The 50,522-nt window shown below is 44.7% G+C and overlaps 1 protein-coding gene across 1 annotated transcript; it reads right to left on the reverse strand.

Moving 5' to 3' along the window:
* Positions 1-3,689: 3,689 nt before the first annotated feature.
* Positions 3,690-25,667, reverse strand: OTULIN (OTU deubiquitinase with linear linkage specificity). Its single transcript, XM_077749428.1, has 6 exons — positions 23,718-25,667; positions 18,613-18,707; positions 14,998-15,141; positions 10,476-10,601; positions 6,722-6,991; positions 3,690-4,202 (listed from the first exon to the last, which is right to left on the reverse strand). The coding sequence occupies exons 1-6, from the start codon at positions 24,001-24,003 to the stop codon at positions 4,008-4,010; spliced, it is 1,116 nt and encodes a 371-aa protein (XP_077605554.1). The 5' UTR covers positions 24,004-25,667; the 3' UTR covers positions 3,690-4,007.
* Between the last annotated feature and the right edge of the window lie 24,855 nt (positions 25,668-50,522).

Below are 50,522 nucleotides of genomic sequence, written 5' to 3' on the forward strand. Positions count from 1 at the left end.
CCTGGAGCCTGTTTTGGATTCTGTGTCTCCCTCTCTCTCTCTACCTCTCCCCTGCTTATGCTCTGTCTCTCTCTGTCTCTTAAAAATAAAATAAAAACATTTAAAAATAATAATAAAAAAATAAAGAAACATGGACATGAAGAGGAAGGAGTGGTTTCTGTTGGAATATCTAAATGATATTCTATCTAAAGGAAAGTAGCTTAATTTTGGATATTTGAATTTGGATTAACATATGATATCTGGATGAAAATGTCTGATACACAGTAATACATAAAGAATGGATATTACATGGCTTGAATTACAAACATATCTCTATGGCAAAAAATAGAGGTTACTCATTTCCTTTACCTTTGGATCTCTAGGATGTGGCTCTGTATCCAAACACTGGGATCCTAGTAGATTCTCAGTGAATATTTGTTGAAAAAAAATTACTGATTTTCTAAAATTTTTATAGAATATTTGATGTTTATAAATATTGAAGGACATTGCTTTGTGAATAACTATGTAATTCAACCAGAGACATTTACCTGAAAATACTTCACATCTTCAAGGCTAAAAATATGAAGGGTGCCTATAGATTTTTTAGAGGAGGGGACCTCTCTAAAGTACAAGAAAGGATTTGTACACAAGAGCTACCACATTTTTATCCTGCTGTGACTATTAAAACCTTTGAAGATGAAAGATCTTTTATAACAAAAACACATTTATCTCATAACGTGATTATTATGCATAATACTTTCTTTGTTTATTCTTAAAACCTCTGAGTAATGCTTTACAACAGCTGCTTATGAAAGAAGTATTAATATAGGATTTGCTTTTAACTTTTTATTGACACCACAGAATTTTTAATGCACCATATTAACACTGAAGGGTTTCCTTCAATTATACTACATAACAAGTGTTAAATATGTTGCATAATTTTTCTTAGTATTTTACTTTTAAAGACATTGTACCTTATAAAAGGTGCTTTATTTATTCAACTTTATTCTCTGTGGATGTTAATTGGTTTAAGCATTGTGCCAAATTATATAGAGAAGAAAATATCTGTTCCTTCCATGGCTAAATTTATTTCGTGGCATCACTTGGACCCAAAAAGAACCTGGATCATTCTACTAAGTGCAATAATACCCAAAGGAAAAAGTTGGTGAATTCCCATCATGCCGTATTTCTAAATAGTTTTCAGGAACATCAGGAAACCGATCTTCCTTCCTTGACTTCTCCTGCCACATCCCCAAAGGAGGGCCAATTAACTAACCAGTCACCTGGAAAATTTCCAGTATTTCTCTAAGTAAGTCCAGCCCTTGTTGCACTTATGAGTGGTAAGGTTATGCTAAATAAAGGTCCCATGCTCTGGGAGCATGTATGACGACACTTAAAGTATGTTTATGTCCCTTTAATTGGGCTTTTCTCCTTGCAGGAGGCTGGCATTATGCAGACCAAATTAAGCCCCCTCCCCTCCCCCAACAAAAACATGCCAGAGTTGCCCTATCCCAGAAATTACCTAATGAAAGCAATTATCAAACATTCCTGAATTAGAACACAGCTTACAATCCTGTATTTCTTTGGAGGATTGGTTGTGGTTTTCATCCAGGCTACACGTTTTTCTTTCTTATTTAAATTGACCTTCTCAAGATGACATCCCATGATGATATATTATGTTACATAGAAATATTTCTACTGACCTTAGCTTGATGAAAAATAAACACGTTGAGTTTTTTTCATCTGGTTTAAATACTATGTATCTATTAAAGTAGTCACATTATTGGCACATTGCTCTTTTGGATGGCATTGGGCCATATCAAATCAAATCCCCCTTTTTTATACTAATTTATTAAAGGGATAAATCATATTTTAAATTAATCCCAAAGAAAAACTAGCCAAAATGTTTTTTGTATTTTGTGGACTTTAAAACATATAAATGGTCAAGCATTTTGTTTAAGTCAGTATTCTTAGAATCATTTTTATTTTTGTATTATTGTATTTTTTGTCTTTGCATATTATAGCTTATTATATTTGAATATATCTAAAATGATGAATACAGATCTCTGTTATATATATGATTTTTTTGTTATATATGACTTTTAATGAGGTAACTAGAAGTAAATCACATTAAGGCCTAATTTTTGCAAGGCACAAACATTAAGCATTAGTTAATGTTCAATATGATTATTTTAATAACAATTTATCTACAGGCATGAGAGAATCCTTTTGTTTAGGAATGCAAAGCAGGATCAAGTTCTCAGTCCCCCAGGGCAATTTAACAATGCTCCAAAATTGTGAGAGATTAAAAAAAGGATAACTCGCTAAAAATGTTAGAACAACACAAAGAGAACAACTTTAAGTATTAACCACTTCATATTCTTTTTTTTAATTTACTTAGGTTTTTTTTTTTTAGAGAGAGAGAGAAAGAACACCCGTGAGTGGGGATTGGGGATGGTGGTGCAGAGGGAGAGAGAGAATCCCATGCAGGCTCCAAACTCAGTGTGGAACCTGACACAGGGCTCAATCCCATGACCTCAAGATCACGACCTGAGCCCCAAAATCAAAAGTCGGGCACTCAATTGACTGAGTCACCCAGATGCCCCAACCACTTCAAATTCTTATTTGGAAATCAAGTGGAAAATAAAATGCAAATAGGAAGACAGAAAGATATGCAAAAGATGGAAGGGAAAAAGACAGAGAAGCAGGAAGAAAAGACAGAAGAGGAAGGAAAGAAGACCAAATTATTTTCCATCTTAATATTTATGCTCACATCCAATGTACCAACCCATAAAAGATTTCTCACCATAAACCCAGTCCAAATTAGAAACCTCATTATCATTCTCAGATTACCTCCTTCCACACCATCTATCCTTGCTAAGTATACAAATTCTCCTATTTCTATCACTGAAAATCTTGTATAAGTGCTCTTCCTCCACCTTTTTTAACTTATTTCACTTTAAATCTCATGATCTGTCTCTTAAGTGATCTCCACTTTTACTACAAACCCAATCCTGTCACCACTGCTATCTCTCAAAATATGCACTTGATCATGTTATTCCCAGACCAAAAGACTTTGAAAACGTACCACCACCCCTGCTTACCTTTTCCATCATGTTCCCTCTTATTTCCTTTGTCCCTGGTGTTAGCCAAATCACAAAATTTCACGTATAATGCATTTTCCGTCCCATTTAATTGGTATGCTTTTCCATATTTCTCTTCACTGAAGTTCCTTGGTTATCCTTCAAGACTTAGACTTAGACTCAACCAGCAAAACCAAATTCTCCTTATTCTGTACCTCAGATCACTTTGGTTATTCCACTGATATATTTTTTCATCTTTTAGTACATGTAAATAGATCATGCAATAGCGTGACTTTGGAGGGTGTGTAAGCATAAAATACTCTTTCTATAATTATTGACTTCCAGCTGTGCTATGTCACACCCTTCTCTCCTTTCTCTTAATATCTCAAACATATTCCATATTTTCCTGGTCATTTTGGTTGTTAAAAGTATATATCCAGTCCAGTCCAGTTCTTCAAACTTGTGTGTGATTTTATGGCCATCTGCACCCTGTCTCCATGCCAGCTCTTGGCCCAAAGGAGTCCAGGTGGGTTACAGAGCTAGATCTGCTCTTTCACTCTTTCCTCTCCTTTAGGTGCTAGCACTTTGTGAATTTTTTTTTTTTTTTAAGAAAAAACTGAGGGCAAGTTTACATTCGAGAGTCTGATTTTTGAGACGTAAAGAACATACTCCTCTCCTGTGGTACAAAAGATCTGCGTTATGGAGAAGATGTCGTCTGTACCTTCCAAAAGAAGTACTCTGAAGGCCCCCAGTGAGACATGTTGCATCAAAGGTGAGGGAAAACACTCAGTTAATTCTTATTATCAAAAGCTGTCTTCAGAACAGCCCCAGCCGGCATGGCTCTCAGGCCCCAACAGGTCCCGCGGGTCATCCTGAGACCGAGGGCCGCGGCACGGAGCGGCCGGTGCACCTTGGCCGTGGGGCCAGGGGGTCCAGGCGCGTGTCTCACAGACTCGTCTCCTCGCACACTCTGACGGGGATGTTGTAGTGCCGATCGTCCTCAGCAATCAGGGTCACCACCGGCCAGTCCAGGGGCGGGTCGGTGGGGTAGACCGTGATGAACTCTTCGGTGCTGTACTTGGAGAGCCGGTACACCCGAATGGTGTGGCGCACGGCATAGGCCAGGAGGAACATTTCCACCTGGGGAAAAGAGCAAACAGGTTTGCAGCGGGAAGCCACCCTGCAGATGCGGCGTACCACCTGCTCCCTCACACGCGTGGCAGGCAGCCCACAGCACAGGGAGGCCGCAACCCCCTTCCTTCTCCCGCCCGGGCCCTGGCCTCTCCTTGACAGGTGTTACAAATAAGCGGGTCACCAAAAATGGACTAAACATCTGATAAGGGACTTGCATCCAGAATATATAAAGACCTTTATAAGGCAGGGCTCCAGGGTGGCTCAGTCAGTTAAGCCTCTGACTTTGGCTCAGGTCATGATCTTGGGGTTTGTGAGTTTGAGCCCCATGTGCGGCTCTGTGCTGACAGCTCAGAGCCTGGAGCCTGCTTCAGATTCTGTGTCTCCCTCTCTCTCTGCTCTGCCCTTGCTCGCACTGTCTCTTTTCCTCTCTCAAAAATAAACATTAAAAGTTTTTTTAAAGAACTTTTATAACTCAACAATTTAAAAAAACAAATAACTAGTTCAAAAACTGGGCAAAGGATTTGAAAAGAACAGACATTAATCCAAAGAAGATACTCAAATGGGTGACAAGCACCTGCAAAGTCATCAGGGGGATGCAAACCTAAGCCTGTACACTGAGCTACCACTTCACACCCCCCACAACAGTTATGATCGAACAGAGAAGAATGAGGCAGCACTACTGAACTGGGACCAGGTTTCCTGCAGGGTGATGAACATGGTGTGGACACAGGCGGTGATCATACGTTTAAACGTACCAAGAGCCACTGAGTTACAGGCTTTAGGATGGTTAATCTTGTGATTCATGAACTTCAATTAAAAAAAGAAAAAGAAGTACATCTTAGGTATATACCCAAGAGAAATGAAACCGTGTGGCCACACAAAAAACCTGCACATAAATGTTCATAACAAGATTATTCAAAATAGCTAAAAAGTAGAAAGACCCCAAATGTCCATCAGCTGAAGCATGAATGAAGAGTGATCTGCCACACAATGGAATACATTGGTATATACACACAATGGAATACTGCTGGTGAGACACACTGCAGTATGGATGAACTTGAAATCGTTATGCTCAGTGACAGAAAGAAGTCACAAAAAAGCATGTATTGTATGATTCCATTTATAGGAAATGTCCAGAATAGGCAAATCTACAGCAACAGGAAGTAGATTAGTAGCTGCCTAGGGCTCAAGGGGAGGGGGAATTAGCACCAATCAGTACAGGGTTTCTTTTAAGAGTGACAAAATGGTCTAAAATTAGACCGCAGTGATGGCTGTAAAACTCTATAAAAATGCTAAAAACCACTGAGTTACACACTTCAAAAGGGTAAACTTTATGGTATGTAAATTATATCTCAATAAAGCCGTTCTGTTTTAAAAACGGACTCGCCCCGACAGTAGACTTTGTGAGACTCAAAGAACAAACTTCGGTCTAATTTGCTGACCAGCCGCCCCAGACTTTTCGCTGAAGCCATGTGCTTCGGTTCAGGAGACGTAAGTAGCCTATGCTGGGAGTGCAGATACTTTTTGTAAGTGGCTGCCGTTAACTCTCCCTGAGCCGGCAGTGAGCGTCAGCCTCTGCTCTTTCCTACACACCAGGAAAAGGTAAGTGTGAGTGGGTCACGTAAGCACGGAGGTAGCACTTTGGATGGATAGCCTTAAATGCTACTTTAATGACTGGCTTTTCCGCTAAAAAGGACTTAAGCTTTTTAGGGTCACAGAATGAGGGCAGTACACACAGGCAAGGTGTGGTGAGTCCCGGGACAGGACTGCACCGGGTCTCTGTGTAGAACCCAAGCTTAGCATCTCTGGAAGATCCAAGAGCAGGCTAGTCTCTACTGGCTAAGGCGACTCCCTTTCTATTTTTAAAGGATGCTAGCTAGTACAGCTACAGCTGCTCAGATTAAATAAGAAGACCCTCTGCTTCATTTATCTGCAGCCTACCAGACGCGGGCGTACTGACCCCATCTGCTACCCTGCAGAAGCCAGCCCAGGCCGAAATCAACGTGGTATTTACAAAACAGATCCACAATTCTTTTGCAACACTCCCACCCCCCTTGAAAAGGTGGGTGGAACGAATGCTCTCCCCTTGAGTGTGGGATGGATTTAGTGACTTGTTTTTAATAAATAGAATATGGCGTAAACAACGGCGTTTAACTTCCAAGGCGCGATCACACAACACACTGTGGCTTCCTCCTCCCTTCTTCTTGGATCACTTCACCTTCTGAGAGAAGCCAGCCGTCATGTCACAGACACTCAGGCAACCCAAGGGGAGGCCCATGTGTGGAGGAACTAAACCCTCCCAAGCTACCAACGAGGCCTCCTGCCGACAGGCAGGGGGTGCGCCATGCCGGAAGTGGGCCCTCCCACCCAGCCCAGCCCTCAGAGGACTGCAACCTCCTGAGGCCCCTAGACAGAACCGCACAACTAAGCTGCTCCAGAATGCTTGCCCAGCGAAAGCTCGGGAACACCGTCTGCTGATGATAGCTGCGGTTTTGGACTACTACACTCCCAAAGGCGCAACTCACCTGTTCAAGGCCACCAGTGTGTCCCACCTGGTTTAGATGGTTCCTTAGCAGCTGTCCAGGATCATTCGATGTGTCCCGAGCAAACAGAAGCACAGAGAAAAATGGTACTTCCTTTCCCTTCTCTTTATCATCATATAGTTCGATGGCTCTGTTTAGCATTAGAAATTTTACAGCTTCATAGAGGCTATATTCCTCTTCCTCGTTTGTGAACAGTTCATCACAAGCTATTTGCCTTGCTTCGGCACTTCTTAGTTCCGCCAGGCCTGCCCACTACAACAAGAAAGGTACATGACAAACGTTTGTTCTAAAACACTCTGGTATACTTCCATCCTACGAGCACAAAATTATTTTCAAAAGTAGCAATCATGGACTATGTACCAACATTCACAACATTGAAGTTTTCAGCTCAAACAATTGTACTCTTTGGACCACACAAATTCCTCATTCAGCTTCTCCCCCATTAATCTGAAACAAAAATACAGTGCACTAAGAAGCCCTGAGGCCACAGAATGGAACTTTCAACTCCCCTAGCACGCTAGACAATGAAATTGAACCAAAGGGTGCCGGGGTGGCTCAGTCGGTTAAGCGCCTGACTCTGGCTCAGGCCATGATCTCACAGTTCATGGATTCAAGCTCTGTGTTAGGCTCTGTGCTGACAGCTTGGAGCCTACTTCAAATTCTGTGTCTTCCTCTCTCTCTGCCCCTCCCCTGCCTCTCACTCTCTCTCTAAAATAAACATTAAAAAGAATATTTAAAAAAAATTGAACCAATCAGAAATACTTCTGGAGGTGGGCACCTGAGTGGCTCAGTTAAGCATCGACTTCAGTGGTTCAACCAGTTAAGCATCCAACTTTGGCTCAGGTGGTCATGATCTCAGAGTTCATGAGTTTGAGGCCCGCATCAGGCTCTGTGCTGATAGCTTGGAGCCTGACACCTGCCTCAGATGCTGCATTTCCCTCTCTCTGCCTCTTCTCCCCAGCTTGTGCTCTGTCTCCCTCTCAAAAATAAACATTAAAAAAAATTTTTTAATTAAAAAAAAAAAAGGAATATTCTGAAGGAGCTAACACGGTGTATGTGAGGCCGGTGTGTGAGGCTATGACGGGCAGCTAAAATTACTCATTCCCTTAAGGGGTTTCCAGGGCACTGACCACCCGGAAACACCAAGTCAAGCTGTAAAAATGAAGTTGGGCAAGGAAGACTGTGAGGTCTCTTTATTGTTAATTTACTAAGGTCTCCCCTCTAACTTCTTAAAAATATACATGGGAATTTCAAATGAATATATCCACTCAGGAAATGTTTACCAACTCCTGATGAAGAATAAAGCAGAGTACTAGATACTCAGCTAACAGAGACAAACTTTTTTTTTTTTAATATTTTTATTTATTTCTAGGAGAGAGAGAGAGAGACAGCGTGAGCAGGGGAGGGTCAGAGAGAGAGGGAGACACAGACTCTGAAACAGGCTCCAGGCTCCGAGCTGGCAGTCAGCACAGAGCCCGACGTGGGGCTCGAACCCACGAACCGTGAGATCATGACCTAAGCAAAAGTCGGACACTTAATCGACTAAGCCACCCAGGCGCCCCACAGAGACAAACTCTTAAGTGAACAAGAAAACTCAATAAATATGTGTGCTTTTAAGTTCAAGCAAATGAGGAGACAAAGTTCAGAGCCTTTTTATTATATTTTTTTAATGTTTATTTATTTGGAGAGACAGAAATAGAGCAGGAAAGGGGCAGAGAGAGGGAGACAGAATCCCAAGCAGGCTCTGCACCTTTAACGCAGAGCCCAATTCAGGGCTCAAACCCACAAACAATGGGATCATGACCTGAGCCAAAATCAAGAGTCAGATGCTTAACTGAGTCACCCAGGCACCCCAGAAACTAGTCCGTATGAATAACCAGTAACTACTGTTCCTCTCAAAAACCATTAAAATTCTAAATTCAATAGTAAATTTTAATGGTAACGACCGTACCACAGGATTCTCTTCAATATGTGGCTGGAATCTGGAACATCACACGTTTTCCAGAAGCAACCAAGCCGGCAGGGAAAAGCATGGCTCTAGAGTCAGGATCAGGATGGAATGAAGGCCTTGCCACCAAGCAGCTGGTGGCACTAACAGACATCTTTACAACAGGGATAATAGAGCCACTACATCTCGGTAGTTATGAGAATTAACCCATGAAGTGTTTCGCGGGCAGCCTGGCACGTGAGAGGTACCAGTTATGTTGGCTTAGATTACTAATGAGTAATTTGTATGTCATTGTGAATTGGAATCACTTAAACATTCCCAAAACTGAGGATCTAGTCATAGCAGACACAACTGATAAAGTTGCAATTTCACAAGACCTTAAAAGACACGAAAAGGAAACTGTCACAAGCGGCCCAGCTGAAGGGCCTTCCGGTTCCCTCAAACGGCCCCATTCCTGCTCTCAGCGGCCCCCTAACCCAGATCCTGGGTAAAGCGCAGGCCCCACCCCCGCCAAGCCTGTACTCTATGAACCCCAAGCTCCACTCTGAGGGGCCAAGAGAAGAGAGTTCCTATTCCCTTCTCTCGTCACAGTTTCTTTACCACTAGACTGCCCTTGACAGTGAACTCTCCATTAAACTCTTATGTTTGTCAACAAAAACTAAGTTCCAGGAGGTCAATGCCCTCAGTTCACTTACTACACAACATATTTACCAAACACCTATCATGTGTCAGGCTTAGTACTCACTGGCTGAAAAGGATTGAGCTGGACAGTCTCTCGTGGAGTTCAAAGTCTAACTGGATGGCAGACTATACTGGGGGAAACCGATCAACATGCAGGGTAAGTGCTGAGGGCTCTGGAAAAGAGAGCCCAAGTGGCTCAGTCCGTTAAGTGTCCAACTCTTGATTTTAGGGCTGACAGGTCAGAGCCTGCTTGGGATTCTCTCTCCCCTCTCTCTCTGCCCTTCCCCCACTTGCACGAGCTCTCTGTCTCAAAGTAAATAAACTTTTAAAGGAAGGGAGGGAGCGCAAGAAAAGAAAGAAAGAGAGAGAGAGAGAGAGAAAGAAAGAGAGAAAGAGAGAAAGAAAGAAAGTCGTCTGCCCTCCCTTACCCGCCTCCCTCCCATTTACAAAGCCTGAAGCCATCAGCAAGCGCCTCAGGCCAGGGTTCCTGAAGAAAGCTTCAAGCAAGCAACCTAGTAGACAGTGTGGACCAGTGTGCAAGGACATCCAAACCCTGTGGAACACTCCAGAACAGGAGTATTTTCTTAACCAAATCACTGGGAATCTGCCAACCAAGTTCTCCCTGTAATTCTGTTTAGAGAAACTCTCAGGACAGTTTTCAAAAGATAAGTCACTGAATCTACTCACAGGACAATCATTCAGGAATGAAAACAAGTCTAATAAATATGCAGAGAATCTTAAAACATCAACATAACTGGGAAGAATTTAATAAAGATGCACTCATATCACTGATAATACTGTAAGAAATAAAGACAAAATACAGACTATCCCTGAAGCTTGTCACTATGACTCCGAACAAAGACTACACTTGTTTAAGGTTTCCTTTGAAGAAAGTTAAACATTTCACTAAACATAATAAATGGTGTTATTTCCCCATCTTCCTAAAGCCTTCACAGGAAGACTTTGTGTTCATTTAAATCGTGTTGCCTAAACCCCCGCCACGGGCATGTGGCAGTCCCCTAGGTGGGGACCAAGAAGCGGTCGGCTGGGGCGGTCAGGAGTGAGAGCTCTGTGCCTATCAGAGCAAAAAAACTACACGTTCCAAACCTTCTTCCTGAGCAGCATGAGGGACTCCTTAATTCTGTCAACCAGGTCCTCGCTCTTCCCCTCAAATTTCAGCCCAAGTTTCCACTGCTTGATCCAGTTGTATTTGCTTATGAGTTTTTCCGGTAACTGGATTATCAAGAAACAGAGAGATAAAAAGGTGTTAACACCAAGAAATCCATCACGGGATCCCAAGAAACTGCGAAGCCTCTGAAACCTACCTTTGTTTCCAGAATTCATTCCTGCACATTTGTCTGGGTTTGGGATGGAAGACCTACGTCTGGAATTGTGGACTCAGAAAGCACCCCCTCCCCAACCCCAGGAGGCTGCTGGGGTGAAACGGTGGTTCTGGCTGAGATACAAAGGCACCATTTCCCTCGCTCGGCTCCAACCACAGCCAGAGCATGGGGACATTCGGGCAGGGTCCACGCGGGGTCTTCACAAAGCACCCCGGCAGCTACTGAGCTCAATGGCAGGCTCCCTGCCACTCCCTAATGCCCAACGTAGGAAGGCGCCTCAGGCATGCGAGACGGTCCGGGATAAGGTGAAAACCTCTTTCCTGATTAGAAATATAAAGCCTAATTTCCAATATACTGTGTATCCCCAAAGTTTTGACATTCAAAAAAACAATGTGTATCTAGTTTAACCACCTGATCAACATAGTAAGAGAAGAACACCATGGAGAATAAGAAGTAAACAGCCACGGTGGCCTAGCTCATTAAAGAAGGACCGGTTCCTTTCTCTTTCTCTTCTTTTCCTGGAGTGTGTCTTATTTTCCTTTCCCCTAATCATCAACAGAAGCCGGAGTCTGAAAGGCAAGCTGGGACACAGCCTGACGGATGACATCACAGGAACCCCTCACAGTCCCCACTGCCTTGGGTGTGTCAGGAGAACATTCCCAATTAGGCTGGGCACAGGCATGTCGCTTTCCTGATATGAAACCCAGAAAGGAAAAAGGTAGCTCACCTCCAAGTCAAAAGATCATTAAAGGAGACGTAATCCCTACAACACCCTACGTGGAATACAGTTTTAAATGAGGCCACACATTCAGTTCCCCGGGGAGCTAAGGCTCTAAAGACCCTTTCACAAAGGGTGATTCCAGTTTTACCTTCTTGACCTACAGCAACTATGTAAAACAAAGGTGGTTTCCTTTCTGCAAAAAACAAAACCACGCAGGGGAATTCCTCTTCAGGTAACGTGACCCCAGGGACCATGATCCACACTCACTCACTGAGCGGGGAGGGGCTGTCCCCTCCCCATTTCCTGTGACCACCGCACCAAGCGGCCCAGCTCCGCGCCCACGCTGCCCAGCATTTCACCAATGTGTGCTCACTTCTGCTGTGAACCTTCAGTTCAGGTTCTCAGATTTGTCACCAGAACCTAAAATGCCCTCATGTGGCAACAAGCTGAAATCACAACTGGGCACAAGGAAGTATCTGCTACACTGGGAAAAGGGGTACAGAGAAGCCCAGGACACCATCCGAGCAGCCCAGGGCCTTGTATGCGTGCCTAAACAGCAAGCACAACACACAACTGAATTACTTAAAAGACCCCAACATTCTAACTACACACAGGGAAACCTTGACATAAAAGTCCGTTTCCTCATGACTTCCATGCACCGGGCAAACTGTTGCTAAGTAATGACCTCGCTCAGGGGTGTATGCCTCTGGGAGCCGTGGAGATCCTGGAGAAAGCCCAAAACACAGGGTGTGAGAAAGTAACAATGAGGAAAGAATAATGCAGCTGGAACGGTTTATTTAGAAGAAAAAATGGATCTACCTTTAAATGCTTTCCAGAGTCACGGAGCACAGAACACACGGAAATAGCCATTCCTTTCTACTACATACAAGAGACTGCACTTCTGTTAGAATGAGGGAGATTCAAACAAGAAACAAGATTTAAACAAGAAATCATGATCAGAAATATTTCAGGATAAAGTAGGTGATTCGCTGAGATGGAATTTCACTGTGACTGTACATAAAACTGCCTGTTCTCCAGCAAGTGCCTACAATTCCACCACCACCACCATGATCAGAAGGACTGCAGTTAACAAAGATGTGTCCTCAAAACAAATTCATGAATAAGAGCTTCGATATACAAACACTGTCACAGGTCCCACCTGTTCAGAGACATTCTAAAACCCAGTGTCCTGAAGGACAGCCCCCTCTCAGGGACCGAGACACTACCCCAAGTTTAAGAGCAGCCAGACCAAGCCACCTCCGACAGTGGGGTCGGGGTCAGGTGGTCCAGCTGCAGTCAAATACGGAGACAGGGATCTGGAGACAGGGAGCCCAGGCAGGGCAGGGGAGAGGCAGTGAGGGCAAAGCTCCACCCCCCAAGGCTGAGAAGGGAGCACAGCCAGGGGAGAGGGCGTGGGCTCAGACTAAGGGGAGGGTCTCTCAGTCCAGCTCTCCTCTTTCCCTGTCATGTTCTGGAACCAAGTGTGTTCTGGGAAAGAGGGAAATGGCAAAATGCTACAGGGATCGTACCTCAATCTGCAAACACAGGCAGATACAGCCAGCTACAGGGTGCATGTTCCTTAGTGACAAAATACGGCTTCTCGGGGCTCGCCCGAACTCTTGATGAGGTCAAGAAACGCTCCGCAGCGCATGGCCCACAGCCCAGAGGCCGACATCGGTTCTCAGTCTACAACTCCTACAAGCTTAGGTGTCCCAGGACCTCTCTGGTCCCAGAAGCTGCAGGGGTGGCTTAATGGAGAGCCGGTGCGGTTCAGGAGAGGCTAAGTATGCAAAACGAGATCCCCTTTAACCTGCCTGCTGAGCTCTCTTCCGTGTCCCCAGAAGTAGGCAGTGTTCCCAGGCTCCTAAAAGCCCCACGGACACACGGTAACCACAGGCGGTGGTGCCATGAACAAACCAGGACACATGACTGTCACCGGACACAGGGTGGTGGTCAGAAGCAGCCTGGACATTTCAAAAAGATCAGGGAGCAGGGTAAACGGAGGCAGACGGGTCACCGGCTCTGCTCAAGTACTGACAACTGCAAGCCTCTTACACAACTTCAGACCCAGCCCTGACCGCAAGCGGGGCTTTACTTAGTATGACAGGATCCATGTCACTCTGATGTGTCAGGAAGGTGCATAAGAAATGACTTTCATACTGAAATTCCCTTAAGACTGTCTTGTTCTGCAGCAATAGCCTCAAGTATCACGTGATCTGCTGTCTTCAGCAAGTATACTAGCGAATTCAGATTTCACAGCGAACAGATGACGTATCACAGTTACACAAGCAGTGTGTGGAGACAGACAAACCCCTGTCCCAGGCCAGGCCACACCCGCTCCACCTGCACGCCTGGTCGCACCCCACCTTCTTCCAGGCACGCCGCACCACCTGCCCCTCACTCCCTCAAACAGGCTCCCGTCAGAGTGGACTCTCTCCAGGGAAGATGGTGGGGGAGCCAGAATGAGCAGGAATGGAGTGGCCTCGGCAGGCGGTGCCCTTGGAGGCCGTGTGACCCCGCATGGGCCTAATCTCTAGCTCGGCTGCCAACCAACTTATCTAAGTCGTCTTCATTCCAGGAAAATACCCAGCTCCCTCAACAGCTCCTCAACAGGAACAATCACCTTGGTCACACTCGCGTCTGTACGGAGGACACAGGCCCAGAGCCGTACCGCCCTCGACACGGGATCTGACCGGCCCAGTCCCAGAGGGAGCTGTGGTTCAGAATGTTCCTTGAGGACACGGCTTCGTTCCCACTGCCAGCCACACGTCATGTGGCCTCCGACTGAACTTGCGATCCATTCATCCCGATGTCCTTCCCGGGCTGCCGTTAAGGCCGATCTCCCACGGCGAGCACTCCTGGCTTTTGTTTACAGGTTTGGTGTTGTGGTGGTGTTGCTATTATTGTTTCGGCACAGGACTTCTGAGTTTCTTCTAACTAATGTCTCATTATCAGTTCTGCCCAATCATTCCTGCCCACCAAACTCTTTTTTGGGATATTCTATCATCCAACCCATCCCATGACTCCATCTGATGTGTGTCATAGACACAAGTCACACTGACACACCATTCTGGGTGTCACTACTACACAAAGATGGCCAGGCCTGGGATACATCCCCTGACCCTCACCTCCCAGGCCTCTCCCAGGCCACCTGCTACACCAACTTAACACTATGCAGAAGGTGTGGATTTCTCACAATGGAGCTAAAGCTACAGAAATCTGCGTCCTAAAACCCCGACAGGTGCCCGGCGGCTTCCACACACAGCCCACTCACTACACACACCGACACCGAGTCAAACTGTCGTAAGCAGTTGTTACAAACTAACCACCAGCTCTCTTAATTCAGCTGAATTATTCAAATAAATTCGATGACTTTTCTGGGAAATAGCAATTATTCTGGGTCCTTCTATCATGCAAAATCACCCCTGCCCACGAGAATGAATAAACCCACGTGCTGATGTCACACCACGGGCAGTACTGGTGAGTAGCGTGGGCAGAAACGTGGAAGCTCTCTCACAAAAACGACTGGAAACATTGCGGACTCAAACCTGTGGTGGCAGCGTACCAGCGTGAGCTCTGGGTCCTGCAGCCAGGACGGCAGCGCCGCCGGCTGGCTCATCGCCTGGAACAGGGTGGCCCTCAGCGCACAGTAATTATCTCCACGGACTCGCCTTATGGAGGTGAACTTCTGCGACACCTCCTCGTAGCCCTGGGTAAAAGCATCAAAGAATTCATAGTGGTCATTACTGACTGCAGAGAGTAGGGAAAGTTTTATTCCTGTGGGGGAAAAATGTGCCCGCCCATCATCAGAAGAATGAGAACAAGCTGGCAGAGGCCTTCACATAACCCGTTCTAATTCCTTTTTTTTATTAACCAAAAGAAATTAACAGATGTTAGTATTGTACAAAACATCAGCATTTGTAACAGACGCAACACACGAGAACATATAAATAATACACCAAATATTATAAAGACACTACCGCCCCTGGAGCTGGAGTTAGATGTCCCTTTCTAAACACAACTGCTGTTAACACTTACTTATCGATAACCGACTTCTGAGGGGTTTGAGCTGTGTTGAGAGTGACCCAAACTCTAACGAAGAGATAGGAAAAAAAAGAGAAACATACTAAGTTTCTATCTCCCTTTTTTAAAAAATAAGAAAAATCCCATGGGGCGCCTGGGTGGCTCTGTCGGTTAAGAGTCTGACTCTTGACTGTGGCTCAGGTCATGATCTCAAAGTTGTGAGACTGAGCCCTGCGTGCCAGGCTCTGTGCTGGGCACGGTGCCAGTCTACGATTCTCTCTCTCCCTCTCCCTCTGCCCCTCGCACACGTGCTCTCTCTCTCAGGGGGGAAAAAAATCCCAAGCTTCCATGGTGTACTTAAAAAAAGTCCGCATGCTAGAAGATGTCTGGATAATTCTATTAGACTCTTTAAAAAGTGGACTCGTGTGTCATTCTCATCCAGTCTGGAGGTGAAACAAGGAAATGAAAATGCTCAGTGACATACGTGTTCAGTCACCCAAACGTATAGCCATCCAAATGGACCATTTCAAAGCATACTCCAAAAAAAAGCCACCATAAAATGGTCCACAGGCACCCAGACAGCCTGATTTGGATGCTCGAGCGTCAGGATCCACTTTGCTAACTCCTGCACTTCACTAGCCTCGTCCTGTGGACCCTGCTGCCTGTCTCACTCACCCTTGACTGTCGTCACTTACACACAGGAAGGAACGTCGCCCTCAATGTGGGGCAGACACCATGCAGGCTGTGTGTAACTTCAGGACCCTCATTATTAGTTTTCAAGGTGCAAGTCACAGGATGGTGTTCCAGGTGGGTGTGAAATGATTTCTCTCCAACCATAAAATTTTGAGAGTTGCGTTCTCATTTAGCGGTCCAATCACAGTACCACACTAAGGGCCCACGGAGCACATCTTCCCCTCTGTGGACTCCCAGCTACCCTGGGAATAGTCACAACGGCTAACTCAACGGTATCTGCATCTTTCCAAATGCACCATTACGCATGCTATTTCACAGGTGAATCAAAGTTCTAAAATTAATTTGGATTTATACATACTTCCCAAAGAATATCCAAAACAAAAATAAACCATAAGATAAATAAGGGCAAAAAAAAAAAACAAACTGAGACCCAAACTGTTAGCACCAGGTCCCTGAGATGCTCTGATTACTGCCACGGGTCCCAGAGTGACACTTTTCCAACTGATGTGACTTTGATTATTTGGTCACTGAAAGAGCCCAACTACATGGTCAAATCTTTCCCTCAAACTAAAATCACAGGGAAAGGATATTAGCACGAGTTCCAAAATACGGAATATTTGGATAAATTAACAGATATCTTCAATGATGGACCCAGAAGTGCCAATTGTTAGAACAGATCCTTTATTTTTTTTTTTAAATTTTTAATGTTTTATTTATTTCTAGGAGAGAGAGAGAGAGACAGCGTGAGCAGGGGAGGGTCAGAGAGAGAGGGAGTCACAGACTGAAACAGGCTCCTGGCTCTGAGCTGGCAGTCAGCACAGAGCCCAACGCGGGGCTCGAACCCACGAACTGCGAGATCATGACCTAAGCGAAAGTCGGACGCTTAACCAACTAAGCCACCCAGGCGCCCCTAGAACAGATCCTTTAAAGAGTCTGAGGTAATGAAATAAAATTGCAAGTCAGGGAAAGCATTTCTGGGGAAGATGAGAAAACATATGTCAGGTATCCAGCCTCCTGGTTGTCTAGTTTGATACAGAGCTGTTTAGAAAACCTCTAAGCAGACAATACGCATATGCAGCAGACGGCCTGGCAAATTTAAATGTTCGTGGTCCCAGGTACTTCTTGAGTGAGCTCCCGACCTAGGGCCTGAGACATGAAGAGTCTACAGTTCAGACTCACGGGGAGCAGAGCTAAATACGGCTCTCAGAGCTTTAAAAGGAGCAGCTACATTCTGAGTAAGGTCAGCCCATTTCAGGGCAAGCCTGAGCAGCATATGAAAGAGGCACAATAGTTTCTATAAAAACAAGCTCAGGGGCGCCTGGGTGGCTCAGTCAGTTGAACGGACGTCCAACTCTTGGTTTCGGCTCAGGTCATGATCGTGGGTCGTGGCATCGGGCCCAGCGTTGGGCTCCGCACTGAGCGTGGAACCTCAAGACTCTCTCTCCCTCCCTCTGCCCTTCTCCCCCACTCACGTTCTCTCTCTAAAATAAAAAATAAAGAAATAAATAAAAACAAGAGCTAAAGAAAAGAACAAATGTATTAGAATATTTTAAAGTTTAAACTCTAACACAGATCTAAACAACAACAAAAATAGATGTTCCTATCAAATAGAACAGGTCCAATATCTCTAATATAAAAGAAGTACATTCGAATTCACAATGTAAATAATCCCAAGGGAAAAATGACCAAGGGATAAACCCAGAGGTTTTGGAAGTTTTAGGTTGAAAATGCCATTTAAGTAGCTCAGAAATGGTCAGAGTAGCAATTTCACATCGTTCAACCCCGTAAGGAATACTGGACTGAGGGCACGGTGGAGGGGAGAACCGCAGGGTGGGTCAAGGGGTCCGACTGAACAATAGCGCAGCCCAGCCATAGCAGGACCACGTCACAGGCACCCCCGGTGTCCCACAGCCTCAGGTAGGTTGATCCTTAGGTAGGGTCATCAATCTATGCAACGGGACCAGGAGGGGCAGCTCCAGGGACAGTTAGAAAGGGAGCAGTTCCAGATCCCTCTGCACAGGGAGTGCAGGAGAGCCCAAGCCCTCAGACAGGAAAGCATGACCCCAAACCCAGGTAGGGACAGCAGCAGGGGTGGCCTCTGCAGGTCCCATCCCCAAGGCTTTTCCCACCGCAGGCCAAAATGACCTGTCCCCAAATGACCCCAAGAGGACAACCAATGATTGACCCAACTCTGAGCAGCACAAATCTACATCTAGCAGATACCTTTTTCAAAGAAACAAAGTAACTGAATAACTGATCCTGACTCTGTATTAATATTGTGACTCAGAACAAGTCCCTTACCTTTGGAGTCTGTTTCCTCATCTCTAAAATTAGAATATCAGTATTTATGAAGTCTAATAGCAGTTGTTGTAACTATGTCTAAAAATATAAAAGGACACATTACGTAATTACTTTTGATAGACTATTTGAAAGACTGGAACTATGTGCATGCAGGCACCCGTACCTTTTTCATACATGTGGCTTTCTGTGTATTTCCCCTCCATTCTTTTTTGCAGTAGTCCATGATGTCCATTTCAGGAGCTACACTTAATCTGGCTTCTGTTGAAGAATCAAAAAGAAGCGTGGGTAAGGCAACAAAGCATCGTCAAAATAACAGACTGCTTTACTCAGAGGTTACTTTTTCCTCTAACCTCATCCCACAAAGATCCAGAACGCCGCCACTCCCTACCACCATCGCGTCACTCCTGGATAACCTGGACGCCTTCCAACGGGCCTCCCTCGTCCCCGTACCTGACTCCCCACACGGCAGCCAGAGGGATACACTTCACACTTGAGTCAGACAACAGCCACCACTCCGGGGTTCTGACAGCTCCGGAACCCCCCGAGTCCCCCAAGTGGAACGAATGCCCCTACTTCCTACAAAGGCCCCCATGTCCTACCCCCAGGCCAGCACCGCGTCTCGGGCCTCTGCTCCTCCCCCTCCCCAGAGCGGCTGCTCCAGCCCTGCCTGCAGCCTCGCCTGTTCTCTGACCCCTGCAGGGCTCCATCACTCCCTGCCCACCGCTCTCTGCTCAAGTGTCACCTAACACCCCCAGGTCACAATGCCACACACACAGCTTCACTCTAGTCCCCTTACACTGTTTTGTTCTTCTTCTTGGCACTGATCAACACCGGCCATATTTCTTTTTCTGCATTCCTCACCTAAATCCCCACACATTCCCACCCCCACAAACACAATACAGCAAAATGCCTGAACGGCAAGGGCTTATTTTGTGTCTCACTTGTCATCTCAGCACCTGGAACTGCACTGACACACGGTGCCTGAGAATACTATTCTCATCAAATTAAATGTGCAAGTCTCAGCCACGAAAAAATACATCTAATGGTTTTTACTTTTTATATCCATCATACAAAAAGATAACAGCTACCTTAACAAAAACTATATTTGTCTTTATTTATTTACACTCTGCCTGATCCCAAAAGGCTATAAGCTGTTGATAATAAGCCAAACTGATGAAGCTCTCAATATTAGCCCAACTATGGACCTCATTTGACTATAACGATACATTAAAAAAAAAACTTGCAATTAAATTATATAATAAAAAATGGCTTTTAGATTTTCCTTGTTTAACATATGAAGTTTGGGTCTGATTTGTGGTATATGTGTATGCACGCACATGGGGGGAGGTGTTTTAGGAAGAAAGTGAGGTAAATTCTCACACACACCTCGACGTCCTTTTTAAATTACTGAAGAAGTAAATGCTAGCAAGGAAATTAGGATATAAAGACCGAAGCACCTTACAATGTATTTACTCCTGGGGAAGGTATAAAGTAAAAACACACGCAGCTCAATTCGACAAATATTTACTGAATGTCTAACACAAGCCAAGCACTGAGCTGGAAACCGGGGTTACGAGGGCTGTGAAGACCCGGGCTCTGTCCTGGACGGGTCTGTGGCCTGAAGGAAGGACAACAGCCAGGGTGCGATGGACAGAGGGAGGAGTAAGGAACACAAGTCCTTCCGAGGATAACGGACATCCGATCTCTGCGGCCTGCATCAGGACCGGCTTAAGCGCAGGCACACCCTCGAAGCAAAACACGCAGAGCCCGCAGACACCAGCGCTGCGCCTCAGATACAGGCCCGCTGGTGCTGAAATTCAAAAACCGTTCTTTGAGCGTCGATGCCGTGGAGGGAAGAGTTCCTCGCGTCTGCCTCCTCGCTCACCTCCCCACAACGTACGAGAACCGCAAAGGTGCAGGGTTGAGGACACCGGGCCGTTTTTCCACCAGGCAGGGTTAGGAGCCTTACGGACAGCACATCCGGCGCAGGAAGGACCTCGTGGGAACAACGCCCTGCCTCCCTACTCTCCCGGCCCGCGCTCCCCCTCCCTGCCTACACCAAGAAAAGCCCTGGGCCCCAGGCACGGTGAGCCAGTGAGGGTGGGAAAGGGAGCACCCACACAGCTGCTCGGCTGCTCGCATCAAAACGATGCTCTGAGTCCCTTCGGGAGGGAGGCTCCAACAACCCCCATGCGCCCTCCTCCAGGACAGGAGCTAGAGGCGCGGGACAGGCAGTGCCTGACCTCAAGCAGCTTCGTTCCTTTCTTCATTTAACTGCAAACTACAGACTCTTATTATTTCCAAGAAAGAACATTTCTTTTTAAATGTTTATTCATTTTTGAGAGAGTGCGTGCACCAGCGGAGAAGGGGCAGAGGGAGGGGAAGAGGATCCAAAGCCGGTTTCGCGCTGACAGCAGAGAGCCTGATGTGGGCCTTGAACTCCCAAACCGTGAGATCGCGACCTAAGCCGAAGTAGACGCTTAACAAATGAGCCACCTTGGAGCCCCAAGANAATAACCAAGAGGTCTGGTCCCGACCCCCATACGGTAACAAAGACAAGCATTCAGAATCTGGAAAGATGTGGACTTAAAACTGAACTTCAGGAAGCTGGGACTCTCAGAGGGAGGGTTAGGGCAGAAATCACACTCTTTCTGTAATGGGCTAGAGAGTAAATAACGTGGGCTCTGAGGGCCATACGGTTTCTGGAACAACTACTCAACCCTACCATGAGTGAAAGCCACCACAGACAATATGTAGACTCAGAAACTCCAATGAAACTTTATTTATAAAACCAGGTGGCACATCAGATTTGGCCAGGGAGCCATAGTTTGCCAACCCCTAGACCCCTTTGTTAATGAAAGGTGTTTTCACTAATAACGAGAGAGCAAAAGAAAACTTTCTGCATTGGTCTGAGCTCTGGCTTGGGAAAGAGGAAGTCTCCCTGAGAATTCAAAATTCCCAGCTGCCTCTCATACAGGGACAGGGTGGGAATTCAGATTAGCCCCAAGACCGTGGAAACTCAAGTTTAGAAATTAGCAATAATGTGGCCCAAGGTCAGTGACACCCTGGGTGCCTCGTGGGAACAAGGCCAAACTCTTTCGCAAACTCAAGGCAGAGCGCACGAGCCCTACACAGAAACGCAAAATCTGAGCTTACAATTCAAACTCTGAAGAAACGAGAAATAAGCAAAGATAGCACATGGCATAATCAGACCTGCCAAGATTTTCAGGGAATGAAATGTTCAGATCCAGAAGAGGAGGTTTTAAATGCTTAAAGAAATAAAAAGGAGTAAGAAACACGAGCAAAGGGCAATAAACTATCAAAAAGAGACCAGGCAAATCTGAAGGGAAAACAGAACTTTTTTAAAAAGAAAGATTTTATTTTTAAATCTCTATACCCAATGTGAGGCTTGAACTTACATCCACAACATCAAGAGTCGCATGCTCTACTGACTGAGCCTGCCAGGCATCCCCAGAACTTTTCCAAAAAAGAAAGAAAAGAAAAGAGATGCAAAGAAATAGCACAGAATGGAACAGAGGCTGCAAGACAAAAAAATCTAGGAAAGGGCATGTCACAAGGAGCCTTGGATGACGGAAGGAGGTAGCACACATCTACTGAGAGTTCCAGAAGGAGCACATGGGGCGAAAGAGAAAAGGACAACATTCAAGACGATAATGGTTGAGAATGCTCCCAATCTGGTGTAAACGAGGCATCTAGGGATTCAAAAGGAAGACAACCTCAAGCAGTATGTTTTTCAAAGCCCACACTTCACAGACATCAGAAAGAAACTGCAGAGAAACACACATTATCCACCAAGGACGGGTGTGTGACTGCAGTACTCTCACTCCCCTAGAAATGACAGGACAACGGAATAGAGTCCTCAGAAAGGTGAGAGAAAACACCTGCCGTCTGGGGTTATTAGACAACAAAGTGAAACAAATTCTCCAGCCAACAGAGCTCCCTGCCAACAGACCCTTACAGAGGCACTGCCCAAGGACCTATCTCAGGAAGGGCGCTGAACCCAGGACTGAGGCGCCGGAAGGGGTGTCAAGGGATCCACCTCGGCTGGGACTGAAGCTGAAATGACACACTCGCTGAAAAGCGGGAACAGCCGCAGCGTGCGGAGGGCCACAGCGGCGGTCAGGGTGGAGTCGCTGCTCCGAAAGCAAGAAGGCCCTGCGAACGCAGCGGGGACACCCGACGACCGAGGAAGCACCTCCTCCTCAGGAGCACGACTGACAAGGACTCTGCGTCCGGAACGGACCGTGTGCAATGGCAGCAGCGGAAACCGCGCACCCGCGGAAACTTCACGGAGGACGGAGAGCGCGGCCCAGGAACGCACCTGACTGTGGACACCGGCCCGGACGCCAGACTGGACACCCAGCATGTCTCCGAGGGCTGGCACGGTAAAGAGCTCCGCCAACCCCTTGTGAGGACGACTCAAGAGAGCCTTGAAAATTATCAAAAACCCCGCTCTGTATCACGGGTTCCTAATCACACGTGTGACAATGATTTGTGTTGACCATAAAGTAAACAGAGGTTAGTTCTCAAAACCGACCAGCAGAACACACACACAGGACACAGGTCATGAGAGAAAATGCCACCTGTGGGTCGTTTACAGCATGTTCCCCCTCATGGAGCACCCCCACTCAGCCCCTGCCCGGACCAGCGGGGAAGGCCAGGCGCCCCACACAGGGGGCCGGGGTAACCCCTCACCCTGGCGGCGATGGGCCCATGGGTTCTGCGTGCAGTGAGAAGAGCAGGCATAACTGAGCAGAAACACGGACAGAAAGTCATGAAATGAGGGGAACTGGGCTACTGACCCCGCGATCGCTCTTTCTCGCAAGCCCATCACACCCACGCGGCCACCTGCAGGCAAAGACACATGGAGCCAAGCTTCTCAAGAAGTCCTTCCGCTGGAAAGGAAAGGGGCATTTCACACCCTAACTCTCCCTCTAAGAATATGAGGGAGAGCAGGAGCTGAGAGAGGGCAGTGTCAAGAGCTTAAACAAATCCTCACGGTGCAAAAATGATATGAATGTAGAGGACGTGGGGAGAATGTGCGCATGAAATTCTTAAAATCTCAGGAACCGGTACTGCCCAAACATACTCGGCAAAATGGACAATCAGACACAGCTAAGTGCATATGCAGAAGAATGTTTCGTAGGAAGCACGTCTCAGTATTTTATGGAAATGGATACACTGATTTAACTGCATTTTCCACTATAAATAGTAAGAAGTCTATAAATAAAACAATTCCAAACATACCTGATAACCCTCTTTCATGTATAAGTAATTCTTTGTCCTTTTCTATTTCATCCGCGGCACGATACATGTCCTCCTCACTGAAATCACACCAAATTAGACATTTCAAAAATTTGTTGCACGGACATTTTCCCTCATATTGCAATATACGCGTGCTTAAAAAAGCTGTAAGACACTCAAAGTTTAACTTTTTCATGTTACATGACGATGACTGATGAAGTGTGGCTCTTAAATCCTGGATGCACACGTTTCTCTCACTCTGCTTCACAGTTTCGTACGTCACAAGCATATTTTACAATCACTACTTTAAAAACAAGGGACGGGAAAATATCGATTATTTCAAGTCCTCAAAACGAACAACCCTCCCGAGGCTCCGAGTGCTCTGACCCCCACATCCACGCAGCCACCCACGTCCTGTGGCACCATCCCTCCTGTCTCACGTGCTGAGCTGCTGCCAATCTGACTGACTTGGGACTTACGTGATGGGCTCCCCAAGAGTCTCTCTCTAGCCCCATTTAGTGACTGAACAAGAACCTACTATGTACTAGAAAGGAGGAAAACCCCACAGGTGCTAGACAGGGACTGATAAAGCGTATCTCCTTTACCCCCAAGATAAACCACAACCTGACAATGATGAGAAACAGAAATACCAACTCTATCTTGGCTAAAAACCACAAGACAAGTGGAAGCCCACACAGTCCAAAGTGGACAATGAAATAGCACATGACAGAGGACAGGACAGCCTCCGTGCCGGTGGCTGGTAAGACCAATAAACTTGCAGAACCCCAGGAAGGCTCAGGGTGCCGGAGACGCCCAGAGCTGAAAACGAGGAAACTGGCTGGCACAGACGTATGCTGTAATCGGACCCCCAATTCCCTATGCCAGCACACCCCCAATCCTCACACAAGACAGAGACCCCAGGCCCGATGAATCACAGGAAGGAGTTAATAAGGTTAATAGCAAATAAGGAATTAAGCGACGGACCCGAGAAACTCCCGTCCCCAGTTACCCCAGCTCCCAGCACACGGCCCAGCACAGCAGGGGAAAGAGGAAGGAAGAGGTAAGCCGGAACAAGAGACAGAAGAAGGGGTACTGAGAGAAGCGGACTGAAGTGGGGAATCTAACATACCCACCTTCTCCCACGTCACTGAAACGAGGATGGCTCCCAAGAAGCAGGGAAGTCTATATATGGACCTAATCTGCCACTCTAGCTTGTACCCCACGCTTCCGTCCAAACACCTGACCAACACCGGCCTAGGCTTTTCCAGCTGGGGCTGGCTCCCTCCACTCTCTCTGCTCAACACGCGGCTCACTGCTTAACACATCAGGACGCACGTGGCATGGGCGGCCCTGCCCCAGAGCGCCATGGCTGGAGTGGGGACCCGGAAGTCATAACGTCAGGGTTTAGCCACTCCTTGGCACCTTGCTAGCCCTGTGTGTGCGCCCATGGAACTAAAGGAGCTATACCTCTCAGCACCTAAATGTAACCACCTGTAAACAAAAGACAGTAAGAGCACTTTCCTCAAAAGAGGTTGTGAAAAGACACACGTAAATTATGAGCGCTCTGAAGAGTCAGCTGCTCTGATTCTCATACGACAGCCCTGGTGCAGAGTATTAATCAACAATTCGCCCAACAGTTATTTCCTATTCCTTTTTTTCTCTCTCGATAAAGGTGACGGTGTGGAGGGGCCTACTTTTTAAAATACTGTGGCGCTGAGGGGACATCTTAGGAAAAGGTACTTTCCATGTGCTCTGACCCCCGTGAGATTCCAAGGAAAAGCCATGGCGTCACCCCAGGAGCCCACGCCAGACGTAAAAGAAAACAGAAACCAGATTCGCAGGGAGCTTACATCGAACGCCTAAAATAAAAAGGGACTAAACAGGTTAGTTCTTCTTTCAACAATTTCATTGTACCTTCCGGCCTCTTTCCTAGCTTTAGCAAAGAGGAGAGAAATTGTGATCCTACAAAACAAGCATTTAAGTGATCATCATCAGAGGCACGTCTTCAGGCAAGCCACTTCCCTAATCTGGCCTTAGTTTTCTCATCTTCAGAGTGGGAGGAGTGGGCAAGATCCGTACGCTCTGCGTGGTTCCTCTTCCAGACCTGAGGTTCTAACACACTATGAACCTATGTGTTGTTAAAAAATTGTGCTTCAAGAGAATTCTGTGGCTATGCTGCAGACACATTTGGCTCTACTTTTGTCCTCTTCCTTTTTAACCTGCAAAATAACCAAAGTGCGATCACAACCCCAGAGCCCAGAGGAAGTTCCCTAAACAAGCATCTCCGGGAAGAGCCACACATGCAAATCCCCACAACGTCCAATAGGAAAGAAACGAAAAGAAATCGACAGGAGAACAAAATGCAAAGGGAAGACAGAGGAGAAGGAAAGATTATTGGAAATAAAAAAGCAGTGATTCAAGATACACAAAAGAAGCAAAGCAGAAACTGATGAATGGGAGGCCAGAGCACATTCAAATTACTTCAGCCACAATCAGATTTCATTCAGATCCTGTGCACAACTGTTTGCCAACTTCCCTAGCCATCAAGGACAAGCATCCAAGGACATTCGCTAACTTCACAAAGCCACCAAGGAAATGGTAATATGGCTTCTAATTCCTTGGAGAGAGAATAAATTTTAAGTGTAAGCAGTAAGTTCTATTAGTATGGTCAGAGGAGAAGATATCTAACAACCAAAATGAAATAGTCACCCAACATAATGACAACCGACTGAAGAGAGAGAGAGAGAGAGAGAGAGAGAGAGATATGTGACAGCAAGAAAAATAAAAACTTTAAGAAACTAGTTCATGAGGCGCCTGGGTGGCTTAGTCAGGTAAGTGTCCGACTTCGGCTCAGGTCATGATCTCACGGTTCGTGGGTTCCAGCCCCGCGTTAGGCTCTGTGCTGACAGCTCAGAGCCTGGAGCCTGTTTCAGATTCTGTGTCTCTCTCTCTCTCAGAAATAAATAAAACATTTTTAAAAATTAAAAAAAAAAGAAACTAGTTCACACAATAAGCTTTTGCTTTAACCTTTTTAAGCATTGAAATATTAATAGTTGAAAATGACAAATGAAGCATTTACCAATTTATTACACATAAATATATTATTTATTATTTATAAATGTGTTACTTATTTTTTATGTTTTTGTTGTACATTTATTACATTCAAGTAACTAGAGGCTTGAATTTTTGTTATGAGAAAGGAGGATGGTGAAATAATAAAAGGAAAAAGGATATTATGGTGTAAGATAAAACTGTCAATGCTGTCCAGTTTCAGCAATTCGGGAATCTTTTGTGTTTAGGAATTAAGTTGGAGGAGGAATGGGGAGTGTCTACCATCCAGCACTAACGGGCCACCAAAACCCAAGGACTCAAAGAATCCCCACCGCAAAAGGCTTCCTTCTAGAAAACATACAGATAGCTGGAAAACTAAGACAAAAGTCTTAAATGGGATTTGATTATTTGGGAACAATGGCAGCAGAGTCATGCTCAATTACACGCCTCAGTTAAATTTTAAAACCAAAACTCAGTAAGTTCTACTTAGAAAATTCCTAGAAATTCTTAGTTTAGCACCACAATGTTATTTTAAAGTGTGTATTTTCAAGCTCCCGTTTTCTCTTAAGCTTGAGATGAAATATTTTATTCTTAATACTAAGGCAATATACGTGATTAAGTTACATGACTCTGCATACTAAATTATAATCTCTCTTGCTCTGTTTAAAAACCTGGACTAATGATAAATTTTTGAAAACTTAATTACAAACTGCTTACGACATGCAGACAAAATTCTATTATTGCCACGAACAAAAGCTATAAACTAAAAACTAAAAACACAGAGGTCAGTGCAGCAAGACATTTCTGCAAAGCCAGGTTTTCAATTTCTGATACAAGTAAACATGCGGACACGGAAAAAGTCAATTCTAACTTCTATGCAAAGCGAAGCCAGTATGTGAACCACTCGCCATCATGAACATTTGCATTAAGTTCCCCTCTGTTGTCTAAAAAGGCTAAACTGAGTAGGACTTTGGTCAGCTCTCTGGACTTGAACGCTGCAGTTCATGCTTAACGTGGCCTGTCCTAGAACACCAATGGCCCCGGCAGTGTGGGTAAGACGGTGTCAGCCACCGTGACACCAATGTACCTTCCCACACAGGCACAGGAAAAGCAGAGACCGCTCAACCCAGCCCTTCTCCACCACTTAGCGGCTGTAGAGATGGGTGAACAACACATTAAATACAGGAAAGTACCGGCACCCAAGCCAAAATTCCACCTCCCTCCTCCAAGTGGACTTTCCATGGACTCCACGTGACTTCCAGAGGTATCTGGGGACAACCCAGACACCCTCAACAATGAGGTTTGAAACAAGCTTTACATCCAGGTGGGAGAAGGGGCAGGAGGGAGTAGCTGTTATCCTGTCAAACACACCCCACAGGAGGTCAGGAGTGAGGCAGGTGGGAAAACACAGAGCAACACCCAAGAACGATGGTTTAACAACTTGTTGTTCGCAGTCCTTTTGAAAATCCACAGCTTTCACCAGAACCTCAGCCCAGAAAATACACATCAAATTTCACCTTCGATTTCAGAGGGGCTCACAGACATGCGCTCCTCCATCCACAGCCGGCCTATGGACCCTAGATTTAAACCGTGTCCTTACCATCAGGCAAAGAGGGGCCTTGGAGCAGTCTTGCTTCTCAATTCCCTAAGCATGTCTGGCCTGGCCACCAACCATGTCCCAGGACCATCCTGGCCCTCAAGGACGTGGCATGGATTATCTTAGCGGAGGACAAGAAATGGACACAGCCTAAGTTTTAAATGTAGGGGTAGGGGGAGCAGGGGATAAATCACAGTCAACCTGCTCATAGGAACGGGGAGGAAGCTTCAAGAAAAGTCAACTGAATCTGGTCTGGTCTAAGACGTCTTCAAATCAGACCATTAGTCATCTTGTGAGCCATTCTTGTCCAGGGGATGACAGCCAACTACATCTCTCAAACATGCTAGGAGAGGTCCTTATAAACCATGTTCCTCTGTCTGGTTCTGCTGAAAAGCCAGAAAGAGATGGGGGTGAGGTTCCCATTGAGGCACCGGGGAACTCGGCCCTCAAACCCATTCTGTCTCCCTGGCCGAGCTGCACCTCTGGAATCTGCACCTATTTCCTAATGAGTAAAATGACAAACCTAGGCTGGGTGGGGTTTTTTCCCCCCACATCCCTTTCAGACTAAATCTGTAATTCTACTGCAGCAGTAAGAAGAGGCGTACCTCAAAACCTTCTGGGAAGGAAGGAGTGCTCTTTCTCACCATGACCTACTTCCCTAGGTTCTGACTCTGGAAACTTGCCAAATAAGTATGCATACTTTTAGGAATAGGACTCTGGCCCCAAAGTTGCTGCATCTCATGCGGGCATGAGAATGCTCAGGCCAAGGCTAAGGTGCAGCTTCCGGGAGCAGGGTCTCTCACCAGGGAGTCCTGGCTCTGACCACCAGGGCAAACGCAAGGCGGCAGCAGTCAGAAAGCAGCATGGGCTGGGAGGGGGGCAGAAGCAGAAGACACCCCCACCTTCCCCAGCCCACTTTACCCTCTGCAAAGTCTGCAGGAGTTCTCTAACCCAGAGAGCAAAGCTGCAGCCAAAGACCACACCAGCTCACACATGGATGGGTCTGTACAGTGGCTTCAACTTAAAAATCAAGGTATATCATCAAAAAGTCAGAGTATTTGGATTCTTTAAATACAGACAATCCATGGGGCGCCTGGGTGGCTCAGTCGGTTAAGCATCCGACTTTCGCTTAGGTCATCTCACGGTTCGTGGGTTCGAGCCTGCGTCAGGCTCTGTGCTGACTGCCAGCTCAGAGCCTGGAGCCTGTTTCAGTCTGTGACTCCCTCTCTCTCTGACCCTCCCCTGCTCACGCTGTCTCTCTCTCTCTCCTAGAAATAAATAAAACATTTTAAAAAAAATAAAAAATAAATAAATAAATACAGACAATCCAGCAAGCACAGGATAGAACCTAGAGGACTCTGACCCCAACAGCGATGGACACAGCTCTCCAGAAACCCATGGCCCACACCTGGCCAGCCCTGCTCACAAGGTTACCCGCATAGCTCCTGGCAGGAGTTCTCCACCGCCTATTCCAAAGCTTTCCCCGTAGCCATTAACACATTAAGAGTGGATAATACCATCCCAGAGGGTTTAGATGCTCAATAAATGAGAATATCAACGCCCGTGGTACAGAACCCGGCACACGAAAGTTACTATAATACACTAGCTGTGTAGCAGGCCTGCCGAGCTCCCCTTTTTAGGAAATGGCAAAAAAAAAAATCTAAGCTGAACACACTTTACAATTCAACTTGCCAGCCAATTAAGCTATCAAGATAGTTATCTGAGTGCTTTCATTAATTCTGGGATTCAAAGGCATTTATACGCGCCTAGAACCTGAAAGTGCAGAAAAAGTTTCAGCCTTCAAGTGCATACTCCGCTTCCACCTTCCCCACCCTAGAGCTTTGCTGAAACTGTAAATTCTTCCCACTCGGGCTGCCTTCTTGATAGTTCGCCGAATAACTGCTGTAGCCTGCACTACCTTTCGTATTTAAAAATAAAGGGGCAGGAGGAGAGCTTGTTAAGCTCTTCACGGGCAAAAGGGAATTGGGTCAGACTCGGTCCAAAGTCTATTCAACAGGTGGGGCGGTCATCAAGCGGCAACTTGCCTTCCAAGAACAAACGTGTCGCATGGTTCGGGTTTCTTTGGGCTGTGACAGAAGCAACCTTACTTCCTTCCCCAACCAGCTCGGAGGAAAGGTTCACTGGGAGTTAGCTAGAACACTACGCTTTTCCGGTTTGTTCCCCAAGTTCCTGGAGCTCTGTTTTAACTTTGGAGCATGCAGATGTAAAAAGAGGGGGCACTGGGTGACCAGGCTGTGAGACGGGCCCTGCGGGGAAACCGCTGGTACCGACACTGGACACAAGCGTCTTCGGACGCGTCTCCGGCGCCGACGACCTTACCCCGAATACGGGGTGCGAAGGGCTCCTAGCCGGCTACTCCCCAGCCCACCCCACGCCCGGCCTTCCCGCGGNGAATTCCCCGCGCGTCAGGTTTGCGGTGGATGTTGCGGCCCTTCCGGGGCGTGAACGGGAGGGGAAAACGCTGCACGAACGGCGGAACGCGAGCACGAGGGGGGCCCGCGTGGGGTGTGAAGAGTGCTAACGCGTTTGGGCGCTTGCACTGTCATTCTGGACTTCTGAACCGGGCGGGGTCGCCTCAACCGTGAAACGGAGGATGTGGGCAGCCTGAGCGACGTGCGGCTGGCCTGGCCTTCCCCGAGTGACAGCTGCGTCGCGACCCGCCCCCGAGCCCGGAGAGCTCTGGGCTCGGGCGTGGGGTCAGGCGTGCCGCTCCAGGGCTGGGTGTGACGGTCCCTCCCGTCGGCGAGGCGGGAGGCCGGACTGGTTCTCCCGGGCCGATGGGCGGGCTCTGCACTGCGCGCTCCTGGGCTGTTTTCTTTAAAGTGAAACTTGATGGAAGGGAATACGAGCAAAGGGAAAATATTAACAGACCCCAAAGACCAGAAGAAGGCGAAATGCTTCATCCCTGGGGAGAGACTAGCATAGCCTCGAAGGATGAGCAGTCAGGGAATGCACAGGGGTATTCCTAAGGCGGAGGGAGGGTCCAGGTTATGGAGGGAGGGAACCCGTGGGCACTTCCGAAACCTGCAACCGTTCGGGGACAGAACAGGCAGGTTGCAGGAGATTTTCCTGAAAAATGAAACTGGAAGAAGAATGTTAAGAGACCAGATGGTAAAAAGCCTCCTTAGGCTAAAGAGGGAACTTGTGCTTGATCCTCCCGAAAGATTGGAAGGTGGAGACTATTTTATTTTATTTTAAATATTTTTTTACTTATTTCTAGGAGAGAGAGAGAGACAGCGTGAGCAGGGAAGGGTCAGAGAGAGAGGGAGATACAGACTCTGAAATAGGATCCAGGCTCTGAGCTGGCAGTCAGCACAGAGCCCGACGCGGGGCTTGAACCCACGAACATCGAGATCATGACCCAAGCGAAAGTCGGACGCTTAACCGACTAAGCCACCCAGGCGCCCGGGAGACTATTTTAAAAGATCACTTTGCAGTTAGAGAAAAGATGGGGAAAGGGCAAAACGAAGTCCAGCGCGGGGAGGCTAGATGGTAGTGGGCATCAAAGGGAGAAACTGGATGGAAGAATATTTTTTTCCCTCCAAGAATATTGGAGGAAAGCGGTCAAAAGGCACAAACTTCCAGTTTTAAGATAAATAAGTACTAGGGATGTAATGTACAACATGATGACTGTGTCCAACACATGTATGATATATAACAAAGCTGTTAAGAGTAGATCCTAGAATTTTTTTCTTGTATCTATGTAAGATGATGAATGTTAACTAAACCTACTGCGGTCATCATTTCACAGTATATGTGAATCAAGCTGTCTTGTTATATACACCTTAAATTGATGCAGTGATGTGTGTCAATTATTTTTCAATAAACTGGAAAAATAGGGATAAATTGTACTTTGAGGCGAAAAACTATGGGGTGGGTTTTTCCCTTTAATTTTGAAAAAGTAATAAGCACACATGCTTTAAAAAATTCAGAGCATACAAAAGAATATAGGAGCTGTATTTCCCATGGCTATTCAGGATGTGGGATTAGAGTGGGTTGAATAGTATCCGCCCAAATTCATGTCCACTTGGACGTCAGTGTGACCCACTTGGAAATAGGGTCTTTGCAGATGTAATCCATTAAGATGAAGGTCTTACTAGATTAGAGTAGGCCAGAAATCCAATGACCGGTGTCCTTGTAAGAGGAGAGGATGCAGAAATATAGCGACAGAAGAAATAAGGATGCGTGAAAATGGAAGCAGAGATTGGAGTGTTGTAACCATATGCAAAGAAATGCTGGAAAAGGCAAAGAAAGATGGTTCCAAAGAGTCTAGAAGAAGTGTGTCCCTGCTGACAACTTATTTCAGACATCTTTCCTCTAGAACTCTGAGGGAATAGGTTTCTGTTGTTGTAAACCCTCATTTTTTGGTACTTTGCTGTAGCGGCTAAAAGACTCACAGATCAAGATGAAGAATGACAAAATTTTATCAGGCTGAATTTATTGGAAAGGGCCCACTAAGCAGATATTCTAGATACAACATTTTACCTCCAAGGGTTAGAAAAAGCTTAACCCTTTTAATGGGTTGAATGGTTGTTGAGTATGTCTTTTCTATTATGCGTGTGAATCTGGGGAAATAATCATAAGATAGGTTTAGGGCCCACTATGAGAAGGACCTGAGCAATACCCTATTGATCGCTTGACGTCCATCCTCCCCAAAGGGCCTACACTAAATGAAGTGCCCGAACTGCCTAAGATACTATTGGGGAAGGTACCCAAAGGCTTGGAGGTAAGCAGGTTGACACGTTAGAATGGACTTTCTATGTAAGACTTGCTCATCCACCCCAGAAGGGTCCAAAAGACATTACCCTTTACTGTGACTGTGAGAAATAAATCTATGAGGGGAGTGCCAGCATCTTTAAAGAGCTCTGCAATGGTTCTTCTCTGTAATCCGGTAAATCTCACAGTAGAAACTACTACCATAAAATTGCAATTCCTAAATGCAGTGGGGATAATAGAATCCTAGGATGGCAGGGACCAAGAGGTGGCACTTAGTTGCCAAAAACTAGATGGCTGTGGTTACTGTGATGGACAGAGGAACCAAAGCAGTAAGCAGATTGTCTGACTTGCAGACACCTATGACATTCCACTTGATCATAGTGTCCCTAGGGGGGAAAAAAAAGAAATGGCCTATCTACTAAATTCATAGTTGGTATAAACAGAAGAGTTCTAGGTCTAGTGAACAGAAGTCCTAAATTGCATCGCCAAAACAGAAAGTCACAGCTCCTCCATCATGTTCTAGACTTGAGCCAGTTTATACACTTAGAATTCTTTGAATGAAGGAGTGGCCAGCTCCTCTTGAGGAAGGACCTTGCTGCACTGCCAAAAATGTGTATTATTTATTAACAAACTGTTAAGCTTTTCTAACCTTCAGAGGGAACATGCTGTATCTAGAATGTCTGCTTAGTGGGTCCTTTTCAATAAAGTCAGCCAGATAAAATTTTATAAGTCTTCATCCTGATCTCTGTTAGTTTTCTAGGCCAAGTCCTCTTGAGGAAGAACCTTGCTACATTGCCAAAAATGTATATTACCCTTCCCCCAAAGGGTCCTGTGGCCATCTACTAGGGTGATTGTACATTGAGGGAAAAGAAATAATCATACTTTGGGAGATTAGTAGACCATGGCTCGAACTTGACACTGATTCATGGAAACCCAAAACATCATTGTGTCTACACAATGTAGGGTCTTATGGAAGTCATGTGATTAATGGAGTTTTAGCTCAGGTTCATCTCACATTAGGCCCAGTGGGTCTCTGAGCACATCCTGTGGTTGCTTCCCCAGTTCCAGAATGTGTAATTAAAATAGATATGCTCAGCGACTAGCAGAATCCCCACATTGGTCCCCTGAGCTATAGGGCAAAGGTTGCTATGGTAGAAAGGGCCAAATGGGGGGCAACCTGGGTGGCTCAGTTGGTTGAGCGTTCAACTCTTGATTTCAGCTCACATCATGATCCCAGGGTCATGAGATCAAGCCCTGAGTCAGGCTCCACACTGAGCATGGAGCCTGCTTGAGAGTCTCTCTCTCTCTCTCTCTCTCACCCTCCACCCCTCTCCCCTGCTTGTGCTCTCTCTATATAAAAATGTTTCGGCTTGGGGCGCCTGGGTGGCTGAGTCGGTTAAGCGTCCGACTTTCGCTTAGGTCATGATCTCGCGGTTCGTGGGTTCGAGCCCCGCGTCGGGCTCTGTGCTGACTGCCAGCTCAGAGCCTGGAGCCTGTTTCAGTCTGTGTCTCCCTTTCTCTCTGACCCTCCCCTGCTCATGCTGTCTTTCTCTCTCTCTCCTCTAGAAATAAATAAAAAATATTAAAAAAAAATATTTAGGCTCTCTGCCTATAAAAATGTAAACCAAAAGCAATACCACATTCTTGGAGGGTTTGCAGAAATTAGCTCTACCATCAAGGACTTGAAAGTTGCAGAGGTGGGGGTCACCTGGTGGCTCAGTAGGTTAAGAGTCCGACTTCCACTCAGGTCATGATCTCATGGTTTGTGAGTTCAAGGCTCACGTCAGGTTCTGTGCTGACAGCTCAGAGCCTGGAACCTGCTTCAGATTCCGTGTCTCCCTCTTTCTGCTCCTCCCCCCCACTCACACTCTGTCTCTCTCAAAAATAAACACTAAAAATTTTTTTGAAAAAAAAGTTGCAGAGGTTGTGATAACTACTACATTCCTGTTCAACTTGCCTATTTGGCATGTGTAGAAGACCGAGGGATCTTGGGAATGACCATGGATTTTTATAAATGGAATTAAGTGGTGATTCTAGTTGTACTGCTATCCCAGATGTGGTTTCATTGCTTCAGCAAATCAACACATTCCCTAGTACTTGGTATGTAGCTGTTGAACTGGCAAATGTTTTTTCCCTCTATACCTGTTGAAAAAGACTACCAGAAGGAATTCACTTCCAGGTGGCAAGGCCAGTGATTCACCTTCACTGTCCCACCACAGGATATATGAACTCTTTAGCCCTATGTCATGGTTTAGTGTGCGGAGGCCTCCTTTCCCTTCGACAGAAAATCACACTGGTCCATTACATTGAAGATTATATGCAAGAAGTAGCAATTGTACACATATTGGTAAGATATTTGCCTTTCAGAGGATGGGAAGTAAATCTTCCAAAATTCAAGAGCTTTCTTCCTCAGTGAAATCACTAGGGGTCCAGTGGTATGGAGTATATCAAGGTGAAAGATAAATTGTTATTAAAGTAAGAGGCACAACACCCAGTGGGAAAAGAGCAGTGGCTGCCACGGGTCCAGGCTACTGTGCAAGGTGTTCTATCTTTTGGGTCATAGGACCCAGTAAATCCAATGGTGCATGAAGTAGCAGCGGCAGATAGAGATGCTGTTTGAAGTCTTTGGCAAGTAGGTATAAGTGAATCCCAAGACAAACCTTAGGATTTGGGACTAAAGCCCTGCTGTCCTCTGTGGAAACTATTCTCCTTTTGAGAAACAGCTTTTGCCTTACTACTGGAACTTTCTAAAGACTGACTGCATGTCCATCCATGAGTTACAAGTTACCTTGTTACCTGAGTTCAGCAATAAATCATGTTGATTGATTGCAACCTTAATATATGTGATCTGATGAAAATGCCTCTGCACTTCTGTGATCTTCCAAAAACCCACCTCCAGTCTAATTATGAGAAAAACATTGGACAAATTACAAATTCCGTTAGAGTGGCATTCTATAAAATACTGCGCTAGTAATCTTCAAAACTGTCAAGGTCATTGAAAATAAGAAAAGTGAGAGACTGTCACAGTCGAGAGGAGTCTAAGGAGATGGACAGACAGCTACATGTAATGTGGGATCCTGGGTGGGATCCTGGAACTTTTACTAAGACTGATGATAGTCTTAGTAAACTATCACCTTCATTTAATAACAACATATCAGTATTGGTTCATTCACTGTAATAAATGTGCCACAGTAATGTAAGATGTTATCAGTAGGGGAATTTGCGTGCAAGGTAAATAGGAACTCTGGACTATCTTCTTCATTTTTCTGTAAATGTAAGCTATTCAAAACAATAAAGTCCGTTATGTAGAAAAAATCAAATCGACATGTCACAAACTGTTAAACCAAGACTTTTCAAAATAATGAAGAATATCAGGGTGCCTGGGTCGATCAGTCAGTTAAGCGTCCGACTGGCTCATGTCATGATCTCACAGTTTGTGGGTCTGAGCCCCCCATCGGGCTCTCTGCTGTCAGGGCAGGGCCCACTTCGGGTCCTCTGTCTCCTTGTCCCTCTGCCTCTCCCTGACTCTCTCTCAAAAATAAACCTAAAAAATAATGAAGAATATCAAGTCATGTTCTTATTCTCTACTTCAATAGAAAACATTTAATGTTTATATTTCATCTTTAACCTTTTTAAACTTCCTACTATGTGGACAAAAAACAATAAACGTCCTACTATGTATATGTTTTATAGGGCACATAATATATAAACACAGAAGTACACATACATTTTTAATATATATGTACACATTGGAGACGTGCTAAATTTTTTTAACTGACACAGAATTAAATTATTAGCAAGTGTGTTAAACCAAATAATTCAAACATTAGAGTTTCTTTTTTTAAGTGTTTATTTATTGAGAGAAAGAGAGTGAGGGAGGGGCAGAGAGACAGGGAGAGGGAGAATCCCAAGCAGACTCCACACGGTCAGCAAAGAGCCAGGCAAGAGGGTTGAACTCACCAACTATGAGATCATGACCTGAGCCAAAATCAAGAGTCAGATACTTAACCAGCTCAGCCACCCAGGAGCCCCTAAATTAGAGTTTCTTAGAGAAAATTGTGAGAAGTAAACCTATGAACTGTGATATAATTACAACTAGCCTGTTCTTATGTTGAGATGAATAAATAATAACAAAAATTGATAAGCCTATGTAAAAGTCTATTTATTAACATTGCTAACCACAATTCTGGTTAGTTTCCAGCTTCCCCTTAGAATCAAACATCCCTAACTAGACAACTAAAAGCTATATGATGAAATTATAATTTGTAGGTCTTTAGACTCGATAACTTACATTTGGCATCACTGTGAAATAATGTTAACTACTCAGTTATCATTTCTTCAGTTACCTTGCCTAAAATAGTTAATTCATGAAAGACTCCGAGTTCCTTTTCTTTGAAAACACAGCCCTTACTTGAGGAATAGGGCTGAACCATTAGAGTGTGTGTTTCTTTGTTTAATTATTTAATTATTTGTAAAGAGCTTAGTACAAGTTGGATGCATATGCCCCCACCATTCCATGCCAGAAACTCACATTTTACAGGGAAGTCAAAACACCCCCCATTTTTACTCTATGGAATTTCCCAATGTCACAGCAATAAAAAATAGATTTCAAGTATGTTCTGTACATCAATTTCAAAAGTATTAACAGGAAAGGTACTTTTTAGTTTATTCTAGTTTCATAGGTTATGTACTGTACTCAGGCTTGAAAGGAAGTATTGTTAGTTTCACTTAGACATTAACTACTCTAGGAATAGCCAACTTGTATTTGAAAGATCCTTTTTTTTGAGTACACCCCTTGATTGTGGAAAGCTCATTTTTTTAAACAGGATGGGGGGGCGGGGGCTACTGTGTCTTGGCTGTTCTGAGAGTAGAAGAAATAACTTTAAATAGAAAAAAAAATAGGGGAAATAGTCCATTAGAAAAAAAATATCTTACAACAGTATTAATTTACCTGGAAAGCCCCAAAACTGTCCCCAGGAGTTTTTCTTGGGAGAAGTATGGTTTATGGCGATATTTATTTTATCACGAAAATAAAACTTTCATACATAAGGAGATGACAGAGAGAATGATTTTATATGAAGACTTGGGATTCTGGAAGATGTTAAACTAGTCCTTGGCCTCCAGCTAAATAATATTTCATCCTAAAGAAATAATCCAGGCAGATGAATCTTAATTTATTTATACAGCTTCTGAAATGGAATTCCATACCCTTACATACCTTAATATCTTCTGTGGGCTGAATTGTATCTCCCATAAATTCCTATGTTGAACCCCCTAACCTTCAATGTGACTATATTTGGTGTTATGGACTGTTTGTGCCCCTCCCCCATTCATATGCTGAAATGCTACTTCCCAATAGGATGGTATTAAGAGGCAGGCCTTTGGGGGATAATTAAGATTAAATGAGGGCAGGAGGCTTGGAGCCCTCAGGAATAAGATTAATGCCCTTATAAGAGTCATGAGAAAGTTTTCTTCTCCTTGCTTCTCTCTGCCTCGTGAGGATACAAGGAGAAATCAGCAGGATGCAAACCAGAAGATAGTTCTTACCATAACAGAATCATACTAGCACCCTGATCTTCAACTTCCAGCCTCTAAAACCGTGAGAAATAAATTTCTGTTGTTTAAGCCACCCAGTCCATGGGATTTTCTCACGGCAGCCCAAGCAGACTAGGACACGATCACAAACTACTTCCTTATACTTGCATTTTAGGACAAGCATATGGGTTTCTTTGGCAAGGAAGCCCATCATTCATACTGCACACTGGAACTTACAGCCAAAGGGGCAGACTATAGAGGTTTCCCAAGAAAATTAAGGTAAGGAAAAGATTCTTTGTCACTTCTGTGCGGTAACACAGGAAAGCTTCCACTCCTCAAGTAGTCTGATAGTAGGTTAAAGATTCACATGTAACCCCATCTTATCTCCATCACACTAAGAGAGGAAAATGTCACCCTACCATTACCAGAAACTCTCTACTTGTGATAAGGTAGCTTGTCAACCTTACCCTAAAAATCATACCAGCATATCGCTGACAAAGTAACAAGGGCTTTCTGGATCTTCTGCGAATAGTTTGTCTCATGAATTTTTCCTTTCATTTGGTCCAGGATTTTAGAAGGATAGTTGACTAGGCCTTCTTCAGAAGATATAAATGTATGATTTCATTATCACTGCATCATCCCTGAAGACCTTGGCACCCAGAATCTACCTTAAAATAGTGGTCTTCAAACTGAGGTACCTCACATTTTCAGGGGACAGCAGGGCCATTTCATGCAGTTCTGCGGCAAAACCCTGGGGCCGAAGATACCTTTCAAAGCTATTATGAGGGCACGGATAGGCTCGTCCTCCTTTCCAGCCACTTCCTTCCTGTTCACTATCTTCTTATTTTACAAAAATAGAAGACATCTCTTATCCATCTGAAATCTTCCTACATTGTGGGCCCCAGGAGCTACTCTGTCCAATGCAGCAGCCACTAGCTGCATGCGGGCATTAAGCATCTGAAATGTAGGTGATCAGTATGAACATTTGCTGTCTGGGGGCACCTGGGTGGCTCAGTCGGTTGAGCATCGAACTTTGGCTCAGGTCATGATCTCATGGTTCATGAATTCGAGCCCCGCATTGGACTTTGTACTGAAGGCTCAGTGCCTGGAGGCTGCTTCAGATTCTGTTTCTCTCTCTATCTCTCTTTGCCCCTTCCCTGCTTGCACTGTCTCTCTCTCTAAAGAAATGAACATAAAAAGAAAAATTTTGCTGTCTGTATCAAATACTATAGGATTTCAAGAACTTAGGACCAAAAAACAAGAATGTAAAATATCTCATTTTAAATTTTTTATATTGACTGTTGAAATGATAATATTTTAGAAATGCAGTTGACCTTTGAATAATGTGGAGGTTAGGGGCACTGAATCCCCACACAGTCAAAAATCCAAGTATAACTTTTGACTCCCTAAAACTTAACTGCTAATAATAAACTCTTGACCAGAAACCTTAGAACTAACACAATCAATTAACATGTATTTTGTATGTTATATGTATTATGCACTATATTCTTGCAATAAAGTAAGCCAGAGAAAACATTAAGAAGATCAGAAGGAAAATATACTCATAGTACCATACTATATTTAATGGAAAAATTCCACATATAAGTCTACTCTGTACCGTTCAAATCGTGATGTTCAAGAATTAACTGTATTGCATTATCTGCATTATTAATTTCACCTGTTTCTTTTTAATTTTTCAGTATGTTACTGAAACTTTTAGATTTCATATGTGGCTCACATTATGTATCCTGATGGATGGTGCTATTCTAGAGTATCAAAACAAAGGCACAAGTTAAATAATGCTTTCAGAGAAGCCTCCCAAAGAAGGCACCAAAAACTTGCATTCAGGTTTGGTGTCTTTCCTCTTCTTCTCCTAAGAGTGGGTATTTTGGTATTTCGATGGAGTGTTTTTGCCAGTATGTTAATTCAGATAGAATGCAGAGTGGGATTATTAGGGTGATGATCATTTCACCCAAAGAAAGCATTGCTCCTGAGGGAGAGTCTTGAGAGAACAAAGCAGAGAATATCAGTAAGAGATGTTGGTAACATCTCACGTCATCCGAGTGTCAAACTGATGACAAGGACGTTGTCTTATAATGACTGTTTATTAGCGAGGTGGTGCTTCCCAGAAACCAGAAGTTGACTGGCTCTCATGACTGGATAAGAGATCCTTCTGTAATCCAGGTAGTTTCCAAGGCTTTGTTTTCAACAGATTTGAAGAAGGACCTAAAGCTATTAGCTGATGATTTAAAATACTAAATAAGGGGTGGCTGGCTGGCTCAGTTGATAGAGCAACTCTTGATCTCAGGATCATAAGTTCAAGCCCCATATCGGGCATAGGGTTTACTTAAAAGATAAAACTTTTGAAAAATAAAACAAAATACTTGATGAGAGATTGCATGACACTTTTGGCATGCAATTCATAAGCTGAAGGAATCAAATGATTTTGTTATGACAGAAGTCCATTTTCATCTCTTTATGAGAATAGTGCTTCTCAGTGTTTATACCTATAAAACCCAAAAATAAAAATCAAGATTAAATGCTATCTCTTTCTAACAATAAATAATATTCATTAATAGATTTTGAAAGGGATGTGTCCCATAGATGATTCTAAGTATGTGTAATAACTTCCAAACTTTACAACATGTTTTAATCAAATGTTTACCATTAATAATTTTATAAGGATAAATACAACTTTTGAGTAATTTTAAATAATAAAAGGCTTTCAAACAAAAAATATGCTGCATTAAATAAAATTCTGGGAAAGGAGAATGGAATGGAAATGAGATTCCAATGGGAAAAAGGAACAATAATGAAATTGCACTCTTTGTGAATGATAGTGAATATTATTTAGTAAGTATATTATTTAGATTCTACTGGAAACTTGAGTTGTATGATTTTCTTATTTTAAAATGTTTATAATCATTTATAAAAATATATAATTTAAAAAATTTAATAATTAATAATATAATAATTATATCGGAAATATAATATAATTTTAAAAATTAAATTCTCTGGCAAAAATGTATTATTGTATTGCTAGACCACTATAATATGTAGTTTATCTTTGTGTGAAATATTTTCAGTTTCAAACAGTTACATAGATTTTGAACAAAATATTTTTTGTTAGTGACCTTTGAGGATATATGTACTACTTCCATGAATCAATGAGTTTTTAATATACATTTGGTTGTGTGAATCACTGCAAGTAGCATATCTTTCTTGCTCAACACTCTATATCCCAACTAAGATAATGGAGAAGATAATCAACCGTTGATTTAATATGTTAATTATTTAATCAGATTTTTGTTGAACATCTAATCTATTTCAGCAGTACCTTACCTAAAGTGGAATTTTCTTAATGTCATAATGGAAATATAATTTTATCTCCAAACTTCAAGGACAAACATGAGTCCTTCCACTCTCTAAATAAGAGCCAGTTAATAAAGCCATTTTGAATTTTGAAAAATAAAAATAAAATGTCAGAAATCATTTATAGTACAGCGGAAATTATATCCTTTACAACTACATTTCTAGTGGAAACTGTTAGATGACAACTTTCTTTTTTTTTTAAATATTTTTATTTATTTCTAGGGGAGAGAGAGAGAGAGAGCGTGAGCAGGGGAGGGTCAGAGAGAGAGGGAGATACAGACTCTGAAATAGGCTCCAGGCTCTGAGCTGGCAGTCAGCACAGAGCCCGACGCGGGGCTCAAACCCACGAACCGCGAGATCATGACCTAAGCGAATGTCGGACACTTAACCGACTAAGCCACCCAGGCGCCCCTAGATGACAACTTTCAAATGTGGAAATAGTGTCACAGTTTCTCAAAACCCTTTTCTGGCTGTGGGCAAAAATATTCAGATGACAGCCTTAGATGGCAACTAGTCAAAATCCCTTCATTTAATATACGCGGCAGCTGAGGACCAGAAGTTCTGTTCTTGAACTAGAACCCAAGGCCACCCTCAGTCATGGCTCCATCTCCCAGCCAGCGCAGGCCCCCAGAGTTCTGTGAGGAACTCACATTTCTCAGTCACATTTCCCTCATTTCTCAGCAAGCAAGAGGTCATCTCTCTGCAATGAATTTGGGTTTAGAGCTGCCATCTGCCATCTGCAGTCACCCGTCGATGCCAGTCTCACCCATTCTGAGGATTCTCTCTACAGCAACATTTACGAGAGTGAAGTATTCATACATCTATCACAGCAACTTGGGTCATATTTTATCTAACTATTGATTTCCCTAACCGAGCTGGAAGTGCCTTAAGAGAAGGAGATATTATCTTATTTAGCTTGGGCTGGGCTGCCATAAAAAACAAAACAAAACAAAACAACACAGACTGAGAGGCTTAAACAACAGAAATACAGGAGCACGTGGGTGGCTTAGTCAGTTGAGCATTTGACTCTTGATTTTAGCTCAGGTCATGATCCCAGGGTCATGGGAATCGAGCCCCAAATTGGGCTCCATGCTGAGTGTCAAGCCTGCTTGGGATTCTCTTTCTTTCCCTCTACCCCTCTTCCTCGCTGACATACACTCTCTCTCACTCTCTTGCATAAATAAGTAAAACCTATCCTTCTAAAAAACAAAAAAACAGAAATTTATTTTCACTCAGTCTGGAAGCTGAGAGCCTCATATCAGAGCACCATCAGAGTAGGGCTCAGTGCGAGCTCTCTTCCTGGCTTGCAGACATCTGCTTTCTCAGTGTGCATGCTCAAAGGGGCAGGATGATGGGGCTGGGGGCTGGTTTGCCCTGGTGCCTCTTCCTCTTCTTAGAATTACACTAAGCGTATTGGATCAGGCCCTACTCTTCAGACTTCATTAAACCTTAATTACTTCAATAAAGACCCTGTTTCCAAATACAGTTACACTGTAGGGGTTAGGGCTTCAACATATCCATTTTAGTTACACACATTCAGTTTATGACACTCGTAAATCTTTACCCACCTTGTTCAATGGATGGTACCAGTGGTCACTAATACATTTTTGTTGAATGAATTTAGTATTAATTCCTTACAGCAATATCACAGTGGCAATGTAGATAGCAAGAGAAAACTAGCTATATGACCTTGAGCAAGTCCTTTAACCTCTCTGAGCCTCAGTTTCTTTAGATATAAAATCCAGAGAGTAATTCTCAGAGGTCTGCTATGAGGATTAGAAGGGAGGTATGTGAGGGGCCTGGCATAAGGCTTGTGGAACAACAACTCTTTCTTTCTTTTTATGTTTATTTACTTTTTGAGAGAGAGAGAGACAGAGTGTGACTTGGAGAAGGGCAGAGAGAGAGGGAGACAGAATCTGAAACAGGCTCCAGTCTCTGAGCTGTCAGCACAGAGCCCGATGTGGGGCTTGAACTCACGAATGGTGAGATCATGACCTGAGCCAAAGTCAGACGCTTACCCGACTAAGCCACCCAGGCGGCCTGAAAAACAGCTCTTTCTATTCCTTTTGCTTTGCACTTTATAGTTCGTGAAGCACCTTTGTGTACATGTCTCCCAAGTCAAGACCTGAATGCCTCAGACCCCTCTGGTACCAAGGCTAGTCATCTTTCCACCATACCAGGTGATCGAAGACCTTGTGAAAAGTGTTAAGTTACAATAATCTTGGACTTCACAGGGTCATAATTTCTGTTTTGTGAAATGACTTAGTCAGCAGGGCAATCAAGAAGCCAGGTTAAGAAATCTATCTGGTAGGGAGAGAGAAATATTAGGTGTTTTAATCGCTGTTTTCTTGCAAAATTGACCAGTTACTTGGAGTTTCCTTAAATAAATTATTTTCCAGAATTTCTATAGCCTCGGGGTACCTGGCTGGCTCAGTAGAGCACGCATATGACTTTTGATGTCAGGGTTGTGAGTTCAAGCCTCACATAAGATGTAGAGCCTTCTTAGAATGTATATACATACTTATAGCCAGAGCTTTGTGGGTAAGTCCATTCACTGACACTAGATGGCACTATAAGAACCTCTCTGGACAAGTCCCTGACTGCCCAGTGGCTGGTGGTGAAGAAAACTTAGAGAAATGTTCTTCTTTTTCTAGGTAGAGTCTATACATTTTCTTTCTAAGGGGTTGAACTACAGCAACTAGTTTGTAGACAAACAAGGCTCTCATGGAAAACTACAACTAGCAGGGATCAAATCAGATACAATGGGGATCCCAGTGACACTTAACAGCTGGTTTTCCTGGAGAAGGTCTGTTTCCTGCCCTGTGAGCCTCACATGGGATTGCCTCTCATACATGAAGCGTGTATGACAATTGGATGTGCTACAATTAAAAACTAAGGTCCTTTCCAAGGAGGTCCCTGCCTTGCACCAGCTCTGGGTCTCTGCTCCTCTGGCCCTGCCTATTCTTTATCAACTCCAAGGTCACTCTCAGGCATTTAAAACAGACTCCAGGGGGCTCCTGGGTGGCTCAGTGGGTTAATTGTCCGACTTCGGCTCAGGTCATGATCTCATGGTTCGTGGGTTTGAGCCCCGCATCAGGCTCTGTGCTGACAGCTCAGAGCCTGGAGCCTGTTTCAGATTCTGTATCTCCCCCTCTCTCTGCCCCTCCCATGCTCACGCTCTGTCTCTCTCTATCTCTCAATAATATATAAATGTTAAAAAAAAAAACTTAAAAAAAAAAAACAGACTTCAGCACCAGATATCTTCATTTCAACGTTTCCTTGGACAAATGACTGAAACTCACAGCTCAGAGTGGCCTCTCCACCAATGTTCATCTTCTCTTCATCCATTTCATCCAACGGCTACACCCTAGATCTTGTCATTGACTGGAAATAAGTCCCCTTAAAATCATCAGCCTCACATTCCACTGTCCGAAGCCACCTCCCTCCCATCTCTCTGCCCAGCTCATCACTTTCAGAGACTTCTAGCTCCTTCCTTCCTCCTTCTCTCCCTCTTTTTCAGTTCCCCCTTTTCTACCCACAGATCCCCTTTCTCTTCTTGCCTCTGTATTTGTTCATTAACATCTACAGCCCCTCACTCCCCACCCCTCCAGGCTGCTATCCCTCATGCCTCCCTCACCTCCACCCCCCCCACCTCCACGCCAAGGAACACACATGGCGGAGACCAGTGTGGCCCTTCCAGGCCATGTGGAGCACATAGAGGAGAGCACAGACAAAGAACTGGATTACTACCGACAAAGAGCTGTGTGGCCCTGAGCACATTATTAATCTCTCTGGGCATCAGGGGATGAGAAGACCTATTCATAGGAGGATTAGGAGGAACTTAACGGAGGACCATGGGGGAGGAGAAGAGGAAAAATAGTGGGGGAGAGGGAGGGAGGCAAACCATGAGAGACTCTTGAATGCTGAGAACAAACTGAGGGCTGATGGGGGTGGGGGAGAGGGGAAGGGGGGTGATGGGCATGGAGGAGGGCACTTGTGGGGATGAGCACTGGGTGTTCTATGGAAACCAACTTAACAATAAACTATGAGAGAGAAAAAATAAATAAGGTAATAGGTGAAATGAGGTTTTTTTTTTTAAAAACACATTTTCATGCTTTTATCTTTAGCATCTACTACCTCTGTGATCTTTCCCTGGTACCCGGAGGTACCTACCCAGAGGACAAGTGTATGAACAGGTGGCCTGGATCACTAGAGTAGCAGTGCAGATAGAGGCAGAATGTAGTTTTCTTCTAAAAGAGGTCATTGAGATGCAAAACTAAAGGCCTGAGGAAAGTAGGATTTAGAGATGATGCCAAAACTTCCCTTGCAAAGACAATAGGAAGAGCCAGGTGCACTCGCCCCTTATTCACCCTCCATCCACAGGAGGAGGGGCGGGGCGTGAGGGGGAAGAAAGCGGGAGAGAAGGGCTGGGTGTGTCACTTTTCAGAGCCCAGCACCCACCCAAGCAGGAAACCAGGACACCTCGGCGGAGGTGAGGTTGTGGAAGGGAAATCCAGAGCATGTATTAGGTCATTTAGTCCTCAGTACAGCTCCACAGAACCATTATAACCTGCATTAAAACACCACAAGACTATTCTTGGCCCCATTTCACAGAACAGGAAAGTAAGTGACAGAGTCAGGATTCTAACCCCGGCTAGATGGCCTCAAAGGCCATGCTCTTAGCCACCATACCACACAGTCCTTCTTTTTCTTTTTTTTAATGTTTATTTTTGAGACAGAGAGAGAGAGAGAGAGAGAGCACAAGTTGGGAAAGGGCAGAGAGAGAGGGAATCACAGAATCCAGAGCAGGCTCCAGGCTTGGAGTTGTCAGCATAGAGCCCCATGTGGGGTCCAAACCCACGAACCATGAGATCATGACCTCAGATGAGGTCAGACTCAACCAAGTGAGCCACCTACCCCCGCCCCTTCTCTGTTAAATGTCAAGGCTAAGAAGCACAGTCAGAAAATTACCATGGGTTTCATGCTATTACTACTTAAGGTCTAAACTCAGCTGGGCCTCCGTCTGCTCTGTCATGTGTTCTTGGTCCACTTCCTCCCCAAGTCCTTCAGTGGGGCCCCTAAGCCCTTCTCATCCCCTGCCTTCCTCCTGTTTAACAGTTAACTTGCCTGGGACTCACAGAGACAGATTCTCAAAACTTCTCTCCTTCCCTCAACTAACTTATTGTCAAGGGCACCCTCCCACCCTCCTTTCCAACCAGTTTCCGAGGAAGATGTGCCTATGTCTCTATCCCCTGCTCCACACCATTCTCTCCCTTGCCCTTCACCTCCTCCGGGATTTCCACCGAGGGTCCCTTCCCAATGTCTCCAACCTCCCTGCTCTGTCGGGTTCTTTCTCACGGCATATGAACAAAATAAGGTCCTTCCCTCCCTTCACGTCGTCCCCACCCATAACTGATCTGGACATCAGGAACTTCCAGATCCAGCCCCCAAACTCTAAGTAGTGATGAAATTTTACTAATTCATGAAAACAGAGAAACAAGGACAATAGGAAGTTTCTCACTAAGCTAAGGTAATTAAATTTAGACAATTTTCTTTAGTTCTGACATGATGGCCTTTTTTTTTTAGTGTTTAGTTATTCTTTGTACGCTGCCTTTCAAAAGTGTGAAGACTTTGCCTGCACCAGAAAAAAATCCCCTTTGCTGTGTTAAGACATTGAGTTTTGAGGGGTTCTTTGCTCTTGTGCCTTACTAGCCCTGTTCTCACACTCTGTCTCTGAACATCTCTACGTTCTTTGCATTCTTCAGAACTGTTGAGACCAGTGCTTCACAGGTGTACAATGTAATGATTCAACACTTCTGTATCTTACTCAGTACCCGTCAGGATGAATGTACTCATAATCTCCTTTATCTATCTCACCCATCCCTCCTTACACCTCCCCTCGGGCAACACCAGTTTGTTCTCTGTGTCCTTGATGCTGTGGCATCTGGGACCTTGCTCGCCCAGGCTAGCGAATCATCAGACCGAACAAGCTACTTCCCGGTGAGCTCATCTTGCACATGCAAACTAACCAATCCAATCGAAAGCCCATACCCTGCCTCCTACCTTTATCAGGCTTCCACAGGGTCCTTACATTGGGACCACTCTTCCCCCGCCCTAACCACCCCAGGGCCAGATACCGGGTAACACAGGACAGCCCCCTACACCCTAGAGCCTACGGAAACTATTCAAACTAGCCAATCCTAAACCTGCTTACCCTGACTCACCTGTTCCTTTATGTGACAAAGGAACACAGCAAAGGCGCTCAGCCAGGCCTTCCCCTCCCTCCAGCCTCCGGACTGACTCTGGTGCTCCCCTTGTGGACATGTGCGGGAAGGCATGCGCCCTACTCGGAAAGACTATTCTATTCCTTCAGTGATAGCCATCTCCTGATCTGATGGCCTCCCCATTCCCAAATGATATCGACTACATTTTAAAACAAGACTTCAATGAGCTTTTGTTTATGTAGGTTCTAAATATTGATATTTGCTGTTCTAGGTATTAAAATTGATAGAGTTTAAAAATATGTACTAACTCTTGGAGCACCTGGGTGGCTCAGTCGATTGAGCACCTGACTTGGCTCAGGTCATGATCTCATGGTTCGTGAGTTCAAGCCCTGTGTCGGACTCTCTACTGTCAGCACAGAGCCCTCTTCAGATCTTCTGTACTCTCTCTCTCTGCCCCTACACCGCTTGTTTTCTCTCTCTCTCTCTCTCTCTCTCTGTCTGAAAAATAAATGAAAATTTAAAAAATACTTTAATAAATAAAAACACACACTAATCCTTTTAAAAAATAATCCCAGTATACCATAGCAAAACATCTTAATGAAAAATCACTATATCTTCAAAAAAATATGGTGAGAAGAGTAGCACTGTTTTAGTGTTTGCAAATCTCTTTAATGCCTGGCTTAATAGACTAGAACTGTATTTTCAGTCTGCCTCTGTGTTCAAAAAACTGCAAGACCATACTCTGGAAAATGCCGTAATACTCTAACGAGAGATAGAGAATGAGATGAGCAATGGGTGTTATATGGAAACCAACTTGACAATAAACTATTAAAAAAAAAAAAAAGAAGGCAAATACCACTTTAGTATTCAAAAACTGATCTTGAGGAACACCTGGGTGGTTCAGTCGGTTAAGTGTTTGACTTTGGCTCAGGTCACGATCTCACAGTTCCTGGGTTTAAGCCCCATGTTGGGTTCTGTGCTAACAGCTCAGGACTTAGAGCCTGATTCAGAGTCTGTGTCTCCCTCTCTCTCTGCCCCTCCCCTACTTGTGCTCTCTCTCTCTTTCTCAAAAATAAATAACATTAAAAAAAATTTTTTTTGATCTTGAAATTGATTTTGGCCTCACAGACCCACTGAAAGGGTCCCCAGGCCACAGTCTGAGAATTCTGATCCTAATACTCTTCATTAATAGACAAATTTGCACACTAAAAGAGCATTTACTGATTAAAAGTTTAAATTAAAATTGTCCTCTACACTTTTGGGGGGTCATAGTCTTAATGCAGGTCTTCAAGAAAGCAGAACCTGGTACTTGATTTAGGGGTGGTGCCACAACAAAATGCCACAGGCTCGGTAGCTCAAATAGTAGATTTTGATTTTACTCACAGTGAGACTGGAAGTTCAAAATCAAGGTGCTGCCAGTCTTGGTTTCAGGAAGACCTCACTTCCTGGTTTGCAGATGGTGCCTTCTCACTGTGTCCTCACATGGCCTTTCCTTCCTGCACATGTGGGGAGACAGAAAGAGAGCTCCCTGGTGTCTCTTTCTTGTCTTAAAAGGCTACCAGACCTATTGTGTAGGGCCCCCCTATTATAATTTCATTTAACCTTAATTACCTCCCTAAAGGTGCATCTCCAGATACGGTCACACTGGCGACAGGGCCCCAACTTCAGAATTTTTGAGGGACACCTGAATAGCTCTGTCAGTTATATATCTGACTTCAGCACAGATCATGATATCAGGGTCTGTGAGTTCAAGCCCTGCATTGGGCTCTGTGCTGACAGCTCAAAGCCTGGAGCCTGCTTCGGATTTTGTGTCTCCCTTTATCCCTCTCTGTCTTCCTCTCTTTCTGTCTTTACCCTGCTCATGCTCTGTCTCTCTCTCTCAAAAATAAACAAATATTTAAAAATTTTCTTTTAAAAGAATTTTAGGGGAGGACACAATTCAGTTCATAATAGATGGTGAAGTCCCAAAAGAATGAATGTGAAGGGGGGAAACTGAGCCAAGGAAAGAGGTGGTGCAAAGTGATATAATGTGTTACCATGCTGGCTACCACTTCATACAAAACTTCAAAGAAAAATGTCAGTCAATGCTTGCTTGGCACATTGGAGGCCTCCAGAAAGGCTGCAAGAAGAGTTGTGTCTCAGGGTGCCTGGGTGGCTCAGTTGGTTAAGTGTCTGACTCTTGATCTCAGCTCAAGTCTTGATCTTAGGGTCGTGAGTTCAAACCCCAAGCTGGGCATGGAGCCCACTTCAAAAAAGAAAGGAAGGAAGAAAAGGAGGGAGGGAGGGCGGGCA

This window comes from Crocuta crocuta, unplaced genomic scaffold (genome assembly GCF_008692635.1).
Source record: "Crocuta crocuta isolate KB4526 unplaced genomic scaffold, BGI_CrCroc_1.0 scaffold89, whole genome shotgun sequence".
NCBI lineage: Eukaryota > Metazoa > Chordata > Mammalia > Carnivora > Hyaenidae > Crocuta > Crocuta crocuta.

Bases quoted from the DNA above. Each gene is read 5' to 3' on its own strand.
- OTULIN (XM_077749428.1), bottom strand. From the start codon at position 24,003: ATGCTTGTGACGTACGAAACTGTGAAGCAGAGTGAGAGAAACGTGTGC. The intron at 15,142-18,612 runs GTACGGGTGCCT...GCTTTTACCCAG, and splicing joins AAGCCACATGTATGAAAAAG to GGCTACGAGGAGGTGTCGCA. The intron at 4,203-6,721 runs GTGAGTTGCGCC...TCTTTTCCCCAG, and splicing joins ACACTGGTGGCCTTGAACAG to GTGGAAATGTTCCTCCTGGC.